This window comes from Trachinotus anak, unplaced genomic scaffold (assembly GCF_046630095.1).
Source record: "Trachinotus anak isolate AG129_WGS33_773 ecotype Australia unplaced genomic scaffold, CSIRO_AGI_Tana_v1 ptg000010l, whole genome shotgun sequence".
NCBI lineage: Eukaryota > Metazoa > Chordata > Actinopteri > Carangiformes > Carangidae > Trachinotus > Trachinotus anak.
This window is the reverse complement of record NW_027273861.1, coordinates 7,019,008-7,080,000: the sequence shown is the minus strand read 5'-3', so window position 1 is coordinate 7,080,000 and position 60,993 is coordinate 7,019,008. Positions and strand designations below refer to the sequence as shown.

At 40.1% G+C, this 60,993-nt stretch overlaps 1 protein-coding gene and 2 long non-coding RNA genes across 7 annotated transcripts; 1 reads left to right on the top strand and 2 right to left on the bottom strand.

Annotated features, from left to right (window-relative positions):
- The first annotated feature begins 12,438 nt into the window (after nucleotides 1–12,438).
- Nucleotides 12,439–39,260, top strand: znf644b (zinc finger protein 644b). Of its 3 annotated transcripts, XM_071487233.1 has the most exons (9): nucleotides 12,439–12,716; nucleotides 13,276–13,355; nucleotides 16,752–16,800; nucleotides 18,598–18,722; nucleotides 28,379–31,075; nucleotides 32,276–32,854; nucleotides 34,971–35,093; nucleotides 35,372–35,468; nucleotides 37,237–39,260. In XM_071487233.1, exons 5-9 carry the CDS (start codon nucleotides 28,390–28,392, stop codon nucleotides 37,412–37,414), a joined length of 3,663 nt encoding a protein of 1,220 aa, XP_071343334.1. In that variant the 5' UTR covers nucleotides 12,439–12,716; nucleotides 13,276–13,355; nucleotides 16,752–16,800; nucleotides 18,598–18,722; nucleotides 28,379–28,389; the 3' UTR covers nucleotides 37,415–39,260. The 3 variants fall into 3 exon arrangements, with proteins under 3 accessions (XP_071343334.1, XP_071343333.1, XP_071343335.1); XM_071487232.1 differs by lacking the exon at nucleotides 18,598–18,722; XM_071487234.1 differs by lacking the exons at nucleotides 18,598–18,722; nucleotides 32,276–32,854.
- A 1,721-nt stretch (nucleotides 39,261–40,981) lies between these two features.
- LOC139626759 (uncharacterized) lies at nucleotides 40,982–43,115 on the bottom strand. The gene is made up of 3 exons (XR_011692413.1): nucleotides 42,886–43,115; nucleotides 41,327–41,459; nucleotides 40,982–41,105 (listed from the first exon to the last, which is right to left on the bottom strand). It is a non-coding gene; the product is annotated as an uncharacterized lncRNA (long non-coding RNA).
- A 1,346-nt stretch (nucleotides 43,116–44,461) lies between these two features.
- LOC139626757 (uncharacterized) lies at nucleotides 44,462–54,644 on the bottom strand. 3 transcript variants are annotated; one of them, XR_011692409.1, is made up of 4 exons: nucleotides 45,682–54,644; nucleotides 45,327–45,447; nucleotides 45,117–45,175; nucleotides 44,462–44,698 (listed from the first exon to the last, which is right to left on the bottom strand). It is a non-coding gene; the product is annotated as an uncharacterized lncRNA (long non-coding RNA). The 3 variants fall into 3 exon arrangements; XR_011692410.1 differs by having other exon boundaries at nucleotides 45,323–45,447; nucleotides 45,682–45,816; XR_011692408.1 differs by having other exon boundaries at nucleotides 44,462–45,175; nucleotides 45,323–45,447.
- Nucleotides 54,645–60,993: the final 6,349 nt, after the last annotated feature.

Below are 60,993 nucleotides of genomic sequence, written 5' to 3'. Positions count from 1 at the left end.
GTGTTCAATTGAAAGATTGTTGTACACTTGGTAATGTACTGGTGTACTTCAATAATCACTGTTTCCTCTGTTTTTTATGCTAACAAGAATAAACATAGAATATCAAGTCAAGATGACTTTCTAGGAATTTGGTTACGTTCCTCTCCAGGCATGTTTTAAACTATATAAATATAGTCTGCTATGATTAATATTATATTATTTACAGCAATGTGTATCAATATGGTTAAGCAGACTCAGGAGTTTGTTAAGGAATGTGAAAGTTTACTGTACACCAAAATTGGTTACAAGGAGACGTATCAGAACGGCAAGTGTACTTACTTGTTTATGTTGTTTATTAGCTTGTAACTGGTAGTGGCTGACACAGTGTTAGTGGCTGTGCTAATGCAAACTCTCACTCTCTGGTATTATCAAAGGAACAGAGAGTATCAAGATGGTTAGCGTTAGAGGAAACATCTGAGAGACTCAGCTACATGTATGAGCCTCAGTCAGACCCAGACTCAGATGAGGAGTATCTTATGACCAAAATCAGCAGATATATCAGAATGGTCAGCGTTGTTAGCATCTTGTATTTGTTTATGTTATTTGTTAGCTTGCAACTGGCAGTGGCCTACACAGTGTTAGTGGTTGCTAATACGAACTGGTTGTGTGGTACTGAGAAGGTTTCAGGTTTGTGTCAGGTTTGTGTCACCCCCACAAGCTGGTGGAAATGGTTCCTCAGTTATATGACATATGAAACTCTGGCTGTCTGAGTCCATTTTTATGAGACTGTCACTGATTCACTGCAGTTCCAAGGTGAAAATACTCAGTCATGGCATTGACTGCTTCTTTCGCTCACAATATGTGTTGTATTATATAAAAAGCATGATATGGACAGGTTAAACACTTGACTTTCACTGGAGGGGGTCCTTAACTGAATGATATTCCCTTCATCAGTTCATTTATATCTTTAAAATACAACTAATATCTGATAATCAAACAACTACCAATATAATGGATGAAATAAAAAGTAATAAAAAATATGTAATTTTGCAGTATATGAACTAAAATATCAGTTTGCCCCACACTGCGACCTTTACTGTGGGCCTCTTTATTGATGCATGTATGATGTGTACTTGAGAATTCAAAGCAGCCCCTTGAGGCAACACAGAGCTGCAACTGAGGGAACTGTAGCCAGTGTAGCAGTGGGCTCTGTAGTCCATGTCATTGGGGACATGGACAGTCCACTTTGATTTGACAGGTTCGCTGGCGTCCCGTTGGGCTGTGTGTAGTCCTTCAAGAGCTTCATCAGTGCCCTGCAGGAGCTAAATGCATCACTCCTGCTCTTCATCTCGTGCCTCGCTGTGGATTCAGAGACTGCAGTGGTCAGTTATTTGCAGACACAAGGTCTCTTTTATGAACAGTATCAAACATCTGCAGCTATTCCCAATATTCCCTCTAATCCATAAAAACTATGAACTTTTTTTTAACATTGTCATTAAAAGTAAGTCTGCCCTTTAAATTTCTTTACGCAGCCTACTTACAGAAAGAAAGATTTTGATGTGAATACTGTGTGTAATTATAGTCATTTCTGCCCTGCAGAGTGGCCACCAACAATAATTCACCCCAAGTATTTTTGACTAAAAAAAAATCTGCTGAGATGAATAGTGATTTCTTTTTTCTTGGGGTCGGGAGGGGCAACAATCCCATTTGTGCCAGCTCTGTGTTATTTGCATGCCTGCAGGGTCCTGAGCTAAGAAAAGAAAAGATGCTATCTGCATGGGGCAGTCAGATTCTGAAATAAACACCCTTTTAGTTAATGTATTTAAATGGAGGATTGATACTGATAAAATATGCTCATGACTGGTGACAGGACTTTGTGTAAAGCCCTCACATTATGCCAGTTTAGTCCAGCTGACTGGAGCCTGATCACAGCATCTGATACACTGGGGTGCCAAGGAAATGTAGTGTGTTGTGTAAAAATGCAGACGGCATGCTAACGGTGGGCTCAAAGCAGATAGGGACCTTCTTTGCCGTAAACTGCACGGTTAATGACACCAGTGTGGCTCATGTGGTAGCTAGGCCGCACTAAATCTCCGTTCCCAGGGGGAAACGTAATCATGCGGGCAATCATTAAAATTCAGGCTCTGTTGCGATCAAAACTGCGGCGTACACACAAAAAGCTCCCCCTGCTCTTATAAAGCATATTTAGACCATTAGATTAGCCACAGCTGACAATTAAGTTCTTGGCTGGCTCTCCCACAAACATTTTCCTGAGCCTGGTTCGAATATTAAGCACAATCTTTGCACAGAGCAAGCAAAGGGCTTCCTTATCAAACACCTTCAGTTTTTATAGCTGTTGAAAGTGTTGATTCAGTGTAGATCTATGTGGGGGAATTAATCCTTTCACACAGTAAATTGTGTAGTTGTTGTTCAGGTTCTTTGTGTGCTTTGATTTGAAGGTGCATGTGTAGTCTATCTTATCTCTGCCAGATGTTTCCAGCTTGAGGCCATTTCAGTGCGTGTGACTTGAAGGGTGCTAAGTAAAGGAAATTACATCAACTGTCTGACAGACTACTGTCACATGTGTCCTGGCATTCAGCACAGTAAACAGGAAATGGCTGAGGAGGGCAACAAATCATTTAAATGAACTGAATGAGCTGCAGAAAACTAAACAAAGGTTCTTTTGTTATTCCACAGCAAACTGAAAAAGATTAATGGCTTGAAAAAAAAACTGATGTCCAAAGAAAATCACTGCAAAAGCATTTCTGGGTATAATATTACATTTGTGAATGTGGCATCTGTTACCTTTTGAGATCTTTCATGGCTTTGAAGTAGTACATGGCATTTTTCCAGACTGCTCCTCTTCTGGAAGCTGCAGCCTACCTGTGGTCCCAGCAGCCACCTGCTCTTCCCCACAAAACAGCAAAAACATCTGCAACCTGGAGAGACTTGGCCGCCTGGTGTAAGCCCAGTGAGCAGACACCAAATCATAGAGGGGAGAGGAAAAAATATAGAGAAATAAAGAGAGACTCACAGATGTTGTGTTGCATATTAATGCTAACAATCCGCGCAAGGACGGGAAAAAGAAAACATAGTCAGTGATCCAGATGTGTGGAGGGAGCGACTCCTAGGGGGATAGTCCTGGCAGAGGAGTGGCGTCTCCTGTAGACGGGATGGAGAGGAATAACTCATCCTTGCATGAACGCTGCAGACTCTGCTCACATTGTGTTTGGGCCAAAGTGTCGGTGTGGATGTCTGGTGATCAGCCTCAGATAAACCGAGCTGTTCTCTCCAACCGTCCTCTCTCATCAAAGACATTGGACAACAAATTAAAGGATGAACCTGAATAAATAAGAGCAGATGAACAGGACACAAGGGTATCAAGCATAAGTAGGCACATTACACCTGTCAGTGTTACCAGGTGCCAAAAAAACATATGTGAGTCACAACCTAGTACATCCACTGGTTAACAAGTTGACTGTAATGGGCACTGACTATGGGAAAGAATTTATTATGCTACAGGTAAATATTTTTTATACCATAAATCATACCAAAGGGTTTGACCACAAATAACCTAAATACACTAACAAAGAGTTTGTAAAAGCCTCTGCAGTGACAGATCCTGTCTCATGATTGGATCATTATGACTGATCAAGGGTTAGTTTTGTGGATTGTATCATTGACATGGTCAGTGTACAATGAAAAATAAGGCTGGTTCCAGATCAGCTGCATACTACTTCAGTCTCATGGAAAAAACATGAAACCAAATGATAGTTGGGGTTGTTAGAATTACTGACAGTACATTGTATGAAGGACAACATTATCACACATAAGTATAGTGCACCTGGTAACACTGTAGCCTGCCAACCTTTTGCATTTCTCCACATCACAGTGGCTGTAGGCATTCACCATTCGGTTTTAGCACAAAATCATGTCTGTAGAAATCACAAATCACTTTTACAGGATCAGCTAAAAACAACAAAGTCAGCTGGAGACAGTGTTTTCAAGTAACACATGGAGCTAATGGTAGCTTAGCTAGCTGGTTTACTAGAGACTAGAGTCATTTCAACTGGCAAAATCAGCAGTCACCTGCTAGAAATAAGAAATCTACTTCAGTCTGCTGCTGTATTAAATCCCGAACACCAAGTCTCAGAATTCACTGAGAGTGTCTGCCACCGTTACCGTTAACTGCAAAGAGATAGCGTAGCAAAACCAAAAGTGGAGTGGGGCTTAGTGAAACAGTCAACTGAACAGATTTTGGAGCGAAATGTTTAACAGCGCTCTCCAATCTCATCAAACAATTATGGAGGCTTGAGATGAAACAACACTTGTGCGGCACTTTAATTTGTCACCCATGTGTATCCAGATCAGGGTTGCAGTGACAAAAAGAGCAGTTTAGACATCTACTGTCTCTTTCTTGCAGCTTCCTCCAGCTTTTCCTGAAGCCAGCTGGGAAATGTAGTCCTTCCAACTGAGTCCTGGCTCAGCACCAAAGTTTCCATCCAATCTGTTGTGGTTGGGACGCCTCCAAAAAGAGGAATGGCATCATTCAGCACCTCAAATGATCTAATAATTCTTAATAAGACAACAGCTGGCGATCACTATTCAACAGCACAATGAAAGGTCAAGGAGTAGCAGGGATCAGGTTCCAACACAAACAATTAAAAGTCCTGTTTATTGATCATTGAAATCTGCTCACTTGATGGGGTAGTGCAGCCACATTGCTTGTTCTAGCTTTGCTCAGAGAAACCTACCAGAGATTACAGATGGCACAAAGTGTAGTTTCTGCTGCTGCCTGAGATGTGTTCATTGGCACCGCAGAGGGCCGTGGTTACACACTGTAGAGGGAGAAAAGGTTTGTATTGGATAAGAACCAGCAGAGAGGGTTGCGCAACATTAGGCTGAGCTCACTCTGCATAATATCTGGGATGGGGAGGGACAGAGGCAGGAGACAATCCTTCAAACCAGAGCTCAGAAAATAACAGAAGTGAAGGTGAGCTGTCCAAGAGGACAACTGGTCCAAGTCCTCTTCTAATAAAAGGTGATGTGTGGAGTGAAACTCATACTTTGTCACAGAGACTTTTTCAGAATAAGCTGAATCCAGGGCTCCGAGTGTGTGTATCTCCACGTGTCAGTGTGTGTGAGAGAAAAAGAGCTGTAAGACTGAGCTCATTCTGCACTGTCAGGACTGTTAGATTAAATAACACACACAACATCATTTTTTTCTGTGAGGTTGATGTGCTGAGGTCAGTGCCGTTACATTATGCAACTGTGTCATCACCACAGCGCTCAGGTGTCTGCACACACACTGGCAGCGACCCAGTTCTTTGTAGATGCATACACACATGCGTGCCAGATGCACATGCAGTATGCTATAACACATCAACCAACATGGTTACACATAATATGCACAATGCAAGTTTGCACAGGAAAACACACGCACACACAGATAATTCAGAGGTGCTGAGGTTTCTGCATATTATTCACTGTCTACATTTAATATATGTCACAAATACACAGCTAATGCAGCACCAGTAAAGAGAGAAATAATATTTGTCACTATTTGTTTTTTTTATTTAACTGCAGGGTTTAACTTATTGCTGAGGTAACTATTGAAGGGAAGGCAGGGGAGTGAATCACTAGAATGAATTTGCTCTTCTGCAGCACCCTCTGGTGGAAAAGAAATGACATTTGAGCCCATTATATATATGTTGGGTGTGTGCACATTGGTATTCGTGTACAGATAAGTGAGTGAGTGTAATATCTACATATAGCATTGATATTCAAAATAATAATGGGCAGGAGGGAATGATAGCTTTTATAGTTAATTATACCTTTGTGTTGCAGCAGCTTTAAAATGCAGTAATGGGCTCTTCTTAAAATGTTATTTATACATTGACTTACATTGACTCTTCCATGTATCATGTATTACAAATAATAAGCAATTAAAGGGTTTGGATTCACATGGTACTATTCACTATTACAATGTCCATACAATGTCTTTTACTTTTTCCCACTTTTCCTGTGTATATCTACAGCTATCTATTAAAATGATTCAAAGCAATAAAGTATTGAACATAAATAAGGAATGTACAAAACCATGACTGTAAAGTTAGAAAAACAAAAGTGCACATACATAAATTTGTGTGCAGTAAAAGCAGTTAGACACTGCTGAATTAAAGACAGAAGAAAGCCAAGCATCACTGTTCATTCCAAAAAGACTTCATAAATGTGCAGTAATGCAATTTGACCATTCAGTTTCACCCAGAGTCAGTATTGCACCTCAGGGAGTCCTGGGTACATATATTTTAAAGAATAACACAATTAAACTCTCAATAAACTCAGTAGAGTCTATTGATCAAGTGCTCTGGTGTCCAGAGTTCAGTTTACAGTTGAAAGCCTGCAGAACAGTTTGTTTCCATGTAGACCTGTCCAGCTGATTTCAGAGAGTTGCATCATAATAATGCAGCATCTTTGGCTGCAGGGATTTTCCAGGAAATATGGATCCCCCATGTTTCTAAAACGTGGGACCTCCAACCAGTGGTGAAGCATACTGTGTTAGGAGTGTGGGGGCAATGTGACATTTACTGACCACTGTCAGTGCCATTACTTTACTTCTGCCCACTAGTCAACATGGCATCATAAGGTTTGAAGAAATCTGTTGTTTGTGTTTGCATTTCTGCTGTTTTTGTGCCATTTAACCACACAACCATAAAACATTATTTATATTTGCTGAAATATCATCCATTCAGAATTGCACTGACAAAGCTGAAGAGAAATTTCCTGTCACTATACCGGTTTATGCCAAAAAATAATTTAAAACTGAAAACAGAAATGGCTGGTCAACAACCTCTCACTGATCCCACGCACACAGTGTACTGAGCTGTCTCTGACTGAAATGCAAAAAAAGTGGTGCAGTATACTTTGAGATGCATCTGAACTTGATTGAACCTCCTCAGCACAGACAGACACTTCTGCAGTGAGAGGGATGAGTGTGTAGAGGAGTGCAGACTCCGACCCCGAGCCAAAGTCTGCATTCCACAGCACTACAGTACATTTATTACAGCAGCTGGATGTACAGGAAGCTGCTTGGCTGGTTAACTGCGTTCATCATGCCAAAGTGTTGGGAATAACTGGCTGAGGCTGCCGAGTGAAAAAAGTACATCGTATGCTGCCACACTCCCACTAAAAACCAAGCGAAACTCCTGCACCAAAACTGTCTGGAAAAAAAAGAAGAAGAAGAAGAAAGAATCAATCTGTGATATTGAAATTGACACGGGGCAGCCATCTGGATGCCACCATACATATCCAACAGGGATAGGATTTCACTGAAAAGATGATGACTGTGAACAATAAAATCACTCAGAGTGCACTTGTCATCATGAGATCAGAGTGCGGAGAGACTCAGTTCGCTGTGGATCTAACTTCTCTGGCGGGGGAATCATTAAAACAGTCCCATCGCTTGATTTCCCCTATGGCACTGTTGCCCTTATACCCAATTGTTTCTCAATTAAACTGAAAGTGTTGCAGCATGCAAGCGCAACAGTAAATAACACAACTGCATGAAAAGCTCAAAGACTGTCAATCAATTATCCCATTAGTGAAAAACTTTGCTGAAGAGCCCAAACAGGCCTTGTTTGTCTTGTGTGATTATAAACTCAAGCAGACTAGCATGTTCCAAGGGGCCACATTCTGAGGCGGACTCATCTAGTGGCCCCGATAACAAGGCAGACGGGGGGTCCCACTGTAACCCCACTGTTACCCAAACCAGCCTCTGTTATTCTTTTGTGCAAAAAGCATTAACTTAACAACAGAGCCAGGGCCATCCACTATTCTCTTTATAGAGCAATCACGGGAGGCAAAATTGGCTTATTGAAATAATGAGCATGCACATACAACATCTGACACAGACTCACAAGATTTCTCTCGGCTTTGAAGAGAACAAACACATCGGTGAAACTTTAAGCATTCTCTTTATTTCTCTTCCTCAGATATGTTGTGAAAAGAAAACAAATATCATCGCAGACTCCAAAGCACTTCTCATCTCCAGTGTACAGAACTAATCAGCCTGTGTTACTCGCCCAAGGTCTTCCCATTTTTTTATTAGCAACGTTCAGCCCCCAAAGTGAGGCAACATGAAAGAGAAAGCAGAGCGCTCAAAAGATGGCTTCGTCTTTGCAATTTATGTCAATCTCACTTGCTTTAGCGTGTTTACAGAGAGATCAATTCCCAAACTCCGAGGGCCAACACTGTCAAAAATGAATAATTTAATAATGATAACCTTAAACTTTCTGTTTTTCCATAATTGCCTCTGTAATATTCTTCCTGGTTTTTTTTCTGTGCCAAATAGACATGACTGGAATCAAAGTAGTACGCTTGTTTATTTCGAAGCGGTGACAGAAACTTTTTTTTTTTTTAATGACTTTGACCTTCAGCTGTTCACAGATTTGGAAAAGAGGCTTGCAAAGTCTTTGTCTGTGAAGCCCTGATGTCTTCTAATCTATCCTAATGTCTACACAGTTTTTGAATGACTTTTCTGGCTGATTTTTAAGCATATTAAATGACTACAAAGTTCACACAGATTAGTTTTTCTTGCCCTCTACTTAGCCCTATAAATCAGTCTGAGGCTCCATTAAGGCCAGCAGCCCAGCACCACACCGCTCTGTTATATCCATTCCACAACTGAAGTGTTTAAGATCTTGTATGAGCATTAGGATGTGAATATCTGCTCTCCGCGTGGCTCATCAATGAATTATGGCCCACTGCTTTCCAAAAGATACCACTGTGTGAGATCTGCTTAGCTGATGAAAAATTACATCAACATCAAAGAAATCCTCTTAAAAGAGCAAGTTTAGAAGAATTAATATTTGATAATGCTGAAACCCTGCATAAGCACACAGGCAATGAGTGCCTGATAATCTCTTAAGAATATTAAAAGCCCTAATATGCCATATTTACTGATATTAGGGATTAAAACAGCATATAATATGCATTTAAAAATCGTTTTGCATATCAAAATACAATTTGTGAGCAGTGATTTAATGGTAGTTAATAAGACTCACACTAGGAATGGGCACAGCAGGCTTCCCTCTGCCACCTTGTGGTCATGTGGTCTTACTGCAGGGATAAAGGGGAGAAGGGGTGTTCAAACCATTGTTACAGTATGTTAGTGCTTAGTAGATGTGGTGTATGTTTCAGTTCATGTTTTGATCTTATAGTACAAGCATGTGAGGTATACTTTTAGAAAGTTTATAGTTGTTGTTACAAGTGTTAGCCGCAGATTTCAGGATTGCTTCTCATGTCAAGCCTGAGAAAAAACATTGTGATGATTTCTTCATTGTTATTTTAGTTTGTCTGCAGATTTATGACAGAAAGCTACAAACTGGGTGTGGAGTTCAAAAACATTTACCAGGCAGCGAGACACAAACCAGTGACCACACATGAGGATATTTACAGCGCTGTTGCTTTAATTCTGGCAGTTCTTTTTAGAAATGTGTCTCCTCTGAGTTTTCTTACTTGTTAGAATTATGGTACAATCAAGAACCCATATCATTTGACTTTATAAATGTAAATGTCAGTTATTTTGAATTTATGGGTGAGTATTGGCATGTGGTCATGACCTTGGGATTATTAGCATGTGGCATTGAGCCATATGCTAATATGTTGGTAAATTAGTGTTGCCAGTTTATCAGTGGTGAAATGTTTCTAAGAACTATACTTAGGTACAATTACTGGTAGTTGTATTTACAATGTTTATTGCAGCATTTTACTTGTAATACAAAATATTTACATTGTGGTATCGCTATTTCACTGAAGGATCTAAATACATCTTCCGCTAATGCAATTTCTTAAATACATTGAATAATGGATACTATTTATATTTTTGTGCTGGCTGTTTTCTACAGTGCACTTATTGTTTGTTGCTTGTTTTTCAGATTTAGTTACAACTAGGTCTGTCATCTGCAATAGTTGCATCTTGTGTGCTATAGTGCAGCATTGAACAAAGCTCCCCTGCTGATTCCTAGGTCTATAACCACAGGGCACTTGATGTACTTTGGAATTATCTGCTTTGAAATTAAAATTTCTGTCAACTTTTAAATCACAGATAATTTTTTTTCTGGAGAGACATTATGACATATCACAGTAGGAAAGGCACAGGTGCAAATAAAGTATTTATAAATGTCTGGAACAAAGGTCGTCAGTGCTGCTCACAGATGCAGACGTGAGACTAACGTTGGACTAAAGCTTAATTTATAATAGAAAAAAATGAATTTAAAATAGTGAAGAGTGGTCAGGTGCTGACCTTGAATTCTGAGTGAAGTCTGAAGCAACATTTATTAGTAAGGTGGTTCACCTGTGCAAGTGGAGGGAGACAGGCTATGATCCGTGTTAGTGAACTCAGTAATTCACATACTGTCTTGTGCCCTGTGATTTAAACTGGTTCTCTGCCTCTCTTTGTTAACTAGCTTCAGTATAATGATGTAGTTTTCTGTGATGTTCCAACACCATGGCTGGAGGCAGGAGTTTAGTCAGCAGCGAGCAGGATCAAGAAAAAAAAAAAGTGAGCCACTGAAAATGGAGAAAAATGGCTTGCAGTACCCCAAGGTAGGAAATAAATTGCAGACGATAACTAGTGAAGCGAGGCACAAACAGCATAATAAATTGTTCGAGATTTTTGCTCTCATTTTGCAGAGCAAAATCAAACTTTGGAGTGCACAGTTGGCAGGCCATTAAAAGAATTACTTCATGCTCTGAAAACAGAGGGCTTGTGTCAATCCCTATATCTCACACAAAAAGACAACGCACTCCTTGGAATTGCTTTGTGTTTTCTGCCATCTAGGTGGGTACGATGATAAGCTCAGATCACAGTGATGCAAGCACAAATACAGTAAGTGACTTGGAAATAGCTTTAAAAGCAACATATCTCTGTTGAATAAGGAGCTAAACCAAGAGTTAATACACACTGGCATGGAGTAGATAAATATTTATGCACAAATATTTATGTCTTACAGTTTCTCAATATATCAATATTAATGATTAATGATCTGCATTCCACACATTTAATAATTTAGCAAAAATAAATAAGTCATATTTTGCCCACTCTATAAATATTAAACAGATTTGGAGAAATTTTTGCTGTCTGCAGACTATTTTTGTTGATAATAACAATGTCATTCAAAGATTTGTTAGTTGTTGCTTAATCCAATCAATATTTCATATGTCTATGAATATGAGAATTACCACTGCAATGACCCACTGAAGATACTACACACATACTATGTTTTCCTAAATACACTGGTCAAAACATACTAATTTTACACACAATAGAAGTATATTATGGTTTGGAATATCTGCTTTTACCTTTTTGTGTTTTGTACACAGTAATAATAACATGGACTATAATAGAATTGAGGTGGATAAGGAGGTCAGGAAGGTGACAGAGAACTCAACGGTCACAGTATCAGAGCTTCAGAGACAGGAGAACCTGCTGAAGGGATGATGGACAAGTGTAAAGTACCAAATTAGGGAGTAAATACTGTTGTAGATGAGGGATTTCATTTTTTGATTTTTAATACATTTGTAAAAAATTCTAAAAACATGTTTTCACTTTGTCATTATATGAGTTTAAATCCAAATAAAGCGTGCTGAAAGTGAAGAGGTCTGAATATTTTTTAAATGCCCTGTAATAGCCTAATGTGTAAGGAACAGAAAATAAATTAAACATGTTAATTCATCATTGTGTATATAAATTAATTATGCATAAAGCTTGTGACTGTGGGTAGTTAAGTAGGGTAAAGAAAATACAAACAACATTAAAAGAAATTGTGATAAATAACACCTGTTCCAAGACACACTGATGATGACATGATTTTTTTTTTTTCACTGACTGGTGAGGTTTTCAAGTGGAAACATGAAAATTACACTGGGGCAAGAAAAACCATGCTACAGTATTAATAATGCATTTTCAACATGCATTCTGCATCATTATTCTACAATTTAAATGAGGGTTAAAGCTCACTGCTTCACTTGTACAAGAGCAATTGAACATTAAATATACAACAGTAGCATATTTTCACCAGTGAATCTTACATTGGGACCATGTTGAAATTCAGTTCATGGTCACCTAAGACAATTTTAACCCTTTCTGTCCCTAAAGTCTAAGCTGTTGTTGCAGTGTGAACGACACTGTTGTAGCGTGTTAAACTCTCAACAGAGCAACATCAGTACACTCACAGTAGTTACTCTTCCCTGTTTACAGTAATATTAGATTTGTTGCATTAGCCTATTTTTATTTATTTATTTTTTTTGTTTACCCACTGTGGGCTATTTATCATGTGGGGGCAGCCTACTTCTTGGATTAAAGTCTGTATTTTCAGTTCAAGGTCAGGCAACTCCATCACAAACTTCAGAAACTGTGGTGTTGCCGCTGCGTTATCCTGCACCTTCACATATGGGGACATGCGTCTCGCTTTCGCACTGTAGCTCGGTCGCTGAGCTCAGAGGGTCCGGGTGCGCTGACGGACTGGCGGGCTGCCTGGACCACAGCGGTCCGTGTGCAGTCTGGGTGACGCTCACTTCTCTACCTCCGCCGTGAACCTCCACCCTCTCCCCTGGACCACAGTACAACCTACGTGATTTTAAAGCAAAATGGCGACAGTGTAGCAGAGGGAAGAACTAGTGACGATGTCAACCGCGACGACAAACTTGTGGCCATGAGTGGTGGTCGTCGTCCTGAGGTAGGTGTTGCACTCTGCGGTACAATAAGATGTGCGCAGGGATACATTGTAGCCAGGCACGGTCATCAGTCAGTGACGTGTGGCTGTCGGAGGTCGCAGTGAAAACGCTGCAGTGACGGTGTCGTGCGGTCTCAACTTAAACTGGTGTTGCTACATTAGCACCGGGACAGAGAATTGAGCTGTTTTTGTATTAACCGGATTGCGCGATAACATTTGTTGTCATGTTGGTTATCTTTGTAATGAATGCAGACCTGCTGATGCAGACCTACAGTACACAGTTGCACAGTAAACTCGCTTTCTCCGCCTTCCCTCTCTCACTTTAAATGGCCTGTTAGTCGCACATCGTGATTGTGAGAGTGAATGCGATGAGTAGTCGTGGGAATATTAGCCGACCCATGTATGGAAGTTATCAAAAGCCAAGTGTATTGTTGTAGTCAACCTGCAAGTCAAAATTAGGAAGAAGATTTTTAACATAACCAAAATTTGCATTTTGAGCAAGCTGTGTTGTACAGCAGTTCCAGTAACACTGGGATATTATCTGTTTTTTGTCTTTATGTAGGTCCACACACTATAGGCTCCACCCACACAGGTGTGTTTTGATAATGATGCCTAAAGAAACCTGTCCCTTGGACTGCTTTGGTGAGTACAAACTGTGGTTGATGAATATCCTCCTCACTCACTGGCTGGGTCTTTTGCATCTGTTAATGCAAAGAACTTATTATGATTCCACTAACAATCACACAATGCAAAATGTGCGATACTGCACCAGTCAATTTGATGTTGATTAGTAAGTGTCCAAAATCTTAATTTGCCCGTATTGTTCATTATAAAGTAGACTATTGTGTGTCTTATTATTCTGACACTAATGATATCTCCTACAGACAAGTCAACATGATGGAGAATGGCTGCTAATGTACCGCTAGTGGCAATTACATCAAAATAATATCCAATACTAACACTGATACAATCAATGTAGCTTATCTTTTGGGAGATGTGCACTGTTTGTTTGTTTGTATCTGGTTTCCCATGTTAATGAACTGCTACAACTGTATGACACAACAAAAGAAGCAAATTTAGACTGTTTATTAGGTGGGATTACAATGCTAGCACTAGGGCTAACCTCTCTGAACTAATGCCTGGACGCTCCTAAATCAGAATAATGGGTGTTTTTTCTGTTCTTCCCAGTCTGCCGACAGTGTGAGAATGAGGCAATTGTCTTGATGTCCAGAGGTTTAATGATTTAGAATAATCAAAACACGTTCATTTAAAAAAAAAAAAAAAAAAAATATATATATATATATATATATATATATATATATATATTATTTTTTTGTTATGACTGTCTACAATGACAGAATTTGCAGCGGTTTTACTGAAAATGTATTTTTTCCAGGTGGTGCAGCTGGTGTTTCTGCACTGCAGAGTATTATGCAGCAAAGTATTTTGCTGAATTTAATTTGTTACAGCATTCCCCATATCTGAATGTTTTTCTGTGGGAATATTAAGGGTATTGAATAAAACTGAAAGCAAATAATGCAGAGACCGATTGAACTTGCATTAATTCTTGGGATTTCTAATTTCCCCAAGTCCTGGAAGGTGTGAATATTTTCTTGGTATTTTTGCACTGGTCTAGTAGTTTTGTCATTAAAGAACTTCCATACAATTAGATCGACAGTATAGGGGAGCTCTTTTTCATTGTAGTAGTATTAAATGTTTTAGTTAGTGTTTATTTTTTGTGTTTGGAAATATATATCTTTATGAATGGATGAATCTATGTGGCAAGAAATTCTGTCAGAAAGTTCACCAAAATTAAAATCAGAATAAGGACTGTGATGCACTCCAATAGTTAAACACAACTGTGGGTTTGCCTCACAAGCACTCATCATAAACTGGTCAAAAGGGAGCATTTTACATCATAACTGGTAAATAATAGTTACGTGGTGGTAATCACTGAGACTAATGGTGTGTCATCCATCCATCCAGCCATCCAGCCATCCATCCGTCCATCCATCCATCCATCCATCCGTCCATCCATCCAAAATAAGGCACCTCCCATCTATATTGTTCTGAATTATGTGATTTCATTACAAAACTATCAGTCAATAAACAAAAGAGATTAGGATGTTGTACTGTTTCTACTGCAGACAGTGAGTGAACATGACATCCCTGTTATCAGGTCAGGAGTTGAGTTATTGTAAAATCAAAGTACAGACCTACATAAGTGAGTCCATCACTCCCTGCAGGTGTAAGGACAAGCTTATGTGGCCATAGGAAGAAGTCAGTGACAGCTTAACAGCCAAGTGTAGGTTTAACTGCATTATTATACCGCCGAGAGTAAAGGAGTCAACCGTTGGACTAAATAAATCAGATGGTTGAGGCATGTTATCCACAAATTGATTATATGTCACTTGACAAGGTCAAATATTTTAACCAAGAAGCCTGAAGTCCCTGAATGCTCAGCATAGCAAACAGTTATGTGTTCTCCGTTGGCCTGGCTGGCTGCTTACACAGCTATAAATGAAGACACCTGGGACTACTTAAATGGGAGTACACTGGCCTGAATTAGCAACTCAGCTGAGGAGCAGCTGCAGAGATGAGATATTTTAGTAATCAGGTGGGTCTACCAAGAACAGAGAGTTCTGCAGAGCTATACCAGAGGTGAGGAAATAAGGGCGGCATGTTTTCACAGAATCACATTGATAGTGCAATTGAATCATCTGCATGAAATTAAGAACTATCAGTTATTTCTCTTGGTGATAAACATATGAAGCTGTTCAGTTTTCTGTTTTCAGTCAGATAACATGAAAAAATAAATGCCAGTTCACATTAGGGCTGCAACCAAAGATTATTTTTATTATCATGTTAGATTATCTGAAAATAGGGAAAACTGAGGACAAGATAATGTCAGTAAATGCTTGTTTTGTCCAACCAACAGTCCAAAAGCCCAGTAACTGTTACATAAGACAGAGCAGAGTTTTAGTTTAATAAGCAGCAAACATAACTGGCTGTGACACTAATGTCTTTTGCCAAATTTGTCTTTTAGGCGCATGTATACTCATTTTCATGATATTCATTGCTCTGATCTTTTTTTGACCATAACAGCACATTTTGGACATTTTTGATAAATCATCAATTGATTATCCAAATTGCTTTCTAATGTATTATTTGGTGGTCTGGAGACACCAGCCACTTTGAAAAGCTCATAAAGTGTACTTACCATTGATTAATTACCCTTATACTTCATGTTGTTTCCTAATTGTATGAGAGTTTTTGTCCACTACAGAAAATGACACATTACTTATGTTTGTTCACCGTTTCTTTAAAGAGGTCTGACAAGAAGTTGGACTTTTTTAGGGCTGAACTGACCTCAAACACTCAAGTAACTTCACCATATAGAATAACAAACCATGTATTTCTTGGTTTTTGAAGGTTTTTTTAATTGAACAAATGCAATATATACTGTATGTGTGAATGTATAGCATATGAAACATCTGGTGAAACAACAATGCTTCATGGTCATTTCTATATTTTGTTATTTCAATAAATGTGCAACCTCAGTTTGGTGCAAATGAGAGGGGTTACCTTTTATACATGTTTCTAAACTTGGTTTGAACAAACATTTAAAGAAAAATGATTTTGTTTTTGTTATTATCATTTTTGTTATTATTAGTAGTAGACATGCAGCAGCGGTCTCTGTGGGACAACAAGGAAGTAAAGCCAGTGTCAACAGAACACAAGAGTTTGTTTCTTGTCAATCATTCCAGTCCTTAATCTGACTCTGCTAAAACCCTATTTCCTTGTGTCCTTATGTGGCTGTATTGTTGAAGAAATGATGTCAACAGCTTTCAGTTATGAATCCAAAAAACAAAGGTTGGATTTGGAGGGACAGATTTCCTGAGGCAGGGTGTGTCAGATGGATTCATGAAATCTTACTGAAATCTTACTTGGGTTGATTCCCATGTGATCTGCGTTGTGTGCTGCTTGTCAGCTTTATTAACAAAGTTTCAGAACATTTATTATTTGACTCTGTTTCAGGCGTGTGTTAAGGAGCCATGTGGTGGAATCAGTGCTTCAACACAGCCTGGTGAGTACACATCCACTGGTTCCTTTTCTAGTTTCATCATGTCAAACATACTGCATGATTATTCAGATGCACTTTCTCAAATTTGACAAATGGAGGTGGTATTAGTAGAATATTGTCTCTTATTAGAAGTGATATTATCAGCTCGTGGCTCATGAGTCAGACAAGAAAGCCAACAAGGTGACATGCAGTGAAGCGACGCACGGTTGTAATTTGTTTCAAATAGCCACTGAACTGAAATGAAACCGTGTGAACAGGTGAAGCTGAGCTCAAAATGAGTGTCGGTTGTGTTTTAATTGAAAATTAAGAAAATGTGTCTTGTGTGGAGTCTAATATTCTTGTTAGTAATATCATTCTTCTAATCATAATGGCAGAGCACGAACCTAATATGTGACCGTCTCTGAAGAGGTGTTATCATTCAGAGACACAGTTGTGTGTCTCCTTACCGGCTTAACACCTGAAACTGTAGCTCAGATGTGTGAAATGCTCTGAAACTATAGCTGGGTGTGATTACCAGTCAAATTAAATCTGAGATGTCAGTTACATGTGTCAGTGCCTCCACTCCTACACTTGGCAGGTTGTAGGGAGTGACAAGCTGGCTGTTGATTATTTTCCAGTGTGAAACAGAATCACTGACAAGCAAATAGTGATTACAGTTCAGCTGTCTTTGTTTAATTTTCTTAAAATGTAAGCCAGTGTTGTGAATTTTGATGTTAAAATTGTCACCACATTGAACGGTAGGATTATTAAATGAGTAGTACGAGTGTTGCTCGGGAGTTTCTTCTGTATTTTTATAGTAAAAAAACCTACTAAACAGTGATTCTGCTTCATTGTCTCTACACACACACACACACACACACACACACACACAAGAAGCTGTGTTTCTCCAAGAGGCTAATTTCCACCTTTTTAAATATCTTTTTAATTTGTATTCTATGATGGTGGTTGGACGAAACACGACATGAGAAACTATCACATTAGGCCCAAGGAAATTCTGACTGAGACTCTTCACAATTTTGTGACACTATGTTAATTGATGATTAAAATAGTTATTAATTCCATGTCGACAGTTTCAATACAGTGCATTACATTTTAAGACTGCATAGAATGGGTTAATTCACTTAACATCTTAATATATTTCAGCTTTTGGAGTCTGATCTTATTTGCTCCATTTCATAAAGTTTCCACATTTTTTAATCCATATTTTGTTTGGGGGAGGATCAGGTTTTTTAATTGTAAATAAATTGCTTAATGTTGGCCACTAGTATGACAAATATAAATAGAGTCTACACACATCATTTTTTGTCATATGATAAGTATGTATGCGTTATCTTATTGTCAACCTTCACACAGTATTTTCAGCTCTCGTATTTGCAGCTAAAAGTATTAAGACATGAGAAAGCTTTTGCTCTCTTAATTTGTGATGGCAGCTCTATTGAGAAGGGTTTGCAGAAACATATTTTGGATGGATTTCTAGGGGTAAGGGTTCTCAGATTCTTATTCTCTGACACATGATGCAGCCTGATTACAGAAAAAGCTTCAAACAAGCAGCTTTATAATACAGCGTACATCTGACCGATTCTTGTAAGTGTCTATCATTCAGGTTCAGAGACATGAATTTCCTGTTCTTAAGAGATTACCTGTGAATTAAATAGCGCGTTCATTAATTCCTGTCAAGGAAATGGTTTCAGAGCAGAAACAGGTTGAGACTACTTAAATCTTTGGTCCATCAAAGGCTGGATGAAGCCCTGGATGAAGCTGCCGATGCCCACAATCCAGCCCTCTGCTCCCCCTCTGCAGATCAAGCCTGCTGTTATCCTGTCTCACTCGGGCTATGGACCATTTCCTCCACTAAGGGGCAGAATATGATCACTGATATGCAAAGTCCTCACTCAAAGGGATGAGGCACTGAAAAGCAAAATCAGGTAATGTGGCCTGTGTAATCACATTTCATTGAAAAGATGATAAAAGAAGGAATGAATGATGAACACAAAGAATAGCTCACTATTGAAAAACCTTTATATACAGGAATGTCATCACATGGAACCTGATAGTAAATAGTGTACAAAGACAAAAGAAAATCCACATGTTTACACATGTGGTTATGACTAGACTATGTACACATGAGTAATAAAAATGATACAGTACAAGTCATTTAGTGCTTAATCTTGAGGAATAATCTAGTGCACTTCCACTATTTATATTTGAGATGTGGTTTTATTGGTCATACAACATAACTAAATCCAAATTACCAGGCAACATAAAAATATGTGATGTATTTACACATTTTCACTTTAGGTCTGACCCTGATGCATCCAAGTCTGCAAGAGTGTCAAATTAGTATAGTCTCGTATTTATCCCGCTGAACGTTTCACAAGTCCAAACAACGTCCGTCTTTGAGGGTTTGGATTAGTGAGCTTCTATTGTACGTGAGCTGTGAGACAGCTAACCCTTTCTGTGATGCCTATCTGAGGTTGAGCTCAGCACTTTCCTCATTAATTTTCCATTTATTCTCAGAGTTGGATGTGATATTTTAGAGATTTGAGCATGCGGGGCACAGGTTAGGCGCAATTATGCTGACGGAGGGCTTTTATAGACATGCTCAATGAAATCTGGAGTATAGGATTATACATGTAGAAAGTTATATAGCGATTAACCTTCATTTCAGTCCCCTTGGTGATCTCTAGGAGGCAAATCCTCCTCCAGTCAGCAGCTGTCAGGTATATTTCTCCCCTCTAATAAATGACCTTCAGAATGATACATTGAGGCATTCCTTCTTCTTCTTCTGCTTTTGAAGTGTATGAAGAAGAAGGAAAATAATATATGAACTGCCCCTTCAGGTAGTTCAAATGCTTCCTTAAACTGCATCATGTTCAGTTTTTGAATTCAGAGGGAACTTAAAGGCACCCTGTGGAGTTTTTGACCACTGGGGGCGCTGTGGGGCCGTGTTTTTAGCATTGTGCGGGCCCTTGTTTTGTTTTTTTTCTTAACACTGGCTGTAAAAATAACTTTTTTGTTACTGGAAAACTCCGCAGGGAACCTGTACGGAAAATTAAAGGAACATATCTCTTAACAACTTAACATGGAGTGGACCCCAGGAAGAGCAGTTGCTACCTTGGTAGCAGCTAATGGCGGTCCAAATAAATAAATAGATAAATAAAGGTGACTGAAATTAAGTTATCATAGTAAGTCATGGGAAACTTGTTGAAGTTTATCTTTTGCCATTCTTTACTGTGTTTTAAGCTAGTTTCATATATTTATTCAGTGTTAGGTTGTAAGTTGTCAATTAATCTGTACAGGGTTAAATGTTTGTTTAGACTAAAAAAAAACAGGTTTATACACTGAAAAAAAATTCCATCAAGTGATTTTGTTTATTAATAACTCATATAAACAAATTTTTCATAGAAATATCTGTGGGGTATTTGATTTTAACTACCGTAGTTTCATTAACAAAAATGCACTTGTTTCACAAATTAGCGAGAAATAAATAAAGTAATTTGAAACAAGACAGAATAAAACAGATTTTTGCACTAAAATCAAGAAAATGCCAGCTGATTTAAAAAAAAATGGAAACAGGTAAAAGAATCACACCCTCCTTTACTTGATTTTTCACAGTTTGAAGAAAATAGCATTTTTTGAAGCGGGGATCTTCACAGTGTGTGTTTGAATTATGTTGGGGTGTGTCTGTGTGTGTGGGTATGTTTAATTTGTTCTCTCTTTTTTGCTGTGGAGTCAGGCATACAATAACTGAAAGTAGGGTATGTTAGCAGCAGCAATGAAACACTGTCTTCACTTTCAGTGAAATAAAAATTCCCATCTAACAAGAAACCAGAAAAATCCTGTGAATTGGCTAATGACAGGAAAATAAAATCAAAGCTCAGATGTTATAGTCGTTCAGCAGCATAATTTAATGCACAGATGTCATAATTTTATAGTTACTTCTGCAAAGATATTTAACACTATTATGGTGTGCATTTATAAATTTCATGTCACACCATCATAATCCTTTCTCACAAATGTAGCATGACTTCATGACCAAACCACTTCTGACTATTGCCAACTGCTGCTATCCATTATTTTTTGTGTGTTTCTACGTTGATGCCGCAGAAAGCAGGCTTTCACGACAATGGCAGTCCCCTCCCTCACCCCTCAAAGAAAGGACATTTTTGAGCCCCTTTGATTTGGCCCAATTTGTTTTGATGTGAGGAGTGAGTGGTTTTTAAAATCTCCTTAACTCCCCAGGCCTGGCCCAGCCTCCCACAGGCCTAATGACCGTAGCCTGGCCCATGTTGAATAATACAAATGCTTGCTAGCTTGAGATGGGGAGGAGGGCAAGGGGTTAGACACGGGCCCTCCTTTTACAGTACACCTCCATTGATAAGATTGTATTAATTGGTATGAATAGAGAGGGTTTTCTCCCTCTCCTTGTATACATTTACCATTATACTCATTAGCTTCCCGTTGCCTCCCAGCGAGTTTCTCCTTCACATCCCCCGGGCTCTCCTGGGAGGCAATTTGCATCTCTCCATGGTGTCTCTCTGGGGTTATTGAGGAAATATTAGCCCCTTTTCTTCTGTGGCCGACCCTTTGATTTATTTGGAGCTGGAGCTGATAGAGTGGCACTCACATGTTAATGACTGGCGCTGATACAGGCCCCTGGTGCAAGACGACTCATTGATCCGGGTTGAAAAGGTACAATTGACAAGCAGTACTGAATAATCGTCTTACATATGTCTGCGTGTGTGAGTGCGCGCGCGTGTGGATCTTGGGAAATGACAAGGGATTCCCACTGCTGTCAAGGCTACTGCGCTCAAGCTGTCCACTTTTTCTGATAGAGTTAGATAAATAGGCTTTTCTTGGCCTCTGGATTCCATGTGACTTTTTGACAGCCACAGTTTTTGGCGTTTTTTTTCTTCAGAGGCTTGTTTCTTCTTTGTTCACCATAGGCTCTGCTGTTCATGTCATCTCTTTGACCCCGTGTGATCACAGTGGTGCTTATTTTAGCCACTTCTAGGTCTCTAAACCCAATCAGAGGCTGCGAACGGCACACATGATCCAGTTTCTGTTTGGAGTTGTTTGTCCTGGTCTAATAATAGAACTCAAGGTGACTACTGAGGACTCACTTTGGCTGCCATTAGTGACTATGAGGCCCCTGTTCCCTGCGTTTCCCCCCCCTGCTCCTGCCGTGGTGCACTCATATTATGTTTTAAAGAAAGATAATGAGAGATTTCATCCTAATACCTGCGATGCTTGACATGCCTCCGTATCTAAGCTCACTGATGTCTGCTCGGCAATGTGGAGCCTGTCCTCAATTTGGAGAGCAGTTTGACACCAACTCCCTTTCATCTGAATGGTCACATGTCTACGGCAAAGCGGCAGCAACAAAGTTAGTTATATATTTATATATATATATATTTTTTCCATCTCAACTGAAGTGGAAAGCATCTGAGCATGCCTAATCATAGCAACAACCCCTGTCTTGCTTAGTATTTATATACTTTCAGTTATATGGTAATAATAACATTTAATAAAAGTCAACATCCTAACTGCCACTAAACAAGAATACCCACCACTGCAATCACTGCATCTCCTCTGCATACTTATAACAGATTAGAGGTTATGTATATCAATTGCGCAGCTCATGCATATTGTTATGAAGGAGAAATGCAGGAAATGGAAATGTGCCATTTCAACGAGACGGCACAGCTTGCCAAAAGCGGGCAAGTGGGTAGTGCTTGTGGTGATGGTCGGGTTTGTTTTCCTCTCAGTGTTGGGGGATGAGAAGTCATGTATCTAAACAGAGCAGATATGATGTTTATGAGAGCCATCTGCTTGGCAGCCCTCCTGTGCCTACTGCCCTCCTCAATGTGAGAGCAGCCTCATTAAAACGGTCACATGCCTGAGAAATTTCTAACCGCTGTTTTTTCTTCTTCTTCTTCTTCCCCCCTTTAAAAGGAGTAGAGTTTAAAACTAACAAAGCCTTGGGAAATCCCCATCAGACATCCCTCCCTTAATCCATTTAATTTTGAAAGGTATTGTTTAAAGCTTTAAAGTTTATATCGTTTAATCCCCCTCCAACACTACGGGCAGCAAATGAGGCCGTGTCAGCAGCTTGAACAGATATAATCTACTCCACACAACAGAAAATCCTCCTTCAAGACAAGGTTGCATGGGTTTCCTGTGAACTCACTGTTTGATGTTTCTACCTGCTATTGAACATGACTTCTGTCTTAACCCAACTGTCACTCGCTCCCTGTCCCCTTTTATCACTCCGAATGTTCTCGCTTCACCTTTTTTCATCAGTAAATCTACCATCACAGCCATTTCACTCATTCCCCTTTTTCAGGAGAGGGGGGCAAGGAGAAGTTTGTTGTGGGCAGTTTTTTCATCTTTGCTATTGTTTAACCTCGGCCAAAGAACAAGATGGTTTGGTTTTTGGTTTGTGCACTTGGTTCACAGCACTACGCTTGCTCTGTTAACCTTGTCCTGTCTCCGTGTGTCCTGTCTCTTCCTCCTCAGACTTACTTTAAAAACATTTTTTTCTATCCCAATGCTTGATTAATCATTAATCATATCAGTCCACTAAAAATGAACTTACAGCCAGCACCTGGTTAGCTTAGCAAGAAGACTGGAAAAGGAGAAAAAGCTGGCCTAGCTCTGTACCAAAATACACCTACCACAACTTGTATACACATTGTTTTTTGTATGCACTAAGCAACAAGATATGACATGTTAGTGAGCTGCTGGTAGGTGGATTTTATAACCTTTGGACAGAGCCACGTTAGCTGTTTAGCCCTACTTCCAGTCTTTATGCTAAGCTCCTGTAAGCTAGCTGGCAGCTGGCTGTAGCTTCATTAAAGTTATGTAGCTGTGTGTACGTCACAATGTGGCGAGCCTCTGTTCCTCTAGCCTCCTTAACTGAGTGCAATCTTTCACTTAGCTTTTCTTTCATTGGTCTTTGTGTAGAAATATGGGCCTCATGTGTTCCATGGGCGTATTATCCATCTTCCAAGACAATTTAACATCTAGTAGCCTTAGCTTGCTAATAGAAATAGAAACATTTGTGATTTTACCAGAGTTAAACAACAATTACTTTGTGAGCACACAAAAAAACTAGTTCCATCAGAATTTACCAGGGTGGCAGCACTGATGGTAATGTTATTGATGATTTCTGTAAATTTTTCAACTTTCTAGCTGTAATATCTGATGTCTGCTGTTCTAAAGCTTATGGGAAATATGGTTTGTAAAAGGCCACTTTTTTTTTTTTTTTACACCATCATTATCTAGACATACTGTTGAGTAAGGTTATGATCCAAGGCTGGAGTTTTAGTTATTAGTGTTAATCAAAATGGGATTTTTAATGAGGTTTTTCTGGAACAGAACTTGAAAGTTTCTGTTTCACTTCTGTTATGTATACTTTACATATTTTCTAACAAATTCTTTTCTATACTAACATCTGATTAGTTAAAGCAGTAGTTTGATGGGGAGATAGTTTTTTTGTTTTTGCCTCAGGCTATATATATTACCTCTATTGTTCAGTAACACTAAGATAAGCTAACCAGCTGCTGGCTGAAGCTTCATATTTAACGGACAGACGTGAGAATGATATTGATCTTCACACCTGAATATTTCTCGAAAATGTCAAAGTATATCTTTGAGTTACCCCTTCCAGTAATGCTTACCTGCGAATTTTTTACTTAAATCACCTCAATGCAAGCTGATATTCTTGTTGTTAAAGCATTAGCATTTAATTTATTGTTTAATTTGTATAAAAAGCACAATTTCTTTGCAGCATACCAACTATGGCACTCATATATTTTCCTTTAGTGTATACTTTGAGCCATATAACTCCAGTATATATTTTCACTCAAGCATGAAATTACATTGTTTAGTTATCAAAGGCTTTGTGTAATTACATTTGTGCAATTCAGGATGACAGGGCTGATAGTGTCTGCACAAGATGCTGGCATACATAATCACAGCCAAAATCCCATTAGGGAGAAAGGAGACCATTATTATGGAAATGACCTTTGGGTGACAAGAATTCAGTGGGATAAAAGAGTATGTAATCCAGACAAAGACATCGTGTGAAGCCATTCTCTTTATTTTCTGCTGTGCAAATTTAAGATATTTAGGGTGTTTTCTGAAACTGTCAGCATTGTGTTTTTTAGTTTCACATTTTTATGTGAAACAAGCCTGTTAGTCACATCGAGGAAAGTGAGATTTGACTTATGGTGTTTTGGTAATTTTTCCTGCTTTTCTGTTGTTTGATACTGTGGGTAACTGCAGGGCTAAGATAGCAGAAGAAGAACTTAACAGTGTGGTTTTTTGTTGTTTTTTTTTCGCTGTGGCACCTTCACTGAGAGAACACACTCACCCTGGGATTACTGGAGTGTCAAGCTGTATCTCTGTCTGTTTGTTTTGAGCCATGCTTTGATACTCTCACACTAAAGAGGGAGCTTCATAAATTCACATTGTGTCAAATAAATCAATAGATCCCATTAGCTGAGGAAGTTGTGTAGTGCAGTACTTGAGGGACCGTGGCCCCCTTGTTTAGACATTTCTCCAGCAAAGGCGATGGCAGAGGAATATAGGGTTGGCTGTTGATCCATACAGACAGCTCCAGCAGTTGAAATGGTTTGGCTGACTGGTCCCAGTTGGTCTTTAGCGCTGTCTCCACTGTGCTGCCAGCCTGGGTTTTCACTTGAACAGGAAGAAGTAATTTACTTAGACATTCACAGCCTTATAAGCCTACAGCACCAAACTCTTCCTGCTCAATCAGTTTGTTGTCCTGCTAGGCTTAAAGTTTGTATTTCTGTTTTTTTAATCTAATAACTTTCTAAGATAAAAAAAAAAAGTTACAATTAATCTATTTTATTTTTTTATATATTTTTTAATGGCCAACAGGACTTTGTTGACTGTGAGGTTGCAACTAACAATTATTATCACTATAAATCACTTTTGTGTGACAGTCCAAAACCCAGAGACATTCAGTTTTAATGCTATAATGATGATTCTTGAAATGTAGATCAGAAAAATCACACTGACAATAGTGCTTGACCTCTGCACTCAGTGTCATCGTGATGGACGCAGGTTGTGGACTTTGTTTCTAATCATTTCCACCTGCCATTATAGCAGTATCGCCCTTAAAGAAAGTCATAGAAAATGACTACCTACACAGTTACCTAGATTAATGAAATAAATAATTCAGGCTAAAATTTTTTGCAGGCAAATGTTATGGCATTTTCACAAAATTAGATTGTGCACAGTGGAGAATAACAGGCAGATGAAAGAGAATAGGGCATGACATGCGCTGAGGTTGTGAGCCAGACTCAAAGCCATACTGATGTGAGTACATGGCATGCTTCCCAACCCACCAACTATCACAGCATGCTGCAGGAGATCATTTTTAACTCCATGACTTGAGTTGATGTCACTTTTTGCTGTTAGTAAAGTACAAATCAGAGCTTTTATTATTATGACAGTGGAGTTTCCAGTTTATTAGGTACACCTCTACAATTTAATGTTATCAGCCTTGCAATAACTCCCATTAAAGTTACTATGTTCATTTTTGTTGGTGCCTCATTTCATACTGGGCTGCATTACTGTACATTAATTATGTTTCAAATGTTTTGTCCATCCCATAATATCCATGAGGTAGGCAGAATATTAGAAACAGCTCTCTATATGATGCAATTCTGTAAAACACCAGCACCAACTATGCCCTAAATAATGAATAAATAGCTGAATGTCAACAAAACTAAATATTATAAGCTTTATAGAGGTACACTAATTTATGGCAGAGCCGATGTATTGGGTTGCATAGGTTTGTACAGATAATAAAGAGGCCATTTGAGTGTGGTTGGCTGTTTCCACTATTTTGTTCACCTAGTGCAGATTATTAGAAAGAAGGTGGCTTAAAAAAAGACTGTTGGCTGTTGTTTTGGACAGGTATACCTACTAAACTGGCAACTCCAGAGGTTTATCTATAGCATGTACATGTATTACAATTGCAAACATAATTTCTTATCACTGTTGTCTGCAAAATGAGATGCAAACTTAATGTTGTGAAAGACAGAAAATTAAACTAATGAAGGAAAAACAGACAGAAGCACATAACTGAGAGGTCATAGTTTGTTTTCCTTCGTTTGTTTCCCTTCGTCTAACAGAACATAATAATGATGATGCTCCTCCTAAATCTCATTTACCAAATTGAAAAACAAGGTGAGTGTCTTGGGTAAAACACAAACAGGGTTCGCAAAAACACACAGCAGATTGATGTGTGCATACAGCCTAAGCGTATTAAAGCTGATAATCCCTGTAAATATCTCCAGGTAAGGCAAAGTCAGCCTTTTAACATTTACTAAATGAAGTAAACAGAAGCAAATAAATTTTCAAAAATTGCATTTCTGTTGAACCTCTGTTCGTTATATATATAGAAGCGCGTTGTGTGAGTTGGCTGCTAATGAGGCTTGCACATTTTGAACCAAGATATTTTGATGGTTTTGCCACCCTGCCGTTTTGGGGTAACAGTGAAGTTTGCTTTAAATATAGAGCGTCTGTTCCCTCTTCAAACCTCTAACACCACAACAGATGGGGAGAATATGGAGCTTGGAAGGTTTTACCTCAGAGGTGGTAACAGTGAAGCCACTCATTAACACTGAATTTACCACTTCGTTAGCAACGCAACTTCCTGTAGAGAGCGACCAGCCCTGGATGTCAAATCCACTGAGCATACGTTTTAAACTAAATCAGCTTTGGACAGCACAGTGCAATCTGTGAAATGATGCAGCATACACATGTTGAACTGTCTGCTGATTATGATCCTATTCAATTATTCGTAGCTAACAATTTTAACCTGTTTGTCCACATAAAGATGAAATAAAAAAGAATCATGGTGCCTTAAATTCAGCCATTCTTAAAAGAATTAGTATGCCCGTCCATGTGTGTGCAAAGGTGTATGTTTTCTTTGTGTGCGTTTTAGACAGATTGTGTGCCTGCCAATTTGGCAGGATTCAAGTAACAACAGTCTCATGCTGGGATCTGTGTTGGCACCATCACAGAGTGATAAGACACAATATGATCTCATTGGAGGTGTACTTTGTTCCCATGGAAATTGGTCAATTTTAGCAGACGACTGAGAACTTTAGGTGGAGAAGCAGGAAGGTTATATCCCAGAAGTACGCTCACATAATTAAGCATCCTCGCCAGGGTATTCAGGGCTAACAGCAGGGTTTGTTGTGAATAGAGGTGGCGAAAGAGGGTGTTGGAAAATCATAATGCGGCACAGAATAATACCTCTCTCATTTTACCGAGCGGTGGGAATAGCCCAAAAAACTATTTTTTTTAACAGAACCATATTGTCAGTGTGAATGAGAAAAAAATAGATTTTATGGTACCTGTTGTACAGCACTGTGTCATGTTGTAATTTACATCCGCATTATTGCGTTTGGTAAATTGTCTTAGGTTAAAAAAATAAAGGACAATATGCTTGTAAGTGTGCTTTACTGAGCTTTCTTGAAAGGATTAGAAAAATAGAGAAATCACAATAACAATTTTATGATATTCTTTTGTATTTCAGAAAGTGCTACTATGTCTGATCTGAAGCCAAATGTACAAGAGGACAAAGACGTGGAATCAGTGTCTGACAGCCCGGGTCGTACTCAGGAGCCATTACAGAGTCACACATTTTCTCTGAAAAACAATACTGCAGGTCTGTCCTCAGATGAACACGAAAACCCTTTAAATGGAACCCAGCCGAATCCATTTGTATACAGCAGTATCCCTGCTGTTCCCCATGCAGACAATTCATTGCCTTCAGGAGCACTTGTTAATGGGCCTGGTTCACACCCCACCTCAGAGGTACACTGTGTCCTGAACAAAGGCACTGTTTTATCCAACAATGTCCTGGATGCCGCGTGGCAAGTGGAGAAGGACACGAGCCCCGAGGTGTTACCACCACCTAGTGAGCTTCAATCAGACGCTTGGAAGAACACAGCGGGGCTCGCTGTAAAAACACTGGCCACACAGCCAGGTGTCAACACGCCACTGTCTCACTCGGAGGAGAATGAGTCTAAACTGGCCTATTCCACACTGTCAGGTGACAGTGCAGAGCAAATGCACATTAGCCAACCTCGGACAAAACAGACAATAGAAACAGGATCTCGATGCAGTGTTGAATGGTCAGAAAGCTCCTCGGATGATTGCGATGATGTTGAAGTAATCAGATGGGATTCAGCAACAGAGGGCTTCCTGCACGATGACAGAAGGCTGGAGACCAGAGTGATATACCGAAGAGACAGGCAGCACAATACACATGTAAAAAGCATGGCAGGCTCTCTGGAAAAGGTTAACAACAGCTTAAATCACACACACAGATGTGGTAATGATGCTGAAAATGTTGACATCCTCAACACAGACAATTCTTTCGACACACAATGTGGTATTAAATATTCTGTGGTGCCATTCAAAGATCTTCCAGCTTTAGAGTCTGAGCACCATATTTATAGTGCGGCACAGGGAGGTTGTAATGAGGAAGATGACCCTGAAAATGAAGACAATTTCAGTCCAAAAGTGGAGCAGTTGAAGACAAAGCAACTCGAACAAGATCCGTCTTTCTTTTCATGCACAATATGCAATGTTAATTTCAAGGAAAAAAGAAATTTCCATAGACATATGATGTATCATTTAGGCAAGCATAATCAGGTGAACAGTGAGAATGTTTCACAGACCTTTATATGCAGGGAGTGTGGGCGTTTGTTCTGTGATAGCAACTCCCTCATGAGGCACATCATTATTCACCAAGATAGGCTGGAAAAACTTAGGGAGGAAATCAAGGGTCTCAAAAACACCGACGTTGAAGACCGAGGCACCGCAGTTCAGTGCCCTCAGTGTGTATTTGGTTGTAATTGCCCAAAAATCTTTGTCCAGCATGCCAAAACACATGATAATCTGAAGCACTACTATTTCTGTGAGGAGTGTAACTACATTACACTCACACAGCAGGCTCTTGAACTACACTTGCATGTCGCACACCTCGACACACACCAGCTTCAGTACAGGAAAAGGACTCATACTAATGATGCAGAGGAGGCAGACCATGTTCATTTTCAGTGTAAGATGGGTTTTTTCACGAGCGAAGACAAAGTAGTGTTGGAAAGACATTCAGAGCTGGAGAATCAGCGACCACACTGTGGTAATTATAAAAAGTCTCCACACCAGCCCAAAGTAGCTGGATGTAAATCTGATTTCAGAGATACAGCCCGTTTCGCCCACTGTTCAAGTAGAAATGAGGATGTTTACGTTCAAAAGTCTGATGACAAAACTGTGAGTTCTCCTCAGTTCAAGTGCCATATTGGCTGCACCACAAACACACTGTCACCATCTTTGTGGAGGATCAGCAAGCATGGAAAATTACTCCTGCAGCCAGTAGAAAAATTAGATGTGGCAACTGATCACACCTGTGTGGAAGAAGACGCTGAAAAAAATGACCACAAGGCTTTTGGCAACTCAAAGCAGGCAAACTGTCCTGCAACTGCTGATGTTTTACTATCAGCTAGAAGTCTTAAATTAGACCAGATGTTCTATCGGGGTAGCAAGAACGACCTGGAAAGCAGGAGTTTAGAAGCGAAAGCAAACCAAAATTCTGCATCAATGAGAAAAATGTCAACACCTTTGCAAAACACTATTGACAACATGAATGGTGATATATTGCCAAGGCCTAGCCACAGGCGTAAGAAACATTCTGCAGTTAGGGAGTTGGAGAAAGGCAGTGAGTGTGAGGGCGGCCATAACTTCAGTGATGACACCAGCAAAGCTACAGGCAGCTTCTTGGAGAGCAATGAGAATGAAAGGAACCCATATGCTCGGAAGTATTTCAGAAAGAGGCAGAGGTTTTCAGCCAAAGACCAAAGCCCCCATAAACTCACAGATGAAGATGATGGAGATGAAGATTGCAGTGACATAGAGCAACTCATAATCAAGGAGGAGTATATCGAAAACACGGTGTGTGATAATTCCCCAGAGTTGCCTTGTACGTCTACGAGTGACAGCTTTGTTGGTTCCGCTTCTCAAGTGGTAGAGCACAAGCCCTGTCCATACTGCCCCGCCATGTTTGAGTCTGGAGTGGGTCTGTCCAATCATGTGCGAGGGCACCTTCATCGTGTTGGCTTGAGCTATAACGCTCGGCACATGGTTTCGCCGGAACAAGTGGCGCTGCGGGACCATCAGCCACGAACCCGCAGGAGGATCCCTGCCGGCACGAGAAAAATGAGAAGAGGTATGAGCTTTATTTCAATTATTGTAACAGACAATTATACACTGACAACTCAAACAAAGGAGATATGAATGGAGTGTTTGATAAACCCCTGCCCCAAAAACCAACTGTCCAGACATAGCTTAGCAACCTTACCAGGCATAACAGGCCCTTTTTTTTCCTTTTCAAATCCAAAAATACACAATTTTAAGGAATGGCATAAACAACATAGGTCCATCCAGCTACCTACCATAGCAAGAGTAGTAACCTAACCCGATGTTACCTCCATGGGCAAGGAGCACTTTAAAAAAGCCCAGTTCACAGCCAGCACATCTACTGTGTAGTTTTTCCTGATTATATAGGAGCAAGTTCTGGATGCTGTTATATCAGAGTTCTCTTTACTAGCATCCCCAGCCAAACTAGAACTAGTGTTTTGTTCACTAGGTGGGGTTAGTCCTTTTCTCTTGTTAAAGGTTCTGTAAACAATCGTCACTGCCGCTAGATGGACCACCAGCATTTTCTGACCAAAACAAATTCTTCATCAGCCACACCTCAGGCCTCCATTTGGCCCTGGATTCATCCGCGGTCACACAAACAAACTTTCTGGAAGTTTGGACAGTCCACTGGCAGACTGGGATTTGAGCCAGTACTTCCCATTGCCAGTCGGCCTGTGCTCAGCTCTCGTCTCTCTTTGTCGGAGGCGTTTTTAGGTTAAAAAAAGTGTTTCTTCAGTGGAGGAAATTTTGGAAGGTTGCTTTCACCTGAATGCTGCATACCACACTGTGTCAGCTTGCATGTGGGCGGTGCCTGTGTGTATAAACATGGGGAAGGCCAATGGTTTAACAGGAGGGACTCAAACATATGAACATCCCACTTTCTCAGCCCGGTTACCAGAACAGAGAAACTCAGATTACAACACCTGGGAGGGAGGGGGGGTTCTATGCTCAGGACACAATTACTGCACTATATCTTTATATAGAAAATAGTTGTTTAAAATTGTTGTTGAAAAACTCATTTACAGGACCTTTAACAGTGAGACATACTCCAGTATGGCCAGTTACATTTCATATCTGGACTGCAGTGAGCCAGATTTTGCCATTATTTTTACATGGCTGCTGCAATTTCTTTGCTAATGCATGATATTTAAATTCACAGCTGCAGCATGGGATACTGTTTTGATCCTTTCATTTCAATTATTGTGACAAACTTTATCTTATAATACAGCTGTTAAGCCAGAAACACAAGGAGAGCACACATGCCCCCTGTGCTGGGGTTGGTTTGATACTAAGACTGGCCTCTCCAACCATGTGAGGGGACACCTGAAGCGAATAGGCAGAAGTGTCACCAGCACAAGTAAGTCCCCGCTGTGCATCCTAAATGAACTGCTACAGGACAAAAAGGAACATGGGAACATACTCCAGGTTCTCAGCAAGGACCAGTTCCCACCAGGACCTTCAGTCTCTCAGAAGTACATCAGCAGCAGTGGTCTGGTCTTGATGCGCACAGCACTACCAGTGAAAATCCAGTATGAAATGAAGAGTCCACAAGCCATGGGGGGTAGATTTGTACCAAAACAGGAAGCACGGGCCTTCTCAGAGAGGAGTAATCTACAAGCAGAAGCACAAAGAGGCCTTAAGGCCTCCTCAAGCACTTTAGTTGAACTGCTCAAGACAAGACGGGAGAGTATGGAGCTCACAGCGAGAAACCACCAGGACGCCTATCCATCCAGGAAGCTCTGTGTTATGACCAAAGATTACAAGGAGGAGACTCAGATGACAAGTGTGGAGCCAGACTGGACTCACGGTATGGGGCCTGTGATTTGAGCATGAGAGCAGTTTCATGCTGAACAGGTTTTGCATGTTTTAGCACAATGTACTCGACATGAACAGTGACTCACATTACTGCCAAAACATCTCAGGTAAGTTTTGAGTCTCTGCAAGTTGATTTCCATTTTGTAGGAAGTAGAGTAGCAAATGAATGCTAAATTCTTGGAAATTGGTCAACATTATGTAAATATTGTTATTTGTAAATATTTGGCAAAACCTCCATAAGACATGAGGAGCCCTTCAAGAAATGTCCCTCATCCATTGTCTCGAAAGTCAAGTAAATTATGACTCAGTTGACTTATTTGTTTATTTATTTATTATTCTGTACAAATGTGCAGTGTGGGGGTCACAAAAGTTATTACAACATTATAACACATTCATAAGTTACTCTCAGCAAATACACTCATGTCCTTTATATAATTTGGGGTTTGGTTATGGTCACTTACTCTCTTTATATTGCTGCTTTAATGGCATAGAACAAATTTTGTACACCGTGTACATGTATAACATCCCCCTTAACATCTTTATCTCATTATAGTCTTATTTTAAAAGCTGCATGTTTATTTATTTATTTATTTTTTTAAACGTCAGCATTTCCATTCAGGTTAATCAAATTAAAGGTAAAGTTCATGTGAACCCTGCGAGGGTGGGACATTATTTGTTTGACAGTTAGAGTTATTTAACTGCATGCTATTTATCTCCTGTGCCTGGTGCTATGCACTATTTTGGGACAGGAGGATTTCACATCATCAGTCAAAGAAAAGAGAAATATATTACCCCTGAAGATTTGGCAGTGACAAAACTTGACAATGCCAAAATAAGGGTAAAGATAGAATCAAACTGCAAGTTTTTCCTCCCTTATTAACAGTAGAGGAGCATTTTGAGCTTTGTTTGACTGAAGAGCACTGTACTATTTATTGTAAAGGGAATAGAATTTGTTTAATCATTTTTTAATCACCAATTTACAGTATCTCAGTACAGATACCTGTATACTGCAGGGAGAAGCCGCTTAAACAATGTGAGAATAGTTCACAATCATTTGATTTGTGGAAAAAAAAACACATATTGTAGATTGAATGTCACCAAAGAGTTTTTGAAGTTCATATTAAAAAATCATGAGATCCTCTTGATGTCGAGTTGGAAGCCCATCATCCGTGTTTGCACATTTTTGATTAATGTCTATCCAAATCAAACTTCCAGTCAGGGACTGAGAAAGATGTTGGTAAAGATTTAAAATCAAACTGCTCTTTGTTGAGCTTTATTTTAAAGTGAATATTATGGTGCTTGTCATTATTGTGATGTAACAGTGGCAGCTTAAATGTACTCCCAAAGATGGCTGTCTGCTGTGTGTCCTGCCCTGAAAGCTGATCTGGATTCCAGTTTCTTTTATACCATTATGTACATGATCTTCTATCTATTTTTTGATAGTTTTTTGATCAACGTTTATATTCTTTCTATTAAGAAAATCAATTAAACATTATTCTTAGCTCTTGTTTAAGCTATAACTACTTTGAAAAGTCAAATTAGGTCATGTTTTAACATTGAAAGATCTTTTGGGATAACCACTTAACCATCCCAGCTCTGAGTATTTATTAACAGGTGATGGAGCGCAGCAGTATCACTGCCAGTTTTCTGTCACAGGACGAACAGATCTGTGATTTTTTTTGTGTGGTTTATGAATCCTGCGTGACTCTCATGAGGTGGCGTATGTGAAAATGGCCCCCCTGAAGACGCAGGATTGTGTTAAACTTTGCCGGTAACACTTTTCAAACAGGAGAGTGCAAATCAGATGTTTGCAGTGAAACCAGGTGGAAGAAGACTTAAGATGACACTGGGAGTAACAGTCTTTGCTTGATAATAAAATTACTGCATGAGCTCAAACACTACCCGACAGTGCTTCTCTCCTAAAATGCTATCTAACTTTTGATGACGCTAAACCTTGATTTAAGGCATTAGTATCAGATAAACTGTTTCAACATCATCCAATCACAATTTCCATTAAAGCATAAAGATTCATCATAATTTTAACCTAGATGTTTTGATCCCTTATTCTCTTTGAGTTTAATTTTGCTTTTCCATGTTCTATCTTTCAGGGGAATGTAATTCAAGTCAGATTTGTGTTCAGTGTAACAGCAGCCTCCCCACTGCTGTCAGTCTTTCTGGGCATCTTCAGGCCTATGCCTGCAGGAAGAGGATCGCCATTAGTGAACAACCAGGTAAGTTTCTGACAAAAGCGAAAATGTCAGCGTATGTGTTTCCTGTGGTTGTGGTTTAAGTGTAGAAAAATGTAAGATTAACACAATATATTTTTGATGAATGCTGCATTAGGAGACATTAGAAGAATTGGTCTGTCACACCAACATACGTCTTACTTTTAAAAATGAGATGTTGACTAGAATAGATTTTTTGCTGTGAGATTATTTATTAATATTGCCTGTGAGTGATAACCTAATACGTTGCCTCAGATAAAGCTGTGTGCTGTTTTGTGTTTTAGGCTATGATTATAAACAGAAGAAGCCGAGACCAAGGCCTGGGCTGAAAAAGAAGATTTTACCCTCCTTGAATGCTCAGATTTACACACTCACCTGCAGGTACATAGAAGGTTACACATGTAGACGTGGTAATCTGAGTGGAGAGTGAGAAATCTCTCTACCCAGTTACAGATTTCATACACAGGGTACAGGGCCAATAATTCACCAGCCATGCAGGACACTGGAAGACATGTAAAAGCCAGTTAATGGTTTCTGTAGCTGCGTGGCTGCAGCGGTCTGCATGGACCCATATTCATTTGTCATTTGCAGCCTAGAATTTGTGACTGTGGAATATACATGTGTCAACAGCACATGCGTTAGCAAGCTGGATGCTTGTTTCTGCGCTATATGTTCACACCGTATTCCACATCCTTGGTCCTGTTCTCAACAAGTGACCACATGCACTGCTTTCTTTTTTATCGACTTTCTTTTTTTCATTCAGCGGAACACAACAAAGGAGCTCTTCTCCTGACTGTCAGGAGGTCACCATCATGTTTTGTACTGCGAATGTGTGGAAGGCGTCTGTGTCTGCAGACCCTCAGTTACAGAATGCAGAGAATCGTATGCATGTGTGTGTCTGCATGAGAGTCCACTGCAGTCTGAAGGAGCCGTGTCGGACTGCCTGGGCGGTCTTACCACATTCACCTTGCTCTTCTGAGAGGCAGAAAATGAAGCCAAATTATGGTTACACTCTGCTGTCTTGGGATGTTTGGCTTATAGTCAATTGGGGACTAGTGAAGACCTTCACTCTCTGTGCAGGATGATGCACGACGAAAAGAGATGCACCAATCGGAAAAGGCCGTTTTTTTACCGTGATCTGTTATGATTGGTGACAGGCCCGGAATTTGTAAAAGGCCAAAGGAAGCTGTGGAGGAACAACAAACTTAAACAGACACTTAATACACCATCACCCCGCTGAACATGTCCAATTTCAACAAGCTAGCAAAGACGAAGCAGCTAAAACCCGTGCTGCACCGCTTACCTCGGCTGTGCTTGACAGCTACCTCACTGTGTGTCCACGCTGCCAGCCTTGCTGCTGTGCCTCAGATAATGGCCATCAATAATAATAATGATAATCCATCCAGTTGTAACCAGGGAGCAGTCACATGGTTCTTGTTTAACTTGCTCAGGGAGACAGAGGCCCCCTTCACCTTGTTATTAAATAACAAATTTAATACATACTTAATATATTGTGAATGTTTTATTATGAACATACATTTGAATTGTATTGAGAGAAAGAGAAAATCTGGATCGACAGGTGAGACTTTTTAAAAAAATCAGAAATGGGAACGGACCAAGAAAATTGCAGTCGGTGCATCTCTAATGATGAAGGGTGCCCCCGAGCTAAAAAGGTGTGGCATTTCAACCATAGCTATTGTGTCAGTCCTGAGATTTTGCACTCCATATTCACCTCAAATATGGACCACATCACGTGCAATATCTGAAATGTCACAAAAGCAACAACTCTTTTGAGAGTGCTAACGTGGGAGCAGTGGCTTTTTCTTCCTCTGTCAGTGTTTTTGTCAGTTTTCTTGGGAGAGGTTTACAGTCTACAGCTGCTTGGAAGACCAGTCAGCTGGCTTAACAGTAAAAAGGGAGTGAGACACTGTCAAGACACAGTGTAGTCAGTAGACAACTGTTTCTCTTCTTCGGATTATACTGAGGAGTCCTATGAACACTGGGTATGACCTCTCTAGCCCAGGTCAGTCCCTGTACCTATGGAATATGTAACTGAGTGGTGGAGAGATCTCAGTACAACAGAGAGCATCTTCTGACTGGATGAAAATGTTTGTGTTTAGAAGCAGTGACTGTTTGTTTTCTTTTGCAGATTCTGTGACCTGGTCTTCCAGGGTCCCCTGTCTATCCAGGAGGATTGGATCAAGCATTTACAGAGGCACCTTCTGCACACTAACGTGCCCCACTCAGGAACAGGGATGGTGGAGGTTCTGGGTCTTCGCCACAAAATACAAATAAGCATGACTCATGAGCACCCAGACGCCGTGTAGAGTTGCACCAGTTTGGAACATCCAGTTGCCTCTTGATTTTGCACAACTCACTACTTTAGATTAATCTGCAACTGCTTATAAAAGTATACAATATTTAATTCAGACTAGTTATTAATCTTATATATGAATAATACTGTATATATGAGCAATAACTTTATTATAGGATATTATAATGCTATGCTTTGCCTTATCCACTACAACATTTAAGATTTATCTTTTAGGAACTATCCATCTAGCTTAATTTGAACACAGTGGCAAAATATTAAGACACAAGCTGGTCTGCATTATCAGAAAAACATTGTTCTCATATGTTTGTCATGATAAAAAAAAGTGCCTTGTTATTATGACAAACCAATAAGAAAAGATTATCATTATAAAATGAAAAAATATTCAAATATTCTATGCCAAAAACAAACAAACAAAAAAAATTAAAATATCTTACTTTTTTATAAGAAACTTTTATGCCATAACAACAAAAGTTAAGAGGAAAATTGCCACTGCTATATTGGTAAACAATACATGAGCCTGAGCATTTGAATGAAGTCTGTGTCTCACTTTCTTTTAGAGCCACTGTAAGATAAATATCGTGCTCTTTTTAAGCACAAGGGGCTGTCATTAGTTTGCAGAAGCTTCGAAGGATCTCACCTCTCTGTGCCTGCAGCAGAGAGAATCTCTCTTAATCAAAGTGACGTTCAAGATGCTGCGTTGTTGGTACAACTTGTTCTGTCATTGTTTGTTCTTCTGCTCAACCTCCAACCATCAGTGTCATTTCTGAAACCTGGCTCTCATCATCGCTGTGATATCAGCGTCTGTTTATGATCTAGTTATAACAAGAAAACTTTACTGTTGTAACCACATGTTGTTATTTTTCCTCATTGTGGCAGCTGTGATGTTTGAAGGCTTTGCTTCTCATGTGAACAAGAATGTCTTATAATCAGTGACATATTTCTTAATATTCATGTCACCCACTGGCATTGACCATATACAGTGCATGCCAATAACCTGTCGTCCAAACTTACCACAGCTCTTCACAATTTGGTGCTTATTTTAGCAGAGGCAGGAAAATGGGCTATGCAATGCACAAAGATGGCAAATCATTTTGAAGTGATGGTGCACTTCAAAATAATTCTACTTTTTCTTTCCTGTTTTTCATTTTACTGTTCCACTGTTCCACTAATCAAGCCGAGAAGACGGCACTTTTTTGTTGTTAGTGTGCATCATATGCATTAGCTACAGTTTGTCCTTCCTTAGCTCCTACTGTATGTGGTCGAGTCGGCTGAACTCAATATAACAAAATGCACCTCACGCTTCAAGAGTTTGACTAATCCATATAAAGAAAATCAGTATTATACACTCATTTGTCAGTTATGCAGTGTAATCCAATCCTACTTCATGAAGATTATTATGTTCCGTTTTTTTCTGAAACTGTGTGAAATACAGCACTGTGTGATGTTGACAGGTGTTCCCATTATTTTGTCCAGCCCATTCAAATCAGTGAGATGTCTCTGTATAATGCAGTACAGTTCAACAGCAACACAAACTGCAAGAATGATCACACAGAAGAATCAAATACAAAGCTTAACATTACAACCTTCATGAAGGAGGATTTGCTGCAGGACTGTTGGGTTAGTTTTAGCCCGGTGTTCCTAATAAACTGCCTACTGAGTGTATACTGTATCGTCATTGTTGAACGCATATGAATGTATATATTGCTGTCCACTTTTTCACACTTCACACTGCAAAAGCCAATGACTACAATGTAAGGAAAAAAAAAACAGAGCTGTAAATTTAACTAAACTTAACTAAAGAAGTATTTACTCTGGTTTCAGGACCAGATTTCATAAAAGGTTAGGTTTTTTATGTATTTAACCTTGAAATATTCAACTTGTTACACTTGAGATTTTAAAATCGTAGACATGTAGCACAGAACTATACAACACTACCCTGATTTTTATCATTAGCCTACAAGTTATTAAATTATGAATGCCTTTCTATGTAATATATAGCTAATTTCTCTGCTCAGTTTTGGTTGTTTTTAGACTCAGTATCGAACAGATTCTAATTTAACTTAGAAATCAATGACATTTATTTGCATGATACAAAAGTGTCACTACTTTAAATTTAGTGAATTATACTATATTATATTTGTATCAGCCAAACATACTAACTCATCAGTTCCAGTTGCTGAGTTAAATGAAGTAACATCGGGATGTTGATATTAGTAGTATCTCTAACTTCACACCAGTTTTATCACATAGAGGAAACAGAGAAGCATCTGACTGGTTGGTTATTGTGCTGAGATTATTTACACTGGCAGTTTTGGTAAAGCAGACAAAAGGTTTGACAAGTGTGTGAAACAGTTCAGCAAAGTGTCTGAGATTTAAGTAGAACAAAAGACTTTGGGGTTTACAGTTGAAAGCCTGATAGTGATGTTGATTGATCGGTGTAATCACAATGGACACATTTCTGATTTATGTGGAGGTCAGAGCAAAAACACAGGAAAGACAAAACAGCTTTACACAGAAACAAAAAAGAAATGCTATGGATTAGACTCAAAATAATAAATAGTAGCATCTGCAATTAGGCCTACTTCATTCTGTTTCCAGGGTTGGTCCTTGTTTGGTTTCACTATATCTGTATGTCATCACCATCATCATTATCATCATCATCATCAAGAAAAAGTGAATACCGGTTACGCAGCTGATGTGTGGGAGATACACGGCAGTAATTATATAGTAGCAAAGTACAAACAAGATGTTTTTCTGGTGGATTTTATAGAAGAAAATTTAAGGTTGTCAAGTGTTCATCCTGTGCATAAACAACCTCAAACAAATAGAGTAATGAGTTTTGGTTGAAACTAATTTCATTTCAAGTTAAAGCATCTGATAAAGTTTAATTGCAGAGTTTTAACAGCAGCTAGAGTTGCCCCTCTCGGTTGTTTAAAGGTGTGTTATGTGATAATGAACCATTCCCTGCCCACAACACACCATCCAATTTTATTTGTTATGTTTGACAAAATTCTGTTGCAAACCTTTTGGGTAAAAGACAGAGATTTCAGTGTCACTTTGCAGCATTATTCCCACCAGGAAGTGATTTTAGGGCTATGTGCTATTTTAAACTCTGGTTTGTAGCATCCCAGGCTGAGTGTTTGATGTATCCAGTGCTTGATAGCCACTTCTGGGTTTTCGACTTACCAGTGGCAAAGGGGGCTAACCCTGCAGTTTATCTTGGGCAGTATTTAAAGCAGCGATCAAAGCTGTACAAACCAATTGTCATCATGCTTCTCCGGGGGGAATTTTGAAGTACATTAATGCTCCTTCTTTGGGAAATAATTGTGCCACTCTGTGACTTCATTAGGTCTCCTGGCTGTTTCAAAAGATGTTCTCTCTGGAGGTTGAAAGCCACATCGCTGGCAGACAGCATCCCAAGGGGCCAAATGAATAAAAAAGGAGAGATTATAATGAGATTGAGTTAGCCATGACCAGAATTGGGCTTTTTATTATTCCACTGGCTGGAGAAAGAGAGAGAGAGGGAGAGGGACAAGGCTGACATAAAGAAATGTGTTGTTGCAGGACGCACACTCGCCATCTGCCATGGGGGTCCAGTGGTAGGCAGCCAATGCATGCTTATCATTGCCATGGGTATCAAAGGGGCCTCCTCTCTGGAGATTGCTCCATTAAAACTGCAAACCCTGTACACACAAAACAGACACAACCTGCACTCCATTCAAAAGTAACACTTGCTGTTGATTTAGCAAATTAAAATGGGAGGAAACATTGGAAAACCTTGACTTATTTTATGTTTGGGGTATGTTTGTTGATTACCCTGTGAAGTATATTGAGTTATTTAATCAAAATAGTGACAGTATGTCTTTATAATTCGTCTTGCAGCATCCTGAGATAGTGTACTAACTAATATGACTTCTCTGTCAGCCAGGCTTATGTTTTTATCCCCATTCATTGTCTGTGGCAGCAGAGATCCAGAGATCAGGACCATTGATCATGACCTGTCCTTTGGCCAGTTATCCATAAGTCCCACAGACTGCCTGTGTGAAAAAGAAAAAAGGAAAAAAAAAGAAGAAGAAAAATCAATAGGTTTCCATTATCTGGTTGGGCAGTGTCACTGGCCTGTCAATGATCCTGTTACAGCAGTGGTACAAGGGTGACACAGGCCCACACTCAGTCGCTGCTGACAAGAGGAAAACATGCTGACAGGCACCGGGAACAAGTTGGAACACAGATTTGCACTTCAAGCAGCCGTCCGAGGAGGTATCGTGCAAGGCCACCACGCGGCAAGGGGCGAGCTCAGTTGGGGTGGGGTGGAGGGGTTGAGTGGGTGGGAAGGAGGGGAGGGTGGGGGGAATTCCCAGCCAGCCTCCTTCTACTGTCTGACTGTCTAGCTCTCTACCACAAATGCTTTTATCCTCCTATAAATTATTCACCTCTGGATACAGCAAAGGAAACTCGGTTGCACTGATTGTGGCTGAGGGGAAATTCATGAAACCTATGGCCCAGTCTGCAGCCAGTGCTCGGCCACTCCAGACCCTATCTATGCTATATAATTTATGTGTAGCATGCAGAGGAATATATAACATACATTTTCTGTTGTAAATGGCCATGTAGGGAAATTTCAAGGCATATGTCAGTTTTATGGGAAACGGTCACTTTCATACTTATAAACTGACTCATTAGGTCTTTGACATATTAGCCCATCACCTACAAAGAAAACAGGAGTCTCCCCTCATCAGTCAGTCCAGATGGCCAGTCAGAAATTAAGGAAGACATCAACTGTCTCTTGAAACAACATGAATCAATATATTTTGACAAGGATCAAATGTGCTTCAGATGAACCTCTTGGCCCTCCCAAAACAATCTTTCTCCTCTTGTCAAACCTCTTTATTTTTGTTTGTCCACATGAAACGATCAGATATCCCATGACTCATGATTTTTGAGATGCTTTCAGCAATGTAATTTAATATTTATCGCCTTAACTCGCAGTATCTTTGTCTTTAAAAACAGTCATCTATCAGTGGGAGGTGGATATATTTCAACATGTAAGTGCAGCTTGCACGGAATTGTTATCATTCATGCTTTTATTGTCTAAGCCAGGCCTTGGGACATTATGACGTCACGCTCCTTGTTAATATGCTTAAGAAAAACTACCCTACTTTTTTTTTTTTTTCAATTACACATACATATGTGTACTTTTTTTTAAATTATTTCTTGTGCAGCCAATTCAGTCCATAATGACTGGGGAATTCAGGTTAATATGTTGACAAGGTTTAACAACAGCGGGTCATGTTGCACAACACGCATGGCTGGCTCCGTTCACTCCGGCTGACAGGTCCTAATCATGCGCTGCCCTAAAGGCACTGGGGCAAAGAGGGTTTTAATCACTGAATTACAGACCAGCGCCAGGCTTCAAATTGAGACGTAATTGAGTGGTGCCATTAGATTATCTGCTGTAATTACCTGAGTCAGTGGAGGAGGAATAGTGTGTGTTTTTTCAAATGACTGTGGTGTTGAAGATGCGTCATGATCTCTGCGCTACGGTGCGCCAAAAAAAAAAACAAACAAAAAACCCATGTACGTAGGAGTATTTTTATGGCTTTTTGATGCCAAAATAAAGCAGAAAAATACAAAAAGGTGGATTGTTTTGTATGTTTTAATGAACTAAGTTTCTGCTACTTCCCCTATTAATTCGTCTTAGGCAACTCCATTACATGCTGTACAAATATAAGCAATCTGAGCATCGTCACCCGTGTGTCGTTTACAGTGAGGACATTAGTAATGCAGCCGACAATGTGCGCGCTCCTGACGTCCTCCGTGGCGATGCCGCACCTTCCAAAACATCCTTATTTCCCATTAATTAAGCGACTCACCGACCAAGTGCCGCAGTAGGTGTGACGGGGGAAGTGGTCAGGGAGCAGCTGCCCTGCATCCCGCCGGGCTCAGCCTGACCTCCTTTTTTCTTTTTTTTTTTTTTTTATTTCTAACATCACTAAACTGAAGCCGTATACGAGAACAGTAGGTTTTGATATTTGGATGAGGCGAGAAATGTAGAATATGAGCCAGAAATGACGAGTCAAGCAGGATTTCGGCTCCTGCAAAAGAATAAATAAAAAAAAAAACAAAAAACAAAACTAGATCTTAAGGTGTCTGTTTTTGGGCGTAAGTGTCTGGAGAGATCCATCACATTATAGTTACCCGCACTGCTTCCATCCACACTCATTCAGTCATTTTGTCCATCTTTGTGTCTCATTCAACAAAAAAAAAAGAGAAGAAAAAAAGATGAGCATGTGCTGTGAAATCCCGCAGTCATTCACACAAAAAGAGGATATGAGCGCTTGTGATTGTGTCTCAGTAATCACTCAGAGGGGTGTGAAACGGCTCTATGGGATTAAAAGCTGTTTACTAACCACCGGGCCCAGGAGCCCGGTGCGGTTCCATCCCCGGGCGGCAGGGGCCGCTGCTCATTTCGTTGTGAGAGCGACAGAGAGAAACCATCAGCTGGGTTACACACTGAAAGTGATAACAAACAACGATAGCAAAATACAAGACGTGGAATAAATGCAGGAAATTAAGCTGGTGAATTAACAAAATAAAAGCCACGAATTCAGCATAAACAGTGCTGAATGTTGAATTTTATTTTATTAAGTTGTCTGAGCAATTCCTGTTCAGTTTAATGTGCTGCTTTTAGACAGGCCTATCTCTGATATAATATTGCCTGGATGATGTTGGCCTATTACAGCCTGGATGGGCTTCCAGGACAGTGAGCCCCCGGCACTGGTGCAACATCAAGCTGACTTCCAGACCTCCTTTAAGGCCCCTTTTTTTGCATGCAGTTACACTTCCTTTTTATAAATCTGTTGTGGCCACTGAAAGCTCACATCCCTGCTCTCTGAGGTCTGCAGGAGCTGCACAGATTCTCTCAACATCACATCTGTAATCACACACATCTCAGAACAAAAAAAAAAAAAAAAAAAAATCTTTGCCTTTGTCGCATTTGAGGAAGAAATTTAATTACAACCGCGGGTGTATGCAGGCATTGAAAGAAAAAGAAAAAAAAAATACCAGGCGACATTTGAATATACAGAGCAAATGACAAAACATGAGGGGGAATAACTGACAGATGAAAAGACAGAGGATGTGCAGCTAACAGGCAATACGCGCCGGTACAAAGCCGTGCACACCTTTGAGAGCAAGAGTTTGTTTTATTGCGCTTCTCCCGGGTTGCATCTCCTGTCGATTTGCAGAAAAGGAAAGGGGGATAAGCGAACATGCCCTGTTTAAGAAACAAACATGCAGATTAGATGGGAATCTGACAACACACAGCTCAGACTTCATGTCCCACAGCTCAAATCTCAACAATGAAAAAAAAAAAAAAAAAGAGGGTTGAAAAATCCACTCAGCACGGTTGACAACACTTACCGTCATTCTGCAAAAAATAAATACATAAATAAATAAATTAAATAAATGCAAATAACGAGGTGGCATCTGGAAATAAACAGCGGAAGTTAAGACAGACTGATAACAACTCTGGTCCGCTTAAGACCCAATGGGTGGCACTCAAAATCTTTATTTAGACGTTTCAAGGGTATAGACACAAATGTGAAATAATACAAGAAATACATAATGTGAAAACGCGAATTTGATGGATTTGGCGCACTCACATATACTCATATCTAAAATAGGAATTAAACCTTAAAAAGTGTCTCTCCAGACGCACAGTGGATCTGGGCGTAGCCAGCAGGAAGCCTTTCTGAAGAGGAAGAAGAAGAAGGGGAAAAAAATCAGACCTCACAAGGCATGTGTAACATTTACTTCAAGTGCAGGGAGTTGTCACCTGTTATGTGGTACCAGGCTACATGTCAGCAGCAGCGTTCACAGCTTCCACTCACCCACCCACCCACCCGCCTTCCAGGATGCTGCTCCACTGTGGACTCCCACCCTCCACAGGCCGACATCAGCCGCAGTGCCTGCACACACCCCGGCTCACCTCACAGGCTCCACACCCCCTCACTGCGGCTGGACCTGCAGAGCAACACAAAACTACTGGTATTTTGTCGGTTATGTGTGTCATCACCCACTGAATGTATTATTATTATTATAATCACTAATAGAGGCTGAGGCTACAGCGCTTTTTTTTAGGGTCACATGACCCTACCTACCAATTAAATAAATAAATAAATACTTCCTCATTGAAACATGTTTAGGGCTTTTTAAAATTTTAAATCCGATGTATAAAGTTTTAAAAAGTCACCTGACCTCATACTTCAGGTCATGGCCTTGTGTCAATCCCGGAAGTCCAGGTGCGGCTTCGTGTGTCACCGAAAAGGCGGAAAATACAAGTGAGGGGACCTGGAGTCTCCGCTGCTTTGCGCTTCCTGACTTCAGGGCCGGTTAATCCGGTTTTACCGCGATAGTTTGCAAAGTTAGTGCCTCTAAGTTATCAGAGAGCTTTTTGCTAATGAGTGAGAAGCCGCTGAGTTGGTGCGGGTGTGTCTGATGGATTTCCTTCCTGTGGACGTCGGTGGGAGCTTCAGGCTGAATGAAGACATCTGGTCTGCGGGAGGTAGAGCTCATTCCTGACATTACACCTCCCTCTGCTCTCTGATAACCCGATGAAACACTGTGATAAGTCACCTTGCTGCTGGTTCAGTGTCACCGTGGCTTGTTCATTCTTCACTATCAGGGGCCTGATCTTCCAACACGGCCCCTCTGAGCTGGTCCGGGGGTAATTCTGGGGGTTAATACCCCTCCCCACCCCGTCAAATCGCAAGATAAATCTGAAGGACCACAAGCCGATTAGGAAAGCATGAAAGAAAAACTGAATACATTTTTGTTTGCTGGTTATCTAATCTGAGAAGCCAAAATCCAGTCATTTTAAAGGCCCCTTCCACAAAAAAAAGTGCTTTGCTTGTTGTCACTAAACACATGTTTGTCTGTGCAGAATGATGTATGCGCTGATTGTGACACTAGAAGCAGGTTTTCACATTCACCTGCTGACACAGCTTCTCTGTGCTCATCTGGTGATATCACAACTCTTTTGAGCCAATTGTGGCCCGATATGAAACCTTGTTTTCAAGACTTTTTAACTAGTTGCTGTGTTTTTTTCTTTTGTTTTGTGTGTGTGTATGAGAAAAACACAACTGAGACTAAATGAAATAGCTACAGATTTGGTGAAAAGTCTTTTATAACCTGTATCTTACATTCAGTGAAAGCTAGCTTGCACAACAGCCCTAACTAAAACTAAAGTTTAGTTATTGGCTTTCCCTCTAGTTAATGTCTGTTGTATTCTTTTCACTTTGCAAGTCTGTGTGTATGGGTGTCATCTTGGCAAAATGTGGTCCTGGAGACACCCACTGCAGTGGGAATTACCACAGAGGTGGGTTCAAACACTTTGGCAGGTGTTTATGTGGTTAGGCTTCCTTTACATGGTGTACTTACATATATTGAATTCATAAATGAAGATTTTGAATGTTTTAATTTCAATATAAATTTAAAATTTCAACACTTGATTTCTTAGCTATGGCATCTATAGCTTTATACTCCATGGTGTGGTTTTTAAATAATAGTCAAGCTAAAGTAAATTTTCTCAAGCAAACTCAGAAAGCTGAGAGAACACAGTTAGTTTGAAGATACTGCAATTTGTCTGAGCTCTCTGTGAAGACTATCCAAAGGCTGAGGGCACGATGTGTATCAGTACTTTCTGGGTATTGTGTGGCTTCTATGGTGATAATTCTTTTATTTAAAATAATCTGCCTAAAAAGGAAAAAAAAAAAAAGCATTTTGACCTTCCTATTTGTTTCATAGCTTGTTGTCTTCCCTGAAAACTATCAACCTTTTTCGCAACTCCTCTGCTTCTGTACTTAATACTCTCAGAACGATTATTGAGGGAATTTTTAATAGCTCCATGTCCGTGGGGACGGCATGTGTAAGTGGGTACAAGCCCAAAAGTTTGAGAGCCACTGTTCTGTTGTGTGAGAATGAATTGTAACACATAATAATAAATAAATAACGAGATGACATAATTGTTGATTTTCTAAAAGTAACAATGTGAGCTTCTCTGAATGAAGAGTTTTTCTTGCACCCCTGTAAATCACTCATGGATATTCACAATAATGTCCTCATAACCTTTGGGCCAGGGTGAAATAATCTTTATACTACACTTTAGAAGTGTTGCATTTTTTTTGCCCAATTTCCTGCTCTGTGAACTGTAACAGTACACAGTGACAGCGTCCCCACAGGCCTGAACATTTCGGGCTGCCGTGCATCAGATCTCCCTGGCAGCCTCATTATTCCATTCTCCTCCACCGTCCAAGGTTGATCTAATCACCAGATCAACAACTGCGAAGTGTGAGAGAACAAATAATGGAGCCAAAATGAACAAATGATTAGTATGCTGTGAAAAGTACAATACGTTTCTTATTTAGCATTTAGATAACTATCTGTCCTGAGGAGCAAGCTTCAAAGTTGAACTCAGTTTAGGCGAGGGGGATTAATTCTCTCTACTGCATGCTTCATTGAATCTCTCATTACCAAACTTTGTCTGTATTGATGTTAGATTTGATTGAAGATTAGAGCATTTAGCAAATCTTGCTTTTCCGCATGTATCAGGCTTTTTCAAGCGCGGCACACCACTCGCTGGTCAATACCCTCACTTTTATCCAGTGTCTGCTTCATTTAAACTTAATCAACTCCATCAATGAACTGGAACAGCGAAACGTCCCCTGGAACAATAGCTTTTGTTGGATAATGCTTTGGTCTTATTCCCAACCGGCTGGCGATAAACCTAAAATTACACTATGATGAACTATTTCAATCAATATGATAATGGAAATTGGCTTGGTGACTCTTTGCAGGGCTTAAGGAGGCAGGCTAAAGCCTATGTGACATTAATACATCTCCCTGCTCTCTCCCTGCTGTTGCAGCCCCCTACCTCACTTTATTGTCCCATCTTTTCAGTGACATTGACTACACCATATTGCAAAGCGCCTGGTAGTTTAATGATCTATCTGCACCGGGGAATGCTTGTGCTGAAATGGATGCACGAGCTGACGGTCTCATGCATTGTTCTCCTGCTAAATTATAGGCTCTATAGTTTGTTTCCTGTAGTGGCTCAGCGGGGTGTAGATCAATCATTGATGGCACCGCTGTAAAGCAGCCGCAGCACGACTTTTGCTGCTCATTTGGACGTTTTGTCCTTGTGTGGGATCCGGTGCCTGTTATAGGCTACAGTTCATCATATTTATACTGCTACCAAAAGACCAATTTCACAAGCCTTAGCAAAGAAAACGCATGCTCCCCATCTGTTGCATGCTAATAAATATGCCACCTTCTGGGACAATCCAGGAGTGATCATGATGATCAACTGCCAAGTGATATGACTTACCATAAACCTGTTTATTTGAAAAGTTTCCCCTCAGCCAATAATTGTCATTTTATCTCCGCATCTACTATTATTTTCTGAAATGATTTATAAAAATACTCACAGACTTGTTTTGCTCCACACCTCTCGCAGTCATTTCATTATCATTTCTGAAGCTGGCGCTGGCACACGGTAGGAGATGGATGCCTTTGTGTTGTTTCACACACACCTGAGCATTTATTACTGGAGCTTAAAGTCACAGCTGTCATTTAGAAAGGACTCCATGATCAACCCTATCTCCCACAAGTTACATGTGCTGATGGAGTCATCGGTTGTGTTTTCCCACACGTCACAAATTTGTCTTTGAAACCAACAGAATTCCTCAGTCTGATTTATACATCTTGAAAATGTCCAAGTTACAGATAGCAATGCAGAGCTATATTCAGGTAGCATAACATTAAAGGACAACACTGGTGTTACCACAAATCATGTATACTGTACATCTCTGTTGACCATTCAACAGACACTGCAGTGGTATTTTGGATTACTTCATGTTTTCATACCTTTTTGGAGTGCATCACCATCTGCTTATATTGTAAATAACTTTATTGTGTGCTAATGTAGGGCAGAATTAAATGCACACTATGTAACTTCTGCTGCTAGGGGGTCTCTCAGTCAAAACAATAACAAAAGATGGTGTTGGTTGATGTTGGGAAAAAGTGTGGGATCATGGGAGTCGTTGTCTTCACCACCCTTGTCATAAGCTTCTCCCAGTTTGGATTTGTTCAGTGCCAGGCGTTCAGGAGGTTTTTACCTGGAGCTGAATTTTCCACAGAGGTCTCCTCCTCGCCATAACAAACGGACCAGGGGATTAAAACCAGTAGAAACGCTGAATAAAGCAGTTTCGCTTAAAGAAACAGTGATTCCCTGATGCTCTGCGGTGGACACAGGACACCTCAGAGTGGCTGGGAGCTGAGCTGCCATTAACTTGAAATGAAATGATACACAACTCAAAAAAATATCTAACATAGGTCTAGTCATTTTTAGACATTTGAATGTGGAAAAGTTACATATTATAAGTTTTAAGTACAGCATATATGATTTGCAGTTAATTGGCTAAAACATGCAAAACAGTAGTTCTGCCTTTTACGGTATTCTGCACTGAAGAGATGAAGGTGCAGATGAAGCAGAAATTACCAGTAGATTAAGTGCTAATTAGTGATGCCATCTTTATGTCATCACCACATAGGGGCTGTGGAGCTGTATGATGCATTGGCACAAGTTGTTGGAGAAAAAATGTCCTCACATCTTTCAGCAACCCTTGTTAACACTGTTTGCTTTACTGATTTAAACCACCCGTAGCTCCAACCACCAGTTTCAGCAGCCATCACATCACCTAAACCAACAGCTTCAGGTTTTTTGACAGTCTGACAGATACTGGCTTTTAACATTGCACAATACTGATATTTGAGAATAAAGAAATATAATAATGACATATTGGCTATTGGAGAATTTTAACCAAGATATTTATTGAGCGAGACATTTTATACTTTGATGGCCAAACTGTGTAATAACCTCAAACATTACCAAAGCATTCCTTTGCTGCATTTTCTAATCAGGATACGAATATGCCAAACCAATAAACTGTCTCTGTGATAAGATGTGTAAATACGCAGCTAGCTAACACAATTGCCAATATCAACTTTACAAGGTGGTAATCTCAGTGTTGTTTTTACAGCTTGTTCCAATGCGTTTAAGTGGCTGGAAAAAAAGTGTGCAGTCAGGTTAGAGTCTTTATTTTCCTTTTTAATTGTAAATTTGAAGCCTTTAACTATTTATCCACAGTCTAATTAGAGTTAGTTTTGCTGGAGGACAGTTCATGACAGAGATGGATACTCCCTGCCTCTGTAACCTCTCACCTCCTGCAGCAGCCAGTCTCAATTAGCCTGTCCTGCATCTTAACTGAGTGAAGCTGCTTCCATGTCACCATCATCCAGCTAACATGAAACACCAGATGTGTCGTTTGACACTTCTGAATATGTTGTTTGCCTTTGTTTCCATGTTTCTACGCTCAGTGCTGGAAATGATTTGAGAGGACAGACATGCACAACAGATACAGCACCTTGAACATCAAAGACCTGCACTTCAGTATTAGTAACTGTGTGTGTGTGTGTGTGTGTGTGTGTGTGTGTGTCTGTGTTTCTGGTGTAACTCTGCACACACTCGTGCACACCCGCGTAGCTGCTCTGAGTTTGTGTGCACGTCGGTGCGCCTGCCGAAGGAAAGCATCCGAGACAGCCCAGAATATAAAAATTTACAGGCCTTTTTCCTGCTTTGTCTGTCTTCTTTCCCATTCTCTTAGGTGAACGGGGCCTGAGTGATAGATCCAGAAGCTTTCATCTCACCCAGTGAGTGTAAATAGCTGTCATGTTTGATTGACGGTCTGACGCGCACATGAGATGCTCTGGAACAGGGGAAGAGAGAGTGAGAACATGGTACATGATGGTTCCGCTGTCTTTAAACCAAAGTTGTAATGAATGAGTAATTACACAAAAACTACATCTACATTTCCTCGGATGAAATCTCTCACGGCGCATGCAGGGAAATTTGCATAAATTCTATAACAGCTTAAACTGAACAAGACTGGATCCATATAACTAGCTTAGATCTTATCATAATAACACAAATCGTAGTGTTTCATAGTAACTAAGCTGAATCATTTCAAAAACTGCATCAGTGTTTAACATATAATTCTATAAAACAGAAAGGCATTGCTTTGTTTCTTAAACACTATCATGCAGTCACTTTTCATTTTGGATCTGCTTAACATGTTGCAGCCTCGGGAGCACAATTAAACTTGACTCATCATAATTACAGCTATGATATGTATGCTGTAATATCCAGCATATTGTAGTGTGTTGTTGTAAGGTAGGATGAGTAGGAATCACAGCCTTATATTAAATCTGCACAAATCAATATTTTAATATCAACAATGGACAACCCGACTCTGCGGTTCCCCACAGCTCTATGGAACATTGTAGCGTCTTTCAGCTCATTGTTTTGGTTTTTGGTTCACTCTCACAGCTCTCATCATCTGATAAACGCTCTGATAAACATATTGTATGATATCTGCTCTGTGCCCATGGCAAATAGATAAAATTAGCGACTTGCTAGTGAACATTTTGGTGGAAACCAAACGGAGCAAAAAATAGACTGAATATCGTACTTTGGTTTGTCAGGTGTACAGAAACATGACTGCAAATGAAAGGTACTGGTAATCCTTGTGTGCTAGATGTGTAAATAGGCACCTGACTCATAAAATGTCATTAACATCTTGTTGTGCTGCCCTCAAGTGGACAAAAACTCTAGTGATGCTTCTTTAAATTAATCAAATTTAAAGGGAGCTATTTGTAAGTTTTGCTATTACAGAAATGTTGCAAGTTGCATGTTGCAGCATCAAACTTCATTCCTTTACTCATCTCTAGAGGTAGAAAGCAACACCATTGTTAACTCTTGTCTTTTCTTCTACTGAAGTTAGCACGCTAATCAGCTAGCCCCGGCCCACCTCGTCACTTTCTGATAGCGACTCACTGCAGCCTCCAATCTGCCCTGAAGACGTAGCACTGCTCAGAGGGCGTATTATAACCTCTTGTCTTATAAATGCAACACTGGCCGAATGTCTTGTCAACTGACAATCTCCACCACCTTTAAGAAACCACATTTGGCGACAGTTAATGTTTTTCTGAGCTTGAACTGCAACAATCTTCAAATATTGTTTGCTCTGCAGGCTTCTTGTGCCCTAGTTTTTCAAGTTGAAGTCATAATGATTGGGATTGAGGTGAGGAGACTCAGTGTCGTGCTTCATTGCTCTAAAATTGTGATAATCAATAATAATTGTTATTGTGAAATCTGTGATAGAAAGAGCTCTGTGTCCTGTACTACTCACCCTCATCCAGCATGGATGTGCACACCTTCAAACACACTTTAACCTAAAAGTCAACACTTGAACTCTATAGTCACTGTTTTGCTTCAAATCCTAGTGTGCTGGAATATGACACCAACCCAACAATGTGACACTGTCCACACAGCAGTTTGATGAATACCCTGCCTTTGATTTTAAAGAGTTAATGTATTGTTTAGTATACATTATGCACTGAGCTTTGTGATGGCTGTGTGGCTTGACACACATTTCTTTGTTTGGTGTCAGAATGTTTCGCTGATGTATTTTACAATAGGCTTTTGCTTTGATTTAATGCACCAAAAAGCATATCGCTCTCATCTGCACTCCAATGGGCTGGAACTGGCGAGAAGGAAATAATTTAACTAAAGAGAATATATGCATCAAATGAAAAGCAGATGAAAAAATATGCAATTATGTTCCTGATTGGGTTAAGTATTTCTCTGCCAGCACATGCCAGCTACCACTAGAACCTGTCCCAAATGGGCGGCTTCCAGGCCTGGGCGAGGCCCCAGAAAACGTCACATCAGAACGGTGCCATCTCCCCGCTACATCTCCTTTTCCTCAGATCCACGGCCAGTGCGTCCCCCTCGTTCCCCTCTCCTGTTTGCTCCGCTCAGCTCGGCTCCTCTCTGCGTCCCAGATAATGGAGCTCAGCTTCTGTCTGCCAAAGGGTCCGTAGCTGCCCGCGAGTAATGACCTGAGGGGGTACTTTGTGACAACCAGGGTATAATAATGCCTCCAGCCACAGACAAAGCAGACCCTTGGGGTCAATTTTTAAATACTTTTATGTTTTTCACCGAGGGTAAGAGTCATTTGTTTTTATTGTAGGCCATATACTACACATAGACCGCAGAAACAACAAATTTATTCCAAACAAAGGATATAAAGTGTGGTTAATGTTGTTTAATCCAACAAAATGTGGTTAAGTTTTGATAGAACAGTGCTTGTGCTGACCTATCGCTTTTGATGAAACATCTTCCACTTTTCAACAGAATTCATCCGGCAAATGTCTGTAGGCCGTAGTCCCGCAGATCAAAATAGAGTTATTGAAGCACGCCAGGGAGTATGGAATCACCTGCGAATAAAAGACTTCTCCTAATAGGTTAATTGTAACAAAAGCACAGGGTCTTGCCCCATTGAACAGAAGAGGGTTGTCGAACACAGGCCTGTGGAAATGATGTCAAGCAATGTGCTGCCTGCTCTCCCCTGCAGGGCCAGAGTTTGTCTGTCAGCAGTTAAATGCTTACCTCCTACTCCTCCCCTAACACTCAACAATCAATTTACCTCCTCGGGGTCTATGAACCCAAAGATTTGACCTTGCAGACTTCAGCTTTGTTTCCCCCTCATCTCTCACACCTCAAAGAGCACTTATTAGAACACAGAGGAAAGGTATTTTGAAGTCGGGTTTTTATACACGTAGAGCAGATGTAGTCAAATGTTTCTGTGGCTGAAACAACAGGGATTCATTTGGTAAGTGAAACCAAAGTATCCATGCAAATAACTTTTGACAGGAAACTATACAACAGTGGTACTGTTATTATTTCAATTCCAGGTTCAGTCCCAGTGAGCTGTTTTGTTTTAGTGAATATAATCAGGTGCTTGAAGGAACAGTTTCACATTGTCAGAAATACACTTATTCGATTTCATGCAGAGTTAGTGGAGAGGACAGATACCAGTCTGTATGCTAAATATGAAGCTACAGCCAGCAGCTGGTTAGCTTAGCTTAGCTTAGCTTAAAGACTGGAAGCAGGGTGAAACGGTTAACCTGGCTCTGTCCAAAGGTAGCACCAAAACTCACAAATTAACAATTAACATCTTGTTTGATAGATTCATAAAACCAGAAATTGTAATTTTTACACTCCCGTTTCTGTATGAATTAAACAAACTACATAAAATGTGTTACTGTGTGAGCTTTAGAGTTGTTGTCAGGTATATTGCTTTTTCCCTTTAGACAAGTTGTTTGTCTGCTTTCAGTCTGAATGGTAAGCTAACCTAACTGGCTGCTTGCTGTAGCTTCATATTCACCAAATATGAGAAGACTGACACCTCTCCTCCCTCTGTGTGTGCTGTAAACTTAACTGATCATAAAAAGTGAAAGTAGGTGGAAACAGCTAGCATGGCTGTGTAACGTTTAAAACCTCTTCTGAAACCTTCACAGTTTCTCTTTTCTACATTTTCCTGTTTAAAAAAACAAAAAACAAAAAAAACTTAGGCTCATTGCACTTAAGTGGTTTAGGTCTATTTGTGAATTTTGGGGGTGAGCTAGGATAAGCTATCTGTTTACCCCCTGCATCCAGTCTATGCTAAAATAATCTAATCACCTGCTGATTCTAGCTCTAGATGGAACCCAGTATTAGTCTTCTCATCTACCTTTCATGAAGAGAGGGAATAAACAAATTTCCCCAAATTTTAAGAGTGAATGTAAAAGTAGCAAATCACATGCTTTTGCACTGTCAGGTTGTGGCAACCAGTGGAAACCACTCATGAAAGATGTTACTACTGAGGATTACTGAGTCACTCAGTCCTCTGCTATCCACGTGCATTATGTATACAATCAGTATGCAGTTTTATAGCTGATACAAAAAAAGCCAGTTTGTGTTGAAAGACTTTGCTACAGGTGATGACGATGTTGTCAGAAATGAATGAAACTTATTTCACTGACAAAAATGTGTCAAAACTGATGAGCAGGTTTTAGTATTTTGTATATTTTACAGCTGATGTACTTTTATGTTGATAGGTACACAACCTGGAGGTGTCCCTGTGTCAATCAAAAACTTCAAATCGCAAGAGTTATTCAGTCCCCCTCCCATTGGTTTAGTAACCAATGGATAGAGTGCAGCCGCAGCAAGGTGTGAGGTAATTGGGCATACTCTGAATAAAAAAGAGGAAAAGCTGCACCTTTTTTTCTAATGTGACATTTACTGAAACTGCTGATGGTTCACAACAAAGCTTTCTTCAGGGTGTGAGAAAAGAGCTTTTTAGTGAAGTATCATCTGTTTCATCAGTTTTTAAAGATTATTTTTATTGAGCTGTTGCATATTAATTTATGGTGTCTTAGTTTACAGAGTGGAAGGTAATAGTGTATTTGTATGGTGGAGGTGAGGGGGGTGGGTTTGTTTACCTGGTTCCAAATTAAACTTGCATATAGACCGACAAAAAGGCTGTTTGGAGGATTGATTTCATTTTCATATCATATTGAAATTAAATGAGGTATGCAATATGGCGAATACAGAAAGTATACAAATGGCAGCTGCCTCCCAGAACAAGAAGTGAACATTTTTTAAAGGAGTAGTTTGACATTTTGGGAAATAGGTTTCTTTATTAAGATGCACTTTCCTGCCCAGGAGTAAGTTAATAAGACTGTCCCATTCTTAGGTCTCTAGCCAGTTAGTTTAGCTTAGCATAAAGACCACAAACAGGGGTAAATGACTTGCCTGGCTCTCTACACAAGTAAAAAAATTCTATCTTGCAGCATTTCTATAACTCTCTAATTAACATGTTGTATCTCAGTTCTTTAATAAGGACAAAAACAATGTGTGGTTTCATCATTGGCAACATGGCTGCAAACCCACTTGATGATGAACTGCTATAAATACCTAACAATAACTGGAGGTCTTTGTTGAGGGGTAGGTGGATTTTGTTAGCTCTGGGCAGCCTTTATGCTAAGCTAGCTGTTTATAGCTTCATATTTAGCATACAGACATGAGTGTGGTGTCCATCTTTTCATTTAACTCTCATCGGTAAAGCCTGACATATTTCTCCTGACTTCTCCATGTTGAAGCTTCATTTTTATATTTACTTATTTTATCATCACATGTTGACTTGTTTTTTTCACTGGGCATTCATACCTTAATGGACTGAACAGAATAGAAAATAGAATCACTAATATTAAAAACTAATTACAGACATCATGATTTTGTTTTTTCTCAAGTACACTTCATCTGCTCCTGAAAATCAGCGTTTGATCATCTGTCATGATCGTCAATGATGTATAATACTCAGCAGCTTCCACTGTATGTGTTGGTGTGTTTCAGTATGAAAGAGAAGCTTCTGAGATCTTTCTCTGGCAGTTGTGCCGAGCCTGGGCTTGTTTTCACTGCGGCGTTAACCATTAAGAGAACACCATATAGTTTGTGCTGGTGGAGTTTTCACTTGCTGAGGGGAAGACTGACTGGTTGAGGATGTATACACGCGGGGGAAGAGCTGCAGTAATAGAACTCAGCTGGAGTAGGTTACTTGAGGGAATGCTTCAGGAGCGGGAGCGGAGCCAAAAGAGCAAGGAAACATACTTCACTTTATTGATTTTGTCGATCGTCTTAAATGAGGGGCACTCCAGGCCAAGGGCTCACCTCTGCATTTTCTCCCTGTGTGCCTGAGCTGTTTGGTGGACAACAAGCAGTAGTTACAGCCACTGGGAGACAGGAATTATCCATCTGCTTGTGTTTATAAAGGGAGGGAGAGGTTTGTGTGCACTGTACTGAAGTTCTGACTCAAGTTTATTATTTTTGAAAGTGCTGGACATCAACCATTTATCCTTATCTTAAAGTGTTAATGTCGGCCGTCTGTGATGTCTCTTGTTTGGATCCCATCTATCATCTTGACGTGTGTCCAGGAAACACACCGGGCCTACACCTCCCCCATCTTGGATCACGACCTTTTGCTTTACACTAGAGATACACACTACTGTTGTGACTTATTCATCAACTGTGACTTGGTTATAAATGGCTTGTTAAGGCAAATATTGATTAAGTCAAGTGCAACATCACTTGGCTTAAAGCAAATGTCCATAAGCAATTATGGCTTGTAGCCTCATAGTGTTTTCCATTTTTGCTTTGGCTGACATACTCGTTTGTTTTATATTCCCATACGTCCTGTCAGCTGGGACAGGATTTCTTTGATTGTACAGTCAGTGTCAATAGTTATTCAATAACCAGTACCCTGAAGTTTTTACCTCTGACCCTAAAGACAAATGCACAACATTTCATTCACTGAGAGTCATTTCAGAGCTTTTCAGCGAAACTCCACACCATAGGTTTTTAAAGTTTTTTGTTGAGCTATAAAAGAATTCTCAAAAAACTCATTAAGGGTGGTTGGCAGTACAGGACAGTACATTTATGTAATGTGAGTTTATAATTTGATATCAATATATTGTGAGAAATAAATTCAAACAAGAAGCTACAGTGATGATTTCACCTCTGCTCACAAACATGTTTTGCACACTGTTCCTTCACTTGGATGTTTGACTGTTCAGAGTGATGAATGTGTTAGAGTTTGATGCTTGAAAGCTGTTTTCACATTTATCTATTGAAGGGAAAGTTTTACTTTGCTCACCTTTAAAAGTGTGGTGTAGACACCAGGAACCTCCAGTGCACATACACTGAGAACAGACTTGTCAGTGTCCAGCAGTCGCATTTTTGAAATTAACAATATTTTCATATTCATATTTCTGGAGTGTTGAAAAGCAGTTGTGTGTTTTTGTGGAAAAACCATAAATTCACCAGATTATTATTCAAAGCAGAGTATTTTTATATGTTGTATAATACAGATCTTTAAATACACGACATCTTAATATACTTCATCACGTTGCTGCAAAAATCTTGGAATTCCAGTTCTGCCATGAAACAATCCTGAAACATTATGGAAAACTCATCATCTTACAGTATACAGTATACAACCCAACTAACTGTTTAGTTGGTCAACCCAAAACCAATCGACTATTGATAATCACAGGTTTTTTTAGGCAAAAAAAAAACTATTTGGTGACTTTAGGATTTTATAAAGGAAATTGTTCATAATTATCTGACAGTTTATAGAGTAAAAGATTCACCCATGAATTGAAAAGGAATCTGCAGATGAATTTATCATGAAATTAAGCTTTTGCAGCCACAGAGCTCATTATGCTCTCTTTCTATAAGTTGCTGCAAATTGTTGTATTTAATAAAAGTGCCCTGCTGAGCACTCACCCACTTGTGCTGGTGAATTTGACTGTGTGTTGTTCCTTTGCAGTGTTGTTTTTTGCTGTTGTTGTAGATCATGACACATTTTACAGGCTGGATGTTTGGTCTTTGCTTCCTAACAGCAGGCTCAACCTGCCTGAAGTACCTCTCTCTGATCTGAATGTTGTTTCTTGAATCTTTGTCTTATCCGCTATGATTACCTTTTTCTGTGGCAATAACAGTTTAGCTGCACTGAGGGAATTGATAGGATTTCTTTTTTTTTTACAGGGTCTCCCCCCCTGCATCCTCATATTCTTGTCCTGCAAATCATCTTCATCTGTGTCTGTGTTATAAACTACCTAAGCTTCCTTATCTTTTGTCCCTCTCATTTCATTACACAAAATCCCACAGAAAGCACTGGGCAGGATCACTTAGTACCAGCCAGCTCAGTGGTTTTCTTGTTCTTTATTAAAGTGTAATCAAACATCGGTTTAAGTGGAAAATAAATATCCAGATCTAATAAGCTGCTCAGCCGGATCATGTAAATGCAAATTTTCAAGCTGGTTCCCATCCGTCCCACTGAGGGGAGAACAAGCCACAGCAATCGCCTCCTCCACTCGCGATTGTAAATCAAGGAAAATAATGGCTGGATAATGACCAGTTTGCGGTCTCAAGCAGATTGAATGATAACAAACCGCGCATGTTGCACACAGCTTTTCATTTAACATCCTATCATGGGGAAAGCCGGCGAACAGCTTGGTGTGCCTCATTAAAGGGGCTGTCGATGCCTTGTAAATTTTGTGGAGCAAGGGGTAGAAAATTCACAAGACAAACTTCCTGATAGGGGAAGACAGGGTTTATTCCCCGCCCATAGGGGCCTCCTGCGCCGAGGCGGGGAGCCCGGAGATCTGAGAGGACCGGTGAGCCGCCAACTGCATTGCAGTCGTCTGTTTTCTAATGTGAAGGAGTAAGAGTGTGAATGAGAAGAGAAGAAAAGCCAGTCAGACAAGCGCTAAATAATAGACATATAAATTGCTTCGTTTTCTTGTTTGGGGAGACGCTGATTTAGCTGCTAATTGGTGACAGAAACTGTCAAACGGGTGGCAGATAGTGATTGTGGTGTGCTCTGTCAGGATTAGGTGAGAGGGAAGGAAAAAAAAACAAAAAAAAGCGAGCTTTCTTCTGGTGAAGGCAAAGACAATATGACGGCAGTCCCCTCCCTTCCCTTGTCTGATATTTACCCAAAACACATTAAACAGATAAAGAAGAGAAAAGAAACAATAAGCTCGGGATTATGGACCCTGTCTCCTGCCTTCGTCTGGTACTCTCATGTCTTCTCTTTTCTCACTCCTCTAAGCTGTCTCTGTGATTGATTAACGTGTTTGTTTGAAGAAATTCTGAATGTTTGCTTGCACAATAAAACACACACAGACGCACAAATGCATGCCGGATGTACACAGACACGAGCGCCCGCCCGCCCGCACAAAGACAATGAACTGGGCTGTAAGCAGAGAGACGGATAAAGACTGACTGACTGATCTCTGGAGGGCATCTTCCTCTAACCCTGCCTTGACTCTCCTCCCTTTTCTCTGGAGCATTAAAATGAACAGTAATTAGGCTTTGATACTCTGGCAAATGAACAGTAATTAGAGTGTGCTACTGTGGATCCTCTGCCTGGGCTGCTCATTGAATATTCACACCATTATTGAACGTTAAGATTAGCTCGCCGCTGTCGTGCACAAACAGTGTGGCATGGCAACGGCCCTTTGCAGATGGTGTTAGGGGGATGGTTGAGGCAATATGTGTGTGTGTGTGTGTGTGTAGACAGGTCGCCCAAGCCCGGCGGACCCTCAGAGGGGATTTTCTGGTTATTAGATCCTTGCCAGATCATGGGCCAATTATAAAGAAAACTGTCAGTCAAGGCAAAGTGGCTATGTGATTAGCGGAAAAGGACAAAATCAGGTGAGGAGTGTGAATCTTTCTGGAGGCAGCTTTGATTTGCTAATAAGAGGGAGAGGGAAAGGACTGGGGCAGGGTCCCCAGCTGTAGTCCTGCTTTGCTCTCTTCATTTTCGCTGTGACCTTCTTAGCACTGCTGGTCTAATCTGCACTGCAGAGGAGACATAAAGAATGGCTCTCGAGGGGGTTTTCGGGGTCCAGGCTCTGAATGAGGCACAAGGGGGTTGGCCACCAAAAATGAGAGCCGTACCCCCTACTCCCAACCAGAGGGACATGAGTAATCAAATAGTTCCTTCATCGCGACAGGGGCCAAATGCTGCTTAATTACCCTAATGGTTTTTAAAGACTTTTTAC

Coding starts and splice junctions, on each gene's coding strand:
- znf644b (XM_071487232.1), top strand. CDS start 28,390: ATGTCTGATCTGAAGCCAAATGTACAAGAGGACAAAGACGTGGAATCA. Junction 31,076..32,275: donor CACGAGAAAAATGAGAAGAG/GTATGAGCTTTA, acceptor CTTATAATACAG/CTGTTAAGCCAGAAACACAA. Junction 32,855..34,970: donor GGAGCCAGACTGGACTCACG/GTATGGGGCCTG, acceptor TCTATCTTTCAG/GGGAATGTAATTCAAGTCAG.